Genomic DNA, 69,700 nt, shown 5'->3' on the forward strand with positions numbered 1-69,700 from the left:
AAACCCTACTATAGTTTATATAAATACCCCGCTGTGTAGCCCCGGGGGCAGCCATTCCTGCACCGGTACAGCTGGGGTGTTTGCTACAGAAACCCTACTATAGTTTATATAAATACCCCGCTGTGTAGCCCCGGGGGCAGCCATTCCTGCACCGGTACAGCTGGGGTGTTTGCTACAGAAACCCTACTATAGTTTATATAAATACCCCGCTGTGTAGCCCCGGGGGCAGCCATTCCTGCACTGGTACAGCTGGGGTGTATACTTATTGTAAGGGCTGGAGTGCAGGGCATTCTGGGTAGTGCTGGTTGTACCTACAGGGGGCCAGTGCCCACTACTAAGGGACCACTAGCCTTTCATATCCAAAATACAAGCCCAGTTTTAGGATAGGGCAGAAAAGCCTTTGGTGGGTGAAAGATATACTGTATATTAAAACACAAAGGATACAGTACAAGGTTAAACGGTTCTCAGGGGATCCGTCTGGGACCTCCAACTGGCACAGGCCTGTTTTTGCCCAAATTGCTCCATGGGAGTGCAGGTATCTCCCCTGTGGGCGGCTCTTTGCTTCCCCTGTGGGCGGCTCTTTGCTTCCCCTGTGGGCGGCTCTTTGCTTCCCCTGTGGGCGGCTCTTTGCTTCCCCTGTGGGCGGCTCTTTGCTTCCCCTGTGGGCGGCTCTTTGCTTCCCCTGTGGGCGGCTCTTTGCTTCCCCTGTGGGCGGCTCTTTGCTTCCCCTGTGGGCGGCTCTTTGCTTCCCCTGTGGGCGGCTCTTTGCTTCCCCTGTGGGCGGCCCTTTGCTTACCCCGTGGGCGGCCCTTTGCTTACCTCGTGGGCGGCCCTTTGCTTCCCCTGTGGGCGGCCCTTTGCTTACCCCGTGGGCGGCCCTTTGCTTACCCCGTGGACGGCCCTTTGCTTACCCCGTGGGCGGCCCTTTGCTTACCCCGTGGGCGGCCCTTTGCTCCTCCTGTGGACGGCCATTTGCTCCTCCTGTGGACGGCCATTTGCTTCCCCTCTGGGCGGCCATTTGCTTCCCCTCTGGGCGGCCATTTGCTTCCCCTCTGGGCGGCCATTTGCTTCCCCTCTGGGCGGCCATTTGCTTCCCCTCTGGGCGGCCCTTTGCTCCTCCTGTGGGCTGCACACACAGCGCGCCACCAAATTTTTTGAAAACGCCCACTTTTTGTGGCCAAAGAGAGCCACGCTACGGCAAGCAGCAGGGGCAGGAAGCGCTCCCAGCATTCCCTGACTGGATCTCCCACCCTGTTCTAAAGGCCGCCTTCACCCCCCCTGCTGAGAGCAGTTCTGGGTCAGAGGAAACACACACAGGATTTATCTGTATTATAACAAAAATATTTTTATCACTTTTCATTTTAATATCCAAAATATGAAAAGGAGTCGGTCACCTGAGTTAACTTTTAGTACGATGTAGAGAGAGATATTCTGAGACTATTTGCAATTGGTCTTCATTTTTTATTATTTGTGGTTTTTGAATACTTTCACTTATTGTTCAGCAGCTCTCCAGTTTCAGCAGCTATCTGGTTGCTATGGTGCAACTTACCTTAGCAACCAGGGAGTTGTTTCAATGGGAGACTGGTATATGAATAGGGGAGGGGCTGAATAGAAAGATAAGGAATAAAAAGTAACAATAACAATAAAACTGGAGCCTCACAGAGCAATAGGGTTTGGCTGCCGGGGTCAGTGACCCCCATTTGAAAGATGCAAAGAGTCAGAAGCAAAAATAAATAATAAAGACCAATTGAAAAGTTGCTCAGAATTGGCCAATCTATAACATACTAATAGTTAACTTAAAGGTAAACCCACCCCATTACCTGTAATTCAAGATACAAGTCAGGCCCCACCCCCTCCTGTTTATTACGCAGTCCTGAGAGAAAGTAGATCGTCATTCGAGTGAGTTGCCTGGGCAGGAAGCCCAAACTAGCCGAGCCAATCAGATTCAAGCTGCTGTGCGGTCCCCCAGCAGGGTAGTGAGCTCCTGTAAGTGCTCCCGCACCACCTGATCCAGGACAGCGTACACATCCTTGCACGCCTTGCTCGCGGCATCCATCACCCGCTCCAGGTGATCCTCGTGCAGCCGCGAGTTCATCTCCAGCAGCGCAATCTGATCCGACTTGGGGAGGAGGGCCAGGGCGAGTTGGGGCCCTCCGGCGGCTTCTTCCACGTAGCTGAGATCCGCGAGGGGCGTGTCCTCGATGAAGCCCGCCGAGCTGGCGCACACGTAGTCGCGCATGGGAATGCCGGCGTCGATCACGGCCAGGGTGGCGGCATTCACACATGTGCAGTAGTTGCCCCCGTCTGCTTGCAGGATCTGGGCAGGGAGAGTCATGTGATCATATCCAGCGCAGCACAACACGGGAGCCAGTATGGCAGCACCAAGATACCACATACATGCACCACTGAGATATCCCCACATAGTGACTCCCAGGAACTACTCTTGGTGGCCAGGGGGATGCTGGGAATTTTAGTACAGCCCAAGGGCCACAGATTGGGGACCACTGACTAAAGGATTTGGGGGGTTCACCTTTAAGTTAACTTTTAGTACGTTATAGAATGGCCAATTCTAAGCAACTTTTCAATTGGTCTTCATTATTTATATTTTTTATAGTTTTTTATCTATTTCCCTTCTTCTTCTGACTCTTTGCAGCTTTCAAATGGGGGTCACTGACCCCGGCAGCCAAACCCTATTGCTCTGTGAGGCTCCAGTTTTATAGTTATTGTTACTTTTTATTCCTTATCTTTCTATTCGGCCCCTCCCCTATTCATATACCAGTCTCTCATTCAAACCACTCCCTGGTCGATAAGGTAATTTGGATCCTAGCAACCAGATAGCTGCTGAACAAGTGAAACAACTAAAAAACTACAAATATAAAAATGAAGACCAATTGCAAATTGCCTCAGAATATCACTCTCATACTAACAGTTTAACTCAAAGGTGAACCTCCCCTTTAAGGTCAATTTAAAGTGAAACAGCCCCTATTTAAGCCCCGCACTATTGTTACAACTTGCCGATGCCCCACCCACTGGCTGATGCCCCTCCCACTCACCTGCACGTAGATATCTATCTGTGAGCGCGGGTACAACTGGGTGAGGATGGCGGCCTCGAACGTCTGCTTTAGGTGCAGGGTCATCTCGCTGGACTTGCGGTCCCCGTGGGGGCGGCGCTTCCTCTCGCCGGTGCTGAAGGTCGCCATACTGTACTGGCAGTTCACCACTGAGCGGTCGTGGAGCATTTTACTGCGAGAGCCGCGGATCTGTGGGCACAGCGTTACGGGCACCGTTACACATGGAACTGGGGTATGGGGGCGGGACTAGCAGTGGGCACAGGCAGCCGTGTGTAGGCAGGGTAAGTATCCCAGCAGCAACCACTTACCCACCCCCATACTGTGCCAACCCCTTACCCACCCACCCCCATACTGTGCCAACCCCTTACCCACCCCCATACTGTGCCAACCCCTTACCCACCCCCATACTGTGCCACCCCTTACCCACCCCCATACTGTGCCAACCCCCCCCATTATCCCACCCCCTACTACTGTGCCACCCCCTTACACCCCCCCCATACTTGCCAACCCCTTACCCACCCCCATACTTGCCTACCCCTTACCCACCCCCATACTTTGCCTACCCCTTACCCACCCCCATACTGTGCCAACCCCTTACCCACCCCCATACTTTGCCTACCCCTTACCCACCCCCATACTGTGCCAACCCCTTACCCACCCCCATACTGTGCCAACCCCTTACCCACCCCATACTGTGCCAACCCCTTACCCACCCCCATACTGTGCCACCCCCTTACCCACCCCCATACCCACCCACCCCCATACTGTGCCACCCCCTTACCCACCCCCCATACTGTGCCAACCCCTTACCCACCCCCATACTTTGCCTACCCCTTACCCACCCCCATACTTTGCCTACCCCTTACCCACCCCCATACTTTGCCTACCCCTTACCCACCCCCATACTGTGCCAACCCCTTACCCACCCCCATACTGTGCCTACCCCTTACCCACCCCCATACTGTGCCAACCCCTTACCCACCCCCATACTGTGCCAACCCCTTACCCACCCCCATACTGTACCAACCCCTACCCACCCCATACTGTACCAACCCCTTACCCACCCCCATACTGTGCCAACCCCTTACCCACCCACCCCCATACTGTGCCAACCCCTTACCCACCCCCACTGTGCCACCCACTTACCCACCCCCATACTGTGCCAACCCCTTACCCACCCCCATACTGTGCCACCCACTTACCCACCCCCATACTGTGCCAACCCCTTACCCACCCCCATACTGTGCCAACCCCTTACCCACCCCCATACTGTGCCAACCCCTTACCCACCCCCATACTGTGCCACCCCCTTACCCACCCCCATACTGTGCCAACCCCTTACCCACCCCCATACTGTGCCACCCACTTACCCACCCCCATACTGTGCCAACCCCTTACCCACCCCCATACTGTGCCAACCCCTTACCCACCCCCATACTGTGCCAACCCCTTACCCACCCCCATACTGTGCCAACCCCTTACCCACCCCCATACTGTGCCACCCACTTACCCACCCCCATACTGTGCCACCCACTTACCCACCCCCATACTGTGCCACCCACTTACCCACCCCCATACCCACCCACCCCCATACTGTGCCAACCCCTTACCCACCCCCATACTGTGCCAACCCCTTACCCACCCCCATACTGTGCCACCCACTTACCCACCCCCATACTGTGCCACCCACTTACCCACCCAAGTAACCCAGCGGTCTCTCCCCTATAGTAATGCCTCTGAGCCATTCAGCCCGTCCGTGTGGCCCCAGCACTCACCTCATGGGGCCCATATACCACAGCCAGGGCCTTGGTGTTCCCCTGCTCGATATAAGCGGAGCCATCGGCCTGAGCGAACACTCCCATCCTGGCCCGTATCTTGCGCAGCTCCCCGGCTTTCCTGCCATCCACCCGGTAGCCCTGGTCCGACAGCAGCTCCAGCCCCGCCATCCCGCACCACGTTCTCACGGTATAAACTACAACTCCCAGAAACCACCGCGCCGCCACTTTCCGTTCCTCTTTCCGGAAGTGTCTGGGTGCCCGCCTCCACGTCACATAAAGGGGCGGTGCCAAAGTGATAGTTACTTCGTGTAGTAGAATTGCGCTTTTACCTCAGTTCGTTACAAGTGGCGCTAATTCCTATTGCTGGTCCCTATGGCGCTATTGTGCGGCCCAGTTGGGCTCTGAGCCATGTTTCCTATTTCACACTGTTATTTTCCCATGTTACTGAGCAGAAACTGTATATATATATATATTATGTTCCCCTGTCACTGTGCAGCCTACTCACCTATGGGTTTTCCCCATAGTAACCAGGAAAGGAACATTCCACTGAGCATTTACATTTTCCCTTTCACTGTAGATTCATAGTACTGACACTGTTACACAGCAAATAATTCCCTCTGCCATTTAACCTTTTATTCTTCAACCAACAAATGTATTTGTAGCTGTAATATTGGCGTGTAGGCGCCATCTCAGTGCCTTGTGCCTGAGTCTGAGCTTTCAGCCAGCGCTACACATTAGAACTGCTTTCAGCTAACCTATTGTTTCCCCTACTCCCATGTAACTGGGGGAGTCCCAAGCCGGACTTGGATTTCTTACTATTGAGTGCTATTCTGATACCTACTGGGAGCTGCTATCTTGCTCCCTTCCCATTGTTCTGCTGATCGGCTGCTGGGGGTGAGGGGGGGGGATATCACTCCAACTTGCAGCGCAGCAGTAAAGTGTGCCTGAGTCTGAGCTTTCAGCCAGCGCTACACATTAGAACTGCTTCCAGCTAACCTATTGTTTCTCCTACTCCCATGTAACTGGAGGAGTCCCAAGCCGGACTTGGATTTCTTACTATTGAGTGTTATTCTGATACCTACTGGGAGCTGCTATCTTGCTCCCTTCCCATTGTTCTGCTGATCGGCTGCTGGGGGGGAGGGGGGGATATCACTCCAACTTGCAGCGCAGCAGTAAAGTGTGCCTGAGTCTGAGCTTTCAGCCAGCGCTACCCATTAGAACTGCTTTCAGCTAACCTATTGTTTCTCCTACTCCCATGTAACTGGAGGAGTCCCAAGCCGGACTTGGATTTCTTACTATTGAGTGCTATTCTGATACCTACTGGGAGCTGCTATCTTGCTCCCTTCCCATTGTTCTGCTGATCGGCTGCTGGGGGTGAGGGGGGGGGATATCACTCCAACTTGCAGCGCAGCAGTAAAGTGAAACTGAAGTTTATTAGGGCTCAGGTCACATGGCTGTGGCACCCTGGGAAATGAAGAATATGGCTAGCCCCATGGGAAAAACAGATTACAATGCAGGATTCAGCGGGAGACGCTCTATTAACTGATGGGTTTTGAAAAAACATGTTTTCCCATGACATTATTGCTTTAATAGGAACAGTTCTGGGCTCCATCTGTTTGGGCTACTTTAGAGTCATTGGCTTTAGAGTCCTACATTGCAGATGTTTAGAGCTTGTGAAAGGTGCAGTGGCTACAAGTTGAGTGGGAAGAAGGGGTTAATAAACTGTGTGCTGAGCGCTCAGCTCCTTTCCGTGCCTCTGGCCACGCCTCCTGCCTTGGTGCCTGAGGGATCCAGTAAAACGAGTTTCGATTCTTTGTGACTCGGAGGAACTTTCCATTCTTTCTCCTTGTTCCACGATGGCGGCGGCTGCTGATGTGAGAGTCGAGGTAACGTGCACCGTGTGCCTGAACATTTACACCGAGCCCGTAACTCTGCCCTGCGGCCATAACTTCTGCCTGAGCTGCATTGGCAAAACCTGGGACTGGCAGGAAGGGATAGAGGAGCAGCCTTCCTGCCCCGAATGCAGAGAGAGATTCCGGACACGACCGGAACTCAAAAAGAACTCACGGCTGCGGAACATTGCGGAACATTTTCGTTCTGAGCAGCCAAAGCAAAACAAGACTGACATTTACTGTACCTACTGCGATGCTTCGGTGCCCGCTGCCAAGTACTGCGTGCGGTGTGAGGCTTCCCTGTGCGACAGTCACGTGCAACTACACAGCAGCGCAGAGGAACACGTCCTAGTGGAACCCACCGCCTCCCTGGCCAAGCGCAAATGCGCCGTGCACAACCGGCTGCTGGAGTACCACTGCCGAGAGGATGGCGCCTCTATCTGTGCCTCCTGCTGCCTGGTGGGGGCGCACCGAGGGCACAACGTGGAGCAGCTGAGTGAGGCCTCCGAGAAGGAGAAAAAGAAACTTAAAAAGGTTCTGGAATATCTGATCCCTGCCAAAGAGGTGACAGAGAAGAGTCTGCTGAAGCTGAAGGACAGCAGAGACAAGGTCCAAAAGAGAGCGGCTGCAGAGAGCGAGCACGTCTCTGCCCTGTTTAGAACCATCCGGGAATGGTTGGAAAGCCTAGAGATGCAGATGCTGGAGGAGATCTCCAGGCAAGAAGAGCTGCTTTCGCTTCCATTCTCTGATATGATCCAGGAGCTGGAAGCACAGAAGGAGCAGCTTTCCGAGAAAATCCATCAGATTGAGGAGCTGTGCAACATGGCAGATCCGTTATCTGTCCTACAGTCGAGGGAGTCCGATGGGGATGGGGAGGAGGAGGATGACTATGATGGTAGGGTGATGAGGTATAGACCCATGCCTAGAGTGAGGGATCTGGACCAAGATTTGATCAGCCAAACGCTACACACGGGACTGAATGATATTGTGAAGGGGGCAAAGCGAATGTGGAAATTTGGGCAGAGGGTGAAGGACCTGGAAATGGATATAAACACTGCCGGTCCTGCCGTGGCTTTATCAGAGAACCGGAAATTTGCCACCGACTGCAGAGGTGACCAGGATCATCCCCAAAGCCCCGAGAGATTTGAGCACAATCAGGTTGTAAGCACCACGGGCTTCTCGTCGGGGCGCCATTACTGGGATGTGGAGGGCAGCGAGTCGGGCAAGTGGTGTGTAGGGGTGGCCTATCCCAGCATGGAGAAGGGGGGGGATAGCTCCATGATTGGGTTTAATGATAAGTCCTGGGGTTTGTTCCAAATTGATAAGACCTTGTTGCTGGGCCTTATTCGAGGGCCTAATCATTACACGGTCTTACATAACAATATTGAATATATCTTACCTGACAATTCAGCCTGCACGAGAATCAGGGTCTCGCTGGACTACAAGGCCGGGCGCCTGTCCTTCTATGAGCTGAGTGACCCCATTAAGCACTTACACACCTACACTGCCTCCTTCACTGAGCCCCTACATGCGGCATTCTGGGTTGAGTCGAGTTGGGTGAAAATCATTAGCTAACGTGTTTACCTGTAGCCCCTCCCACACCTGCTTCATCTAAACAAACCATTTTTATATAAATAAACTTGTTTAGTAGTATGTGCCATTGGGTAATCCTAAATAGGAAACTGCCATTTTAGGTACTAAGCCCCGCCCCCTGGGATCATAGGTGTCACAGTGCACACAAACAAGCCAAGGCACACATACATGCTAGGCCCCATCTCTTATGCAAACCCCTTCCTGGTTGCTAAGGTAGTTTGGACCCTAGCAACCAGATAGCTGCTGAAACTCCAAACTGGACAGCTGCTGGACAAAAAGTGAAACAATTAAAAAAAACAAAAAACTAAAATGAATACAAAATAAAGACCAATTGCAAATTGGACCTATTTTTTGCATTTAAATGACCCCCAATGTATAGGAGTAAGGAGTTGCACACTGCGGGTGAGGGTAAGGGAGCACATTTCAGTAAGTCTCGCTATTTCCAATCATATTTCATGCATTTCAGCCAATGATATTACTGTAAATGCTCTTGTCTCTTTGGAAAATAAATTGCACTTTTATTCTATTGTATTGCTGTTTGTATTTTATTAATGCGCAGCGTTGGTCCCCAAGTGGCGCGTAGTAAGGATTCACACCCCTTTATTACAGGAAGTTGTTTTATATCTTATTCCTGTCAATAAGTTTTTTCTTGTAAATCTGCACAAATCAGTTACATCACTAGGGGGCGGGGAAATGGGCAGGCTAGGCAGGGGAATGGGGTGGGGAAATGGGCAAGTGGGTGGGGCAGAGGCTGGCCTCTATATAAAAGGGAGGGATCTGCAGCGGAGAGAGAGAGTCAGGGTAGGGAGGGATTATAGGTGTGGTTGTTACCATTACAAACTTATGGGCTGTATCTTGCCACTAACCGGCACTGGCCTAGCTGGCAGTTTGTTGGCTAGGCTGGGCAAATACTGGCTGGGTGCAACCCTAATTGGACAACCCTAATGTAGAGAAACATCTAACCGCTGCACCAGGGGTGCCGTCAGGGGGAACAGGGGGTCCTGCAGTCACAGGCCCAGGAGCAGAGACGTAAAAACATGATTTGTGGGTAGTGATGGGGGGCGGGGCTTGCAGGTGAGTGGTGGTTGTCAGGTTTGACTCCACCCTTTGCACTTCAATATAGTGTTTAGCAAAGGGGTGTGGCTTCCTCTTTGGCTTCCTCTGTGTCTCAGGTGGAAGGTCCACTGAGCCTGGGATCAACAGGGCCCCAGTAAAGCCATACTTTACCCTAGAGTACCCATCTATACTTTAGTGAAGTCAGGGGCAGGGACCCCGTGAATAAGGACCAGTTATATAGTTATACTCTGTCGAGCACTTTCTAGGAAAGTGAGATAGAGAGGGAAGGAAGCAAGAGCAGCTTTTGGCTCCAACCAGGAAAGTAGCTGTAAGTACCTTCCATACAGGCACTGTTGCCTCAGCATAGGGCCACGGTTAAGACATAGGAGACAGGCGGTACCTAACCCTGGTCCACTGTAGGACTCTCAAGCTAGAGGTATTCAACCTGAGGACTGAGGGATCTATCCTGACTGCTTCCATAGGGGGCGCTGAGCTGACCTGGTGCATTTACCCTGCCCAGACTCCCAAAGAGGTGGGATAAACCGGTGGCATTCTCTCTTGTTGTCCTCAGAGTACTATCATATACCATCTGCATTGTGAGTATTTGATCTAACTCTGCGTTACTATTTGTCCCTGACAATAAACCAGTTATCATTAGTTCATCAGCAAAGAACCTTCTGGCGTCCATTATTCTCTATTTTACTCTGCACACAGCTGCAGAGAGTTGTAGTTCCACTACACCCCAGGTTACTTCCATATAGCGAAGGCCCATCCTGTTTAAGAGAGTGGCGTGTACCCCATGCTCTAGCCTATCCTAGCCGGCGTTGGACTGTATTACAGACATATAGGGGTTACAATACTATACTCCATTTTAAAATGTATCTCCATGTTGTAACTGCAGCCTGCTTGACATCCCATTGTCCTTGTTGGCAGGGCCCTCCTCCCAGGGGTCAGAAAATAAAAATACGGTGAATTTTATTTGTGCCAAAGACGAGGCAACGTTTCGGGTAACCGCCCTTTATCAGGTCAGGGGACCAATAGGTTAATAACTGTGGGAGGGCCCAACAAGCTTAGTATTATGGGGCCCTAACAGTAACACCTCAGAAGTGTTGGGGTCATGTGATGGGAACCTACCCAGGGACCCCCGGGTCAGTGAACTTGCGCTACTGTGTTGTAAATTCTGGTCTGAAACGCGTGGGACCAATAGTGGCAACAATTCCGCTGGATTGGATGTTTGTGGGCGCAACGCAATGAAAAGCCCAGTCCCCCCTGCTGCACAATTGCCAGGACTGACAGCTCTGCCCCCTGGTGGCCTGGTGGTGCCTGCGCAATAAGCAGCAATAAATGTAGCAAATCAAAATGGAAAAAGTCCATCAAGTTGAAATTACCCAGAACCCTTAGCAAACGAATACGGATATAATTAGGCACAAAACACAGTGAGTTATTTGTCCAATCAGTGTCGTAGGATGGGAAACTCCTTCCTGGACCCAAAATACCCAAAGGATCACCCCCTGGATCTGCCCCACTCATTGTCCAATATTTACAGCTTCTTTAACCCTTTACAGTTACACCCAAACTTACAATAGGGGAAGCAAACGATGTCAGTATGATCAATAAATCAGTTGATCTTAAATATTGGCCATCGGAAAATAAGTTACACCCCAGGCCTGAATGGGTTAACATGTTTCAAGTGTCATTCACCCCATCCCTCACATACCTCATTGTTCCCTAGGTCTGGAATGTGATTTATAGGGAACATATGGAACGTCTTAGGGGTAATACTGTGGGGGAGGGGTTTTCCGACAAGGTATATATATATATACACACACATTTCTTATATATAGTAAGAAAAGTCTGGTCTCACACTTACACACAGCTCATAACAAGGTTACAGATATATAGAAACATTGGGGTAACAGTCACCCCGCTATAGTTCCAGGGGTACCCAGGGCACAAATAAGCACTCACCCCAAATCCCCCCCTAACTGGCCTTCAGGCTGGGCCCCCTTAGCCCATAACAAGGTTACAGATATATAGAAACATTGGGGTAACAGTCACCCCGCTATAGTTCCAGGGGTACCCAGGGCACAAATAAGCACTCACCCCAAATCCCCCCCTAACTGGCCTTCAGGCTGGGCCCCCTTAGCCCATAACAAGGTTACAGATATATAGAAACATTGAGGTAACAGTCACCCTGCTATAGTTCCAGGGGTACCCAGGGCACAAATAAGCACTCACCCCAAATCCCCCCCTAACTGGCCTTCAGGCTGGGCCCCCTTAGCTCATAACAAGGTTACAGATATATAGAAACATTGGGGTAACAGTCACCCCGCTATAGTTCCAGGGGTACCCAGGGCACAAATACCCACTCACCCCAAATCCCCCCCTAACTGGCCTTCAGGCTGGGCCCCCTTAGCCCATAACAAGGTTACAGATATATAGAAACATTGGGGTAACAGTCACCCCGCTATAGTTCCAGGGGTACCCAGGGCACAAATAAGCACCCCAAATCCCCCCCTAACTGGCCTTCAGGCTGGGCCCCCTTAGCCCATAACAAGGTTACAGATATATAGAAACATTGGGGTAACAGTCACCCCGCTATAGTTCCAGGGGTACCCAGGGCACAAATAAGCACTCACCCCAAATCCCCCCCTAACTGGCCTTCAGGCTGGGCCCCCTTAGCCCATAACAAGGTTACAGATATATAGAAACATTGGGGTAACAGTCACCCCGCTATAGTTCCAGGGGTACCCAGGGCACAAATAAGCACTCACCCCAAATCCCCCCCTAACTGGCCTTCAGGCTGGGCCCCCTTAGCCCATAACAAGGTTACAGATATATAGAAACATTGGGGTAACAGTCACCCCGCTATAGTTCCAGGGGTACCCAGGGCACAAATAAGCACTCACCCCAAATCCCCCCCTAACTGGCCTTCAGGCTGGGCCCCCTTAGCCCATAACAAGGTTACAGATATATAGAAACATGGGGGTAACAGTCACCCCGCTATAGTTCCAGGGGTACCCAGGGCACAAATAAGCACTCACCCCAAATCCCCCCCTAACTGGCCTTCAGGCTGGGCCCCCTTAGCCCACAACAAGGTTACAGATATATAGAAACATTGGGGTAACAGTCACCCCGCTATAGTTCCAGGGGTACCCAGGGCACAAATAAGCACTCACCCCAAATCCCCCCCTAACTGGCCTTCAGGCTGGGCCCCCTTAGCCCATAACAAGGTTACAGATATATAGAAACATTGGGGTAACAGTCACCCCGCTATAGTTCCAGGGGTACCCAGGGCACAAATAAGCACTCACCCCAAATCCCCCCCTAACTGGCCTTCAGGCTGGGCCCCTTAGCCCATAACAAGGTTACAGATATATAGAAACATGGGGGTAACAGTCACCCCGCTATAGTTCCAGGGGTACCCAGGGCACAAATAAGCACTCACCCCAAATCCCCCCCTAACTGGCCTTCAGGCTGGGCCCCCTTAGCCCATAACAAGGTTACAGATATATAGAAACATTGGGGTAACAGTCACCCCGCTATAGTTCCAGGGGTACCCAGGGCACAAATAAGCACTCACCCCAAATCCCCCCCTTGACCATGGAGTTACCCCAGCTGCACAGTTGGCCATGGAGAAGTGACCATAGAGTTACAGGAAGTGGAGTAGAAGAATTTGTTGATATTTTATTGCCGACAGAATGAGACCAACTGAGTCTCAATAAGGAATAAACAATATGAATAAAATACAATGTGTATTAAATAGCTGTATGACTTATTATATATACAAAATAGAAACAAATGTGTCATAATATCTTCTTATAAAGAAAATACAGGGAAAATAATGACTGTAATAGGAGGGGCCCCCAAATTTTATTCCAAGCCCCCCAAGAGCCAAGTTGCAGAAGAACACTGAGCCTGAGCGGATTTGTACTGAGGTCTAGTGGGGGACATAGGGCCCACCATGTTGGCATCTGAAGATTGCAGGCTCGGGGGGCCCAGCGCCCCCTACAGGCAGGTGTATATGGAAGCTGTGTATGGGGAGGTTACAGGCTGAGGGAGTCCAGTGTCCTGTGCACGTACATGTCGGTGGTCCATACCATATCCGCCCTCTGGGCGCCCAGGAGCATCTGCTGAAGCTCCTCCCCAACACGGGCAAGTTTGTCATGGTCAAAGGAAGAGTCCAACAAGGCTGCGGATGAAGCGAACTGCGTGGCGTCGCTGTAACAATCCACGGGGAAGGGATAAACCACCAAACGCAGCTCAGCCAGTTGGACCAAGTTCTGCAGGACCATTCTCAGGCCGTCGGAGGAGATGGGATTGCAGAAGAGGCCCAGGTACCGGAGATGAGAGCAACGGCGCAGAATAGTCATCAACGTACCGAGATGGGCGTCCTTCAGCTTGCACTCCATTACGTCCAGGTACAGGAGGCGCCCCGACACCTCCGACAGAACCTGCAGGAAAGGGGTCAGAAGGAGGTCCGACAAGTTGTTCCCACTGAGGTCCAACTTCCTTAGAGACGACACATGGACACTCTGGGAGAGATAGGAAAGGTCCATTGGTAGAAGGGAACAGAAGGCCAACTCCAAGCTCTCCAGCGGTCTCTGCAAACCCCTGTAACAACACAGTGACACATTAGCGGGGTCTGTAACCCCTATATCTGAGCTGTACCCCCATACTGTACTGTCTAAGGGAAACACTATGGCACCCCCTACCCATATGTATAAATACAAATATACAGAGAAGGAATGTTCTGGGCACACAATAAGCTGTACTCCCATACTGTACTGTCTAAGGGAAACACTATGGCACCCCCTACCCATATGTATAAATACAAATATACAGAGAGGGAATGTTCTGGGCACACAATAAGCTGTACCCCCATACTGTACTGTCTAAGGGAAACACTATGGCACCTCCTACCCATATGTATAAATACAAATATACAGAGAAGGAATGTTCTGGGCACACAATAAGCTGTACCCCCATACTGTACTGTCTAAGGGAAACACTATGGCACCCCCTACCCATATGTATAAATACAAATATACAGAGAAGGAATGTTCTGGGCACACAATAAGCTGTACCCCCATACTGTACTGTCTAAGGGAAACACTATGGCACCCCCTACCCATATGTATAAATACAAATATACAGAGAGGGAATGTTCTGGGCACACAATAAGCTGTACCCTCATACTGTACTGTCTAAGGGAAACACTATGACACCCCCTACCCATATGTATAAATACAAATATACAGAGAAGGAATGTTCTGGGCACACAATAAGCTGTACCCCCATACTGTACTGTCTAAGGGAAACACTATGGCACCCCCTACCCATATGTATAAATACAAATATACAGAGAAGGAATGTTCTGGGCACACAATAAGCTGTACCCCCATACTGTACTGTCTAAGGGAAACACTATGGCACCCCCTACCCATATGTATAAATACAAATATACAGAGAAGGAATGTTCTGGGCACACAGTAAGCTGTACCCCCATACTGTACTGTCTAAGGGAAACACTATGGCACCCCCTACCCATATGTATAAATACAAATATACAGAGAAGGAATGTTCTGGCACACAATAAGCTGTACCCCCATACTGTACTGTCTAAGGGAAACACTATGGCACCCCCTACCCATATGTATAAATACAAATATACAGAGAGGGAATGTTCTGGGCACACAATAAGCTGTACCCCCATACTGTACTGTCTAAGGGAAACACTATGGCACCCCCTACCCATATGTATAAATACAAATATACAGAGAAGGAATGTTCTGGGCACACAATAAGCTGTACCCCCATACTGTACTGTCTAAGGGACTTTCTCCCTGCCAAGTCCCATTTTTTCAGTTCCCACTTTTTCTGTTTGTCCAAGCACAATCAAAACAAATCACCAGTCTACTAAGAAGCCTCTGTATAAACAATCCCCTCCTTTTCCCAGCTGCAACCTTTGTTAGACTTTTTAAATAAGGGGCTGCTGATTATACAGAGGTGATTGTACATACAGGAAGTAGAAAGTGTATTTAATTTCAGTGCCAGGTGCCAGTATGATGTAGAGAGTGATATTGTGAGACAATTTGCAATTGGTCTTCATTTATTATTATTTGTAGTTTTTTGAAAAGTTGCTTAGGATTGGCCATTGTATAACATACTACAAGTTAACTTAAAGCGGACAAGAATGGCCAATTCTAAGCAAATTTTCAATTGGTCTTCGTTATTTTTTTCTTATGGTTATTTCATTATTTGCCGCCTTCTTCAGAGTCTTTGCAGCTTTCAAATGGGGGTCACTGACCCCGGCAGCCAAACCCTATTGCTCTGTGAGGCTCTGGTTTTATAACTTTCTACTCAGCCCCTCTCCTATTCGTTTACCAGCCTCTCATTCAAACTGCTCCCTGGTCGCTAAGGTAATTGGGACCCCAGCAACCAGATAGCTGCTGAAACTCCAAACTGCAGAGCCGCTGAACAAGAAGTGAAATAACTAAAAAACGACAAATAATAAAAAAAGACCAATTGCAAATTGTCTCAGAATATCAGTCTCTGCATCATACTAAACATTAACTCAAAGGGGAACAAAGATGGCGGAGCCGTTGGCCGTTTTGCAGAGCCGTTTACCCGAGGAGCTGGCGTAGGCGGCCGGAGAGGCGGGAGGAGCCCAGATTGAGCTCCCTGAGGGCCCCCAGTTGCCCCAGCTGAGAGGCGAAGCTCTGCAGTCCTTCCTCCATGACGGGGGAGAGGCGCCTTACGTCCACGTTGCTGTACGGCAGCTTGAGGCTCTGCAGGCGCGAGAACTTGGCCAATTGCGGGAGCAGGACGTTCAGGCCGGAGAGGCCCAGGTTGTTGAACCTCAGGTCTATCTGCCGGACGCTCCCGGGGCTCAGCAGTTCCAGAAGCCCCGCGGTGCTACGGAGCGACAGCTCCTCGGCCCGGAGGTCCCGGCACTGCAGGCGTAGGGGGCTGTGCGAGCTGACCAGCAGCGCCTCCCGCAGGACGCCGTAGGAAGTGCTATTCACAAAGAGGTCCACGCGCACTTCCACGTACACCGGGCTGGCAGCTGGGAGCGCAGTAATATGGCTGCCCCTCCGGCGCTTCCACGCCTGCGTGGCCTCCTCACCGTGGCGCTTGGACACGTCTATACAGGCTTTGGCCAGCGTCACCGTGCGGGACCACAGACTCATAGTGTCGGGGTTCTGCTCCAGCCCGTCGTCCTGTATCCCCGTCATGTCCAACAGGCGCAGCCGCTGCTTCCTGCGCAGAAACACCAACACATTAGCACTTCCTCGATATCATCAGCCAATCAGCTCACGGTATGGCCTCCAGGATGTGCCCCAGATCAGCCCTTTAATGCAGGAACCCTATGAAATATGTGTGTGCGCTGCAGGCTGCACTGATTTCTAAGCCACCACAAAGGAACAGAAATCATTATTATTAATGACATGATTAAAGGGAAACTACACCCCCAGAATGAATACGTAACCAACAGACAGTTTATATGATGTTAAGGGACCTATTAAAGAGTCTCCCCAAACTGGAATATATATATCAGTAAATATTGCCCTTTTACACCCTTTCCCTTGAGCCGCCATTTTGTGATGGGCTGTGTGCCCCCTCAGAGATCAGCTGACAGGAAGTCAGCTCTAACTGTAACAGGAAGTAGTGTGGGAGCCAGAGGCAGAACTCTGCCCATTCATTGGCTGATGGGGCCTAGCATGTATGTGTGCCTTGGCTTGTTTGTGTGCACTGTGAATCCTATGATCCCAGGGGGCGGGGCTTAGTACTTAAAATGGCAGATGCAATATAATTGTATAGAGACCTACATTGTTTGGGGGTACAGTAACCCTGATACGAGGCCACAGTCAGACTAATAACGTGACTGTCCAAACGGAAAATCACATGGAACTGGATTTTGATCACATGACTGCAGTCAGAACAACCGGACCTGATTTACAAGTACAAGTGGAACTAGGATGACAGAAGGGGCTAATTAGCTTGTGGGCAGTCCCCGTGAGATCATGTGACACAAGTAGGGCCTTACCCAGCCCGCTGTCCCTCAGGGCCCTTGGCGAGTGCGTCGCTCAGGTAGGTAATGACCCCCAGGATGATCGTCTGCACGCACAGCTTGCTGGGCTTCTCCATGGCCCCCACAGGGTCGCAGTGTCTGTCGCTATTCAGAAGCTTCTGGAAACTGAGCACCGCAAAGGGCCACGTCTGCACCAGGTCCTGCAGCACCAGGGTCTTCTTGCCCAGGAACGCCGCCTGGAACAGGGCCGGGTACAGCTCCTTGGGCATGAAGTCCAGCGCCCGGCGCAGGGAGGAGTGGTCAGACACCACCTTCTGGGCACAGACAAACACCAGAGACTTCATCTTTGTGATGGGCAGTCGCTTCCTGAGAGATTCCAGAAAGGGAAACAGGTCATTTATTATCTTTATATGGGTCCCAAATACCTTTACTTTGGGCCCCAAGTGCCCCAATCCCCCACAGGGTGGCACAGACCAGCCCCAATCCCCCACAGGGTGGCACAGACCTGCCCCAATCCCCCACAGGGTGGCACAGACCAACCCATCCCCCCACTGGGTGGCACAGACCTGCCCCAATCCCCCAAAGGGTGGCACAGACCAACCCATCCCCCCACAGGGTGGCACAGACCTGCCCCAATCCCCCACAGGGTGGCACAGACCTGCCCCAATCCCCCACAGGGTGGCACAGACCTGCCCCAATCCCCCCACAGGGTGGCACAGATCTGCCCCAATCCCCCACAGGGTGGCACAGACCTGCCCCAATCCCCCACAGGGTGGCACAGACCTGCCCCAATCCCCCACAGGGTGGCACAGACCTGCCCCAATCCCCCCACAGGGTGGCACAGACCTGCCCCAATCCCCCCACAGGGTGGCACAAACCTGCCCCAATCCCCCACAGGGTGGCACAAACCTGCCCCAATCCCCCACAGGGTGGCACAGACCGGCCCCAATCCCCCACAGGGTGGCACAGACCGGCCCCAATCCCCCACAGGGTGGCACAGACCAGCCCCAATCCCCCACAGGGTGGCACAGACCAGCCCCAATCCCCCACAGGGTGGCACAGACCAGCCCCAATCCCCCACAGGGTGGCACAGACCAGCCCCAATCCCCCACAGGGTGGCACAGACCAGCCCCAATCCCCCACAGGGTGGCACAGACCAGCCCCTCCCCCAACAGGGTGGCACAGACAAACCCCAATCCCCCACAGGGTGGCACAGACCGGCCCCAATCCCCCACAGGGTGGCACAGACCAGCCCCAATCCCCACAGGGTGGCACAGACCAGCCCCAATCCCCCACAGGGTGTCACAGACAAGCCCCTCCCCCACAGGGTGGCACAGACCAGCCCCAACCCCCCACAGGGTGGCGCAGACCAGCCCCTCCCCCACAGGGTGGCACAGACCAGCCCCAACCCCCCACAGGGTGGCACAGACCTGCCCCAACCCCCACAGGGTGGCACAGACCTGCCCCAACCCCCCACAGGGTGGCACAGACCAGCCCCAACCCCCCACAGGGTGGCACAGACATGCCCCAACCCCCCACAGGGTGGCACAGACCTGCCCCAACCCCCCACAGGGTGGCACAGACCAGCCCCTCTCCCAAAGGGTGGCACAGACCAGCCCCAACCCCCCTCAGGGTGGCACAGACCTGCCCCAACCCCCCTCAGGGTGGCACAGACCTGCCCCAATCCCCCTCAGGGTGGCACAGACCTGCCCCAACCCCCCTCAGGGTGGCACAGACCTGCCCCAATCCCCCTCAGGGTGGCACAGACCTGCCCCAACCCCCCTCAGGGTGGCACAGACCTGCCCCAATCCCCCTCAGGGTGGCACAGACCTGCCCCAACCCCCCTCAGGGTGGCACAGACCGGCCCCTCCCCCCACAGGGTGGCACAGACCGGCCCCTCCCCCCACAGGGTGGCACAGACCGGCCCCAATCCCCCACAGGGTGGCACAGACCGGCCCCAATCCCCACAGGGTGGCACAGACCGGCCCCAATCCCCCACAGGGTGGCACAGACCGGCCCCTCCCCCCACAGGGTGGCACAGACCGGCCCCAATCCCCCACAGGGTGGCACATACCTGCCCCAACCCCCCACAGGGTGGCACAGACCAGCCCCAATCCCCCACAGGGCGGCACAGACCAGCCCCTCCCCCCACAGGGTGGCACAGACCGGCCCCAATCCCCCACAGGGTGGCACAGACCGGCCCCATTCCCCTCAGGGTGGCACAGACCGGCCCCTCCCCCACAGGGTGGCACAGACCGGCCCCAATCCCCAACAGGGTGGCACATACCTGCCCCAACCCCCCACAGGGTGGCACAGACCTGCCCCATCCCCCTCAGGGTGGCACAGACCGGCCCCAATCCCCCACAGGGTGGCACAGACCAGCCCCAATCCCCCACAGGGTGGCACAGACCTGCCCCAATCCCCCACAGGGCGGCACAGACCAGCCCCAATCCCCCACAGGGTGGCACAGACCAGCCCCAATCCCCCACAGGGTGGCACAGACCAGCCCCAATCCCCCACAGGGTGGCACAGACCAGCCCCAATCCCCCACAGGGTGGCACAGACCTGCCCCAATCCCCCACAAGGTGGCACAGACCGGCCCCAATCCCCCACAGGGTGGCACAGACCAGCCCCTCCCCCCACAGGGTGGCACAGACGGCCCAATCCCCCACAGGGTGGCACAGACCGGCCCCAATCCCCACAGGGTGGCACAGACCGGCCCCAATCCCCCACAGGGTGGCACAGACCAGCCCCAATCCCCCACAGGGCGGCACAGACCAGCCCCAATCCCCCACAGGGTGGCACAGACCTGCCCCATCCCCCTCAGGGTGGCACAGACCGGCCCCAATCCCCCACAGGGTGGCACAGACCGGCCCCAATCCCCCACAGGGTGGCACAGACCTGCCCCAACCCCCCACAGGGTGGCACAGACCTGCCCCAATCCCCCACAGGGTGGCACAGACCAGCCCCTCCCCCACAGGGTGGCACAGACCAGCCCCAACCCCCCACAGGGTGGCACAGACCAGCCCCTCCCCCCACAGGGTGGCACAGACCGGCCCCAACCCCCCACAGGGTGGCACAGACCGGCCCCAATCCCCCACAGGGTGCACAGACCGGCACCAATCCCCCACAGGGTGGCACAAACCAACCCCCTCCCCCACAGGGTGGCACAGACCGGCACCAATCCCCCACAGGGTGGCACAGACCGGCACCAATCCCCCACAGGGTGGCACAGACCTGCCCCAATCCCCCACAGGGTGGCACAGACCTGCCCCATCCCCCTCAGGGTGGCACAGACCGGCCCCAATCCCCCACAGGGTGGCACAGACCGGCCCCAATCCCCCACAGGGTGGCACAGACCTGCCCCAACCCCCCACAGGGTGGCACAGACCTGCCCCAATCCCCCACAGGGTGGCACAGACCAGCCCCTCCCCCACAGGGTGGCACAGACCAGCCCCAACCCCCCACAGGGTGGCACAGACCAGCCCCTCCCCCCACAGGGTGGCACAGACCGGCCCCAACCCCCCACAGGGTGGCACAGACCGGCCCCAATCCCCCACAGGGTGGCACAGACCGGCACCAATCCCCCACAGGGTGGCACAAACCAACCCCCTCCCCCACAGGGTGGCACAGACCGGCACCAATCCCCCACAGGGTGGCACAGACCGGCACCAATCCCCCACAGGGTGGCACAAACCAACCCCCTCCCCCACAGGGTGGCACAAACCAACCCCCTCCCCCACAGGGTGGCACAGACCGGCACCAATCCCCCACAGGGTGGCACAGACCGGCCCCAATCCCCCACAGGGTGGCACAAACCAACCCCCTCCCCCATAGACGTATCACAGATTACCCCTCCCCCCACAGGTTTGGCAAAGGTTAGCCCCTCCCCGCACAGGTGTGCCAAGCTCACATACACATACAGGGGAGGTACAACTACTCACTGCCCCTCTCACCCCGGGATGGAGCCTCCCACCAATCAGTGCCTGCCCCTCGCCCCGCAGGAATGATAGAGAATTCTCCCGGCTCCGGCCCAGTTCTTACACATTAGAGTCAGCGAGTTCCCCACTCCGGGGCTTCAAACTGAGGGCGGATACGACGCGCTGGATGCCAGCTCTCTAGCTGATTGGTCGCTGCTGCAGTGACATCAGAGGCGCCATATTGGGAGAGGCAAGACGTGCGGAGCGCAGAGAGTGAAAGCGAAAGTAAAGGCAGCCGCGGCCATATTGGTAACGGATAGTAGGAGGAGCAAGAGCTCTCCCAACAAGAATAGCCCTGCTTACGTAAAGTCTTCTTTTCCGCTCCCGAACCCGCATGTTTCATTCCGAGGGAAAATGAAATAATAGGTAAAAAAAATACTTGGGGCAATGTAACGCCCACAGGCGGGCAGGCTTAGTGCGCAGGCGCAACGCGCAGTACCTATTCTTGAGCATTAGAGGGAGCCCAGTGTGCCTTACCCGCTAGTGACCGCCAGGGGGAGCAGCTACCCGGAAGTATCGCGGTGAGGCCCATGGCCCGGGCACAGTCCGGTGCGAGTCCCGCCTGACGGAGAAGGCCAGACATGGCGAGCAAAGTGCCAGTCCCGCTGCCCACGGTGCTGATGTCCGTACGCGCCTGGCTGGGGGCCCCGGGGCGGGAGGCGGTGCAGTTACAGCTTCTCCTGGGACCGGACAGTGTGCGGGATTTCCGACTCTCATTGCGGGGCCTGACGGGAACGGTGAGTCCGGGGGCGGGGCTTCTGCGGATCGCTGCATAATTCTGTCCTTCTCTGTACCGGTTGGTTATTCCTCTCCCTCCCTGGCACTGCCCCCCCCATGTCCCTTCTGCCGCTGCCCATGTACCCCTGGCACTGCCCCCTAGTACTGCCCCTGTACCCCTGGCACTGCCCCCTAGTACTGCCGATGTACCCCTGGCACTGCCCCCTAGTACTGCCCATATACCCCTGTACCCCTGGCACTGCCCCTCCCCATGTCCCTTCTGCCGCTGCCCATGTACCCCTGGCACTGCCCCCTAGTACTGCCCATATACCCCTGTACCCCTGGCACTGCCCCCTAGTACTGCCCATGTACCCCTGGCACTGCCCCCTAGTACTGCCCATGTACCCCTGGCACTGCCCCCTAGTACTGCCCATGTACCCCTGGCACTGCCCCCCTAGTACTGCCCATATACCCCTGGCACTGCCCCCCTAGTACTGCCCATGTACCCCTGGCACTGCCCCCTAGTACTGCCCATATACCCCTGTACCCCTGGCACTGCCCCCTAGTACTGCCCATGTACCCCTGTACCCCTGGCACTGCCCCCTAGTACTGCCCATATACCCCTGTACCCCTGGCACTGCCCCCTAGTACTGCCCATGTACCCCTGTACCCCTGGCACTGCCCCCTAGTACTGCCCATATACCCCTGTACCCCTGGCACTGCCCCTCCCCATGTCCCTTCTGCCGCTGCCCATGTACCCCTGGCACTGCCCCTAGTACTGCCCATATACCCCTGTACCCTGGCACTGCCCCCTAGTACTGCCCATGTACCCCTGGCACTGCCCCCTAGTACTGCCCATGTACCCCTGGCACTGCCCCCTAGTACTGCCCATATACCCCTGGCACTGCCCCCTAGTACTGCCCATATACCCCTGTACCCCTGGCACTGCCCCCTAGTACTGCCCATGTACCCCTGGCACTGCCCCCTAGTACTGCCCATATACCCCTGGCACTGCCCCCCTAGTACTGCCCATGTACCCCTGGCACTGCCCCCCTAGTACTGCCCATGTACCCCTGGCACTGCCCCTAGTACTGCCCATGTACCCCTGGCACTGCCCCCCTAGTACTGCCCATGTACCCCTGGCACTGCCCCCCTAGTACTGCCCATATACCCCTGGCACTGCCCCCTAGTACTGCCCATGTACCCCTGGCACTGCCCCCTAGTACTGCCCATATACCCCTGTACCCCTGGCACTGCCCCTAGTACTGCCCATGTACCCCTGGCACTGCCCCCTAGTACTGCCCATGTACCCCTGGCACTGCCCCTAGTACTGCCCATATACCCCTGGCACTGCCCCCTAGTACTGCCCATATACCCCTGTACCCCTGGCACTGCCCCCTAGTACTGCCCATGTACCCCTGGCACTGCCCCCTAGTACTGCCCATATACCCCTGGCACTGCCCCCCTAGTACTGCCCATGTACCCCTGGCACTGCCCCCCTAGTACTGCCCATGTACCCCTGGCACTGCCCCCCTAGTACTGCCCATGTACCCCTGGCACTGCCCCCTAGTACTGCCCATATACCCCTGGCACTGCCCCCTAGTACTGCCCATGTACCCCTGGCACTGCCCCCCTAGTACTGCCCATGTACCCCTGGCACTGCCCCCTAGTACTGCCCATATACCCCTGGCACTGCCCCCCTAGTACTGCCCATATACCCCTGGCACTGCCCCCTAGTACTGCCCATGTACCCCTGGCACTGCCCCCCTAGTACTGCCCATGTACCCCTGGCACTGCCCCCTAGTACTGCCCATGTACCCCTGGCACTGCCCCCTAGTACTTGCCCATGTACCCCTGGCACTGCCCCCTAGTACTGCCCATGTACCCCTGGCACTGCCCCCTAGTACTGCCCATGTACCCCTGGCACTGCCCCCTAGTACTGCCCATGTACCCCTGTACCCCTGGCACTGCCCCCTAGTACTGGCCCATGTACCCCTGTACCCCTGGCACTGCCCCCTAGTACTGCCCATATACCCCTGTACCCCTGGCACTGCCCCCTAGTACTGCCCATGTACCCCTGGCACTGCCCCCTAGTACTGCCCATGTACCCCTGGCACTGCCCCTAGTACTGCCCATGTACCCCTGGCACTGCCCCCTAGTACTGCCCATGTACCCCTGGCACTTGCCCCCTAGTACTGCCCATGTACCCCTGGCACTGCCCCCTAGTACTGCCCATGTACCCCTGGCACTGCCCCCTAGTACTGCCCATGTACCCCTGGCACTGTCCCCTAGTACTGCCCATGTACCCCTGGCACTGCCCCCTAGTACTGCCCATGTACCCCTGGCACTGCCCCTAGTACTGCCCATGTACCCCTGGCACTGCCCCCTAGTACTGCCCATGTACCCCTGGCACTGCCCCCTAGTACTGCCCATGTACCCCTGGCACTGCCCCCTAGTACGCCATGTACCCCTTGGCACTGCCCCCTAGTACTGCCCATTACCCCTGGCACTGCCTCCCTAGTACTGCCCATGTACCCCTGGCACTGCCCCCCTAGTACTGCCCATGTACCCCTGGCACTGCCCCCCTAGTACTGCCCAATGTACCCCTGGCACTGCCCCCCTAGTACTGCCCATGTACCCCTGGCACTGCCCCCTAGTACTGCCCATGTACCCCTGGCACTGCCCCCTAGTACTGCCCATGTACCCCTGGCACTGCCCCCCTAGTCTGCCCATGTACCCCTGGCACTGCCCCCTAGTTACTGCCCATATACCCCTGGCACTGCCCCCTAGTACTGCCCATATACCCCTTGCACTGCCCCCTAGTACTGCCCCATATACCCCTGTACCCCCTGGCACTGCCCCCTAGTACTTGCCCATGTACCCCTGGCACTGCCCCCTAGTACTGCCCATGTACCCCTGGCCACTGCCCCCTAGTACTGCCCATGTACCCCTGGCACTGCCCCCTAGTACTGCCCATGTACCCCTTGGCACTGCCCCCTAGTACTGCCCATGTACCCCTGGCACTGCCCCCTAGTACTGCCCATGTACCCCTGGCACTGCCCCCTAGTACTGCCCATGTTACCCCTGGTACTGCCCATGTACCCCTGGCACTGCCCCCCTAGTACTGCCCATGTACCCCTGGCACTGCCCCCTAGTACTGCCCATGTACCCCTTGCACTGCCCCTAGTACTGCCCATATACCCCTGTACCCCTGGCACTGCCCCTAGTACTGCCCATGTACCCCTGGCACTGCCCCCTAGTACTGCCCATGTACCCCTGGCACTGCCCCCTAGTACTGCCCATGTACCCCTGGCACTGCCCCTAGTACTGCCCATGTACCCCTGGCACTGCCCCCTAGTACTGCCCATGTACCCCTGGCACTGCCCCCCTAGTACTGCCCATGTACCCCTGGCACTGCCCCCTAGTACTGCCATGTACCCCTGGCACTGCCCCCCTAGTACTGCCCATGTACCCCTGGCACTGCCCCTAGTACTGCCCATATACCCCTGGCACTGCCCCCTAGTACTGCCCATGTACCCCTGGCACTGCCCCCCTAGTACTGCCCATGTACCCCTGGCACTGCCCCCTAGTACTGCCCATGTACCCCTGGCACTGCCCCCTAGTACTGCCCATGTACCCCTGGCACTGCCCCCTAGTACTGCCCATGTACCCTGGCACTGCCCCCTAGTACTGCCCATGTACCCCTGGCACTGCCCCCTAGTACTGCCCATGTACCCCTGGCACTGCCCCCTAGTACTGCCCATGTACCCCTGGCACTGCCCCTAGACTGCCCATGTACCCTGGCCTGCCCCCTGGCTGCCCCATAGTACCCCTGTACCCCTGGCACTGCCCCCTAGTACTGCCCATGTACCCCTGTACCCCTGGCACTGCCCCCTAGTACTGCCCATGTACCCCTGGCACTGCCCCCTAGTACTGCCCATGTACCCCTGGCACTGCCCCCTAGTACTGCCCATGTACCCCTGGCCACTGCCCCCTAGTACTGCCCATGTACCCCTGGCACTGCCCCCTAGTACTGCCCATGTACCCCTGGCACTGCCCCCTAGTACTGCCCATGTACCCCTGGCACTGCCCCCTAGTACTGCCCATGTACCCCTGGCACTGCCCCCTAGTACTGCCCATGTACCCCTGGCACTGCCCCCTAGTACTGCCCATGTACCCCTGGCACTGCCCCCTAGTACTGCCCATGTACCCCTGGCACTGCCCCCTAGTACTGCCCATGTACCCCTGGCACTGCCCCCTAGTACTGCCCATGTACCCCTGGCACTGCCCCCTAGTACTGCCCATGTACCCCTGGCACTGCCCCCTAGTACTGCCATGTACCCCTGGCACTGCCTCCCTAGTACTGCCCATGTACCCCTGGCACTGCCCCCTAGTACTGCCCATGTACCCCTGCACTGCCCCCCTAGTACTGCCCATGTACCCCTGGCACTGCCCCCCTAGTACTGCCCATGTACCCCTGGCACTGCCCCCTAGTACTGCCCATGTACCCCTGGCACTGCCCCCTAGTACTGCCCATGTACCCCTGGCACTGCCCCCCTAGTACTGCCCATGTACCCTTGGCACTGCCCCCTAGTACTGCCCATATACCCCTGGCACTGCCCCCTAGTACTGCCCATATACCCCTTGCACTGCCCCCTAGTACTGCCCATATACCCCTGTACCCCTGGCACTGCCCCCTAGTACTGCCCATGTACCCCTGGCACTGCCCCCTAGTACTGCCCATGTACCCCTGGCACTGCCCCCTAGTACTGCCCATGTACCCTGGCACTGCCCCTAGTACTGCCCATGTACCCCTGGCACTGCCCCCTAGTACTGCCCATGTACCCCTGGCACTGCCCCCTAGTACTGCCCATGTACCCCTGGCACTGCCCCCTAGTACTGCCCATGTACCCTGGCCACTGCCCCCTAGTACTGCCCATGTACCCCTGGTACTGGCCCATGTACCCCCTGGCACTGCCCCCTAGTACTGCCCATGTACCCCTGGCACTGCCCCCTAGTACTGCCCATGTACCCCTGGCACTGCCCCCTAGTACTGCCCATATACCCCTGTACCCCTGGCACTGCCCCCTAGTACTGCCCATGTACCCCTGGCACTGCCCCTAGTACTGCCCATGTACCCCTGGCACTGCCCCTAGTACTGCCCATGTACCCCTGGCACTGCCCCCTAGTACTGCCCATGTACCCCTGGCACTGCCCCCCTAGTACTGCCCATGTACCCCTGGCACTGCCCCCCTAGTACTGCCCATGTACCCCTGGCACTGCCCCCCTAGTACTGCCCATGTACCCCTGGCACTGCCCCCTAGTACTGCCCATATACCCCTGGCACTGCCCCCTAGTACTGCCCATGTACCCCTGGCACTGCCCCCCTAGTACTGCCCATGTACCCCTGGCACTGCCCCCTAGTACTGCCCATATACCCTGGCACTGCCCCCTAGTACTGCCCATATACCCCTGGCACTGCCCCCTAGTACTGCCCATATACCCCTGTACCCCTGGCCTGCCCCCTAGTACTGCCCATGACCCCTGGCACTGCCCCCTTAGTACTGCCCATGTACCCCTGGCACTGCCCCCCTAGTACTGGCCCATGTACCCCTGGCACTGCCCCCTAGTACTGCCCATGTACCCCTGGCACTGCCCCCCTAGTACTGCCCATGTACCCCTGGCACTGCCCCCCTAGTACTGCCCATGTACCCCTGGCACTGCCCCCTAGTACTGCCCATGTACCCCTGGCACTGCCCCCTAGTACTGCCCATGTACCCCTGGCACTGCCCCCCTAGTACTGCCCATGTACCCCTGGCACTGCCCCCTAGTACTGCCCATGTACCCCTGCACTGCCCCCTAGTACTGCCCATGTACCCCTGGCACTGCCCCCTAGTACTGCCCATAACCCCTGTACCCCTGGCACTGCCCCCTAGTACTGCCCATGTACCCCTGCACTGCCCCCTAGTACTGCCCATGTACCCCTGGCACTGCCCCCTAGTACTGCCCATGTACCCCTGGCACTGCCCCCTAGTACTGCCCATGTACCCCTGGCACTGCCCCCTAGTACTGCCCATGTACCCCTGGCACTGCCCCCTAGTACTGCCCATGTACCCCTGGCACTGCCCCCTAGTACTGCCCATGTACCCCTGGCACTGCCCCTAGTACTGCCCCCTAGTACTGCCCATGTACCCCTGTACCCCTGGCACTGCCCCCTAGTACTGCCCATATACCCCTGTACCCCTGGCACTGCCCCCTAGTACTGCCCATGTACCCCTGGCACTGCCCCCTAGTACTGCCCATGTACCCCTGGCACTGCCCCCTAGTACTGCCCATGTACCCCTGGCACTGCCCCCTAGTACTGCCCATGTACCCCTGGCACTGCCCCCTAGTACTGCCCATGTACCCCTGGCACTGCCCTAGTACTGCCCATGTACCCCTGGCACTGCCCCCTAGTACTGCCCATGTACCCCTGGCCACTGCCCCCTAGTACTGCCCATGTACCCCTGGCACTGCCTCCCTAGTACTGCCCATGTACCCCTGGCACTGCCCCCCTAGTACTGCCCATGTACCCCTGGCACTGCCCCCCTAGTACTGCCCATGTACCCCTGGCACTGCCCCCCTAGTACTGCCCATGTACCCCTGGCACTGCCCCCCTAGTACTGCCCATGTACCCCTGGCACTGCCCCCTAGTACTGCCCCATGTACCCCTGGCACTGCCCCCTAGTACTGCCCATGTACCCCTGGCACTGCCCCCCTAGTACTTGCCCATGTACCCCTGCACTGCCCCCTAGTACTGCCCATGTACCCCTGGCACTGCCCCCTAGTACTGCCCATATACCCCTTGCACTGCCCCCTAGTACTGCCCATATACCCCTGTACCCCTGGCACTGCCCCCTAGTACTGCCCATGTACCCCTGGCACTGCCCCCTAGTACTGCCCATGTACCCCTGGCACTGCCCCCTAGTACTGCCCATGTACCCCTGGCACTGCCCCCTAGTACTGCCCATGTACCCCTGGCACTGCCCCCTAGTACTGCCCATGTACCCCTGGCACTGCCCCCTAGTACTGCCCATGTACCCCTGGCACTGCCCCCTAGTACTGCCCATATACCCCTGTACCCCTGGCACTGCCCCCTAGTACTGCCCATGTACCCCCTGGCACTGCCCCCTAGTACTGCCCATATACCCCTGGCACTGCCCCCTAGTATTGCCCATATACCCCTGGCACTGCCCCCTAGTACTGCCCATGTACCCCTGGCACTGCCCCCCTAGTACTGCCCATGTACCCCTGGCACTGCCCCCTAGTACTGCCCATATACCCCTGGCACTGCCCCCTAGTACTGCCCATGTACCCCTGGCACTGCCCCCTAGTACTGCCCATGTACCCCTGGCACTGCCCCCTAGTACTGCCCATGTACCCCTGGCACTGCCCCCTAGTACTGCCCATGTACCCCTGGCACTGCCCCTAGTACTGCCCATGTACCCCTGGCACTGCCCCCTAGTACTGCCCATGTACCCCTGGCACTGCCCCCTAGTACTGCCCATGTACCCCTGGCACTGCCCCCTAGTACTGCCCATGTACCCCTGGCACTGCCCCCTAGTACTGCCCATGTACCCCTGGCACTGCCCCCTAGTACTGCCATGTACCCCTGCACTGCCCCTAGTACTGCCCATGTACCCCTGGCACTGCCCCCTAGTACTGCCCATGTACCCCTGGCACTGCCCCCTAGTACTGCCCATATACCCCTGGCACTGCCCCCTAGTACTGCCCATATACCCCTGTTCCCCTGGCACTGCCCCCTAGTACTGCCCATGTACCCCTGGCACTGCCCCCTAGTACTGCCCATGTACCCCTGGCACTGCCCCCTAGTACTGCCCATGTACACCTGGTACTGCCCCCCTAGTACTGCCCATGTACCCCTGTACCCCTGGCACTGCCCCCTAGTACTGCCCGTATACCTCTGTACCCCTGGCACTGCCCCCCTAGTACTGCCCATGTACCCCTGTACCCGTGACACTGCCCCCTAGTTCTGCCCGTATACCTCTGTACCCCTGGCACTGCCCCCCTAGTACTGCCCATATGCCCCTGGCACTGCCCCCTAGTACTGCCCATATGCCCCTGGCATTGTACCCTGTACTCCTGGCACTGTAGAGGGGGTGGGTAAGGAGAGGGGGTGCAGTAAGGAGAGGGGGTGCAGTAAGGAGAGGGGGTGCAGTAAGGGGAGTGTGGTAAGGAGAGGGGGTGCAGTAAGGAGAGGGGGTGCAGTAAGGGGAGTGTGGGTAAGGAGAGGGGGTGCAGTAAGGGGAATGTGGGTAAGGAGAGGGGGTGCAGTAAGGGGAGTGTGGGTAAGGAGAGGGGGTGCAGTAAGGGGAATGTGGGTAAGGAGAGGGGGTGCAGTAACGGGAGTGTGGGTAAGGAGAGGGGGTGCAGTAAGGGGAGTGTGGGTAAGGAGAGGGGGTGCAGTAAGGGGAATGTGGGTAAGGAGAGGGGGTGCAGTAAGGGGAGTGTGGGTAAGGAGAGGGGGTGCAGTAAGGGGACGGTGGGTAAGGAGAGGGGGTGCAGTAAGGGGACGGTGGGTAAGGAGAGGGGGTGCAGTAAGGAGAGGGGGTGCAGTAAGGGGACGGTGGGTAAGGAGAGGGGGTGCAGTAAGGGGACGGTGGGTAAGGAGAGGGGGTGCAGTAAGGAGAGGGGGTGCTGTAAGGAGAGGGGGTGCAGTAAGGAGAGGGGGTGCAGTAAGGGGACGGTGGGTAAGGAGAGGGGGTGCAGTAAGGGGACGGTGGGTAAGGAGAGGGGTGCAGTAAGGAGAGGGGGTGCAGTAAGGGGACGGTGGGTAAGGAGAGGGGTGCAGTAAGGGGACGGTGGGTAAGGAGAGGGGGTGCAGTAAGGAGAGGGGGTGCAGTAAGGAGAGGGGGTGCAGTAAGGAGAGGGGGTGCAGTAAGGAGAGGGGGTGCAGTAAGGGGACGGTGGGTAAGGAGAGGGGGTGCAGTAAGGAGAGGGGGTGCAGTAAGGAGAGGGGGTGCAGTAAGGAGAGGGGGTGCAGTAAGGGGACGGTGGGTAAGGAGAGGGGGTGCAGTAAGGGGAGGGGGTGCAGTAAGGGGACGGTGGGTAAGGAGAGGGGGTGCAGTAAGGGGACGGTGGGTAAGGAGAGGGGGTGCAGTAAGGAGAGGGGGTGCAGTAAGGAGAGGGGGTGCAGTAAGGAGAGGGGGTGCAGTAAGGAGAGGGGGTGAAGTAAGGGGACGGTGGGTAAGGAGAGGGGGTGCAGTAAGGGGACGGTGGGTAAGGAGAGGGGGTGCAGTAAGGAGAGGGGGTGCAGTAAGGAGAGGGGGTGCAGTAAGGAGAGGGGGTGCAGTAAGGGGACGGTGGGTAAGGAGAGGGGGTGCAGTAAGGAGAGGGGGTGCAGTAAGGAGAGGGGGTGCAGTAAGGAGAGGGGGTGCAGTAAGGGGACGGTGGGTAAGGAGAGGGGGTGCAGTAAGGGGACGGTGGGTAAGGAGAGGGGGTGCAGTAAGGAGAGGGGGTGCAGTAAGGAGAGGGGGTGCAGTAAGGGGACGGTGGGTAAGGAGAGGGGGTGCAGTAAGGGGACGGTGGGTAAGGAGAGGGGGTGCAGTAAGGGGGCGGTTTTTAAGGAGAGGGGGTGCAGTAAGGGGACGGTGGGTAAGGAGAGGGGGTGCAGTAAGGGGACGGTGGGTAAGGAGAGGGGGTGCAGTAAGGAGAGGGGGTGCAGTAAGGGGACGGTGGGTAAGGAGAGGGGGTGCAGTAAGGAGAGGGGGTGCAGTAAGGAGAGGGGGTGCAGTAAGGAGAGGGGGTGCAGTAAGGAGAGGGGGTGCAGTAAGGGGACGGTGGGTAAGGAGAGGGGGTGCAGTAAGGAGAGGGGGTGCAGTAAGGAGAGGGGGTGCAGTAAGGGGACGGTGGGTAAGGAGAGGGGGTGCAGTAAGGGGACAGTGGGTAAGGAGAGGGGGTGCAGTAAGGGGACGGTGGGTAAGGAGAGGGGTGCAGTAAGGGGACGGTGGGTAAGGAGAGGGGGTGCAGTAAGGAGAGGGGGTGCAGTAAGGAGAGGGGGTGCAGTAAGGAGAGGGGGTGCAGTAAGGGACGGTGGGTAAGGAGAGGGGGTGCAGTAAGGGGACGGTGGGTAAGGAGAGGGGGTGCAGTAAGGAGAGGGGGTGCAGTAAGGAGAGGGGGTGCAGTAAGGAGAGGGGGTGCAGTAAGGAGAGGGGGTGCAGTAAGGGGACGGTGGGTAAGGAGAGGGGGTGCAGTAAGGGGACGGTGGGTAAGGAGAGGGGGTGCAGTAAGGGGACGGTGGGTAAGGAGAGGGGGTGCAGTAAGGGGACGGTGGGTAAGGAGAGGGGGTGCAGTAAGGGGACGGTGGGTAAGGAGAGGGGGTGCAGTAAGGAGAGGGGGTGCAGTAACGAGACTGTTTATGTTTCAGACTGTGACAGACTTTAAGCTGAGAGACATCTCCTACGAGCAGAAGAGCGCTAAGTGCCACGAGTTGCAGGTTCCGGGGCTCCCGGGCAGCTCCCTAGAGTTCTCCTTTGATGAAGAACGAGAAGGCCAGAAATGGTGGACTGTGCTGAGCAGCTCTCTCCGAGAAGCAAGGAAAGGTGGGTGGGGCTTATATACTATTGGCCCAAGGGGCGTGTCCCCCCGCATGTATCTCCCAGCCTGTGAGTCTGACCCTGCTCTGCCCAGCCCAGCGACAGCCTGTAGCCCCTTAGCCCACTGCCCATTGGCTTATTTTTGCCCCCCCCCCCCCCCGTCCCTGGCACCTTTCACTTCCTTTATTATTAATTGTCTGTGCCTTCATGGTAATGTCACCCCTCCGCTTCCCCCTTTTAGTTTCACCCAGTGCCCCCCTTTATCAGTACTAAGTGTAATCATCCTGCCCCTTGGGCCCCTTGTACCCCTCAGGATGCCCGCTTGTGTGTGTTACTTACCCTTTAAATGTTTCCAGGATGTCTGCACTTTAAGGGGTTAATCACCATTGAGGTAACTATTAGTATGATGCAGAGAGACAGTTTGCAATTGGTCGTCATTATTAAATTATTTTAGTGTTTGTTTAGCAGCTCTCCAGTTTCCAGATTCTGGTTGCTAGGGTCCGAACTACCTTAGCAACCAGGGAGTAGTTTGGATGAGAGACAGGAATATGAAGAGGGGAGGGGCTGAATATAAAAACGAGTTATAAAAAGTAACAATAAAACTGGAGCCTCACAGAGCAATAGGTTTCTGGCTGCCGGGGTCAGCGACCCCCATTTATAAGCTACAGGGAGATGGAAGAAGAATAATGAAGACCAATTAAAAAGTTAATTAGAATTGGCAGTTCTGTAACATACTAATAGTTAAAGGTGAACCGCCCCTTTAAATATGGGACCTGCCCCATTTCCCCAGAGGGGGTTCTACTGAGCTCCGTTGAACCCCACAAACTCCTCCCTTCCTGCTTATTGTCCCCACAGATGTGCCCAATCACGGCAACGGAGGGGCCAAACCTCCTGTACTCGATAGGCCAGCGATGCCGCCGAACAAGAATTCCTACAGGAGCCTCTCAGCGGAGGCACCGGAGATGCCCATAGACTTATGCACAAAGGGTAAGTGGCAATTAGGGTGTAAGGTGGGGCTTGATAGGGCAAGATGCCCCGCCCCCTTCTGCCTCATTGGCCAAAGTCACCTTGCTGTGTCCCCCATTCCATTTGCTGAGCTGTGTGTGTGCCTGGCTTCTGATTGGCTGCAGTTACTATAAGCGTTGGCAGGCTAGGCCACACCCCCAGTGCCCCCCAATTACCCCTATGCCTTTACTGATTGCATTTCTTTCCCCTTTTGCAGAAGAATTAGGCCTCCGCCTCAGCAGAGCCATAGAGTGTGGGGACCAGGAACTGGCGGCCCAGTTTGCCGCGGCGCTGGCAAAGCAGAAGGTTTCCCTCCAGATCCAGTTAAAGCCGTCCTGCTACCCGAAAACGGAAATCTGGTGAGTTCGGTGTGAGAATGGGGGCGGGGCTTGTAGTGATGTAATGCACCCAGCACTTCCTGTGCTCTGATTGGAACATTCCCCTGCCCCACTGGGCTGCCCGGTTCTACTGTGACAACATGGCTGCTCCCATTGGCTGCATTTGAGTGATAAAATAGAGGGATCAGGATTGGCTCCAAGCCCTGAAGGGAGAGATGGGATATAGGGGAGGGACTTAAAGGGAAACTACACCCCCAGAATGAATCCGTAACCAACAGACAGTTTATATTATGTTAAGTGGCCTATTAAAGAATCTCCCCAAACTGGAATATATATATCAGTAAATATTGCCCTTTTACACCCTTTCCCTTGAGCCGCCATTTAGTGATGGGCTGTGTGCTCCCTCAGAGATCAGCTGACAGGAAGTGATGCAGCTCTAACTGTAACAGGAAGTAGTGTGGGAGCCAGAGGCAGAACTCTGCCCATTCATTGGCTGATGGGGCCTAGCATGTATGTGTGCCTCGGCTTGTTTGTGTGCACTGTGACTCCTATGATCCCAGGGGGCGGGGCTTAGTACATAAAATGGCAGTTTCCTATTTAGGATTACCCAATGGAACATACTACTAATAAAGTATATTTATATGAAAATGGACCTACATTGTTTGGGGATATAGTTTCCCTTTAATAGAAAAATAAAGAATAAAAAGTAATAATAAATGAAATTGGCGCCTCACAGAGAAATAGTTTGGTGACTGCCGGGGTCAGTGACCCCAATTAGATCTCTGTTGCCACCAGGTATCTGTGTCTGTATGTGGAATACTTACATGCGTGTTGTTCCCACAGTATGAAGGTGGGGGTCGAGGACGCGTCGGATTCGGTGAACATCTCAACGTACGTTCAGCCCCAAACTACCATCTCCTTGCTCAAACAGCAGGTGTGTATCTGAGGGGTCCCACTCGTCATATTAATTGTTTGACTTTTTGTTCAGCAGCTCCCCACTTTGGAATTTCAGCAGCTATCTGGTTGCTAGGGTACAATTTACCTTAGAAACCAGGGAGGGGTTTGAGAGATTGATATAGGAATAGGGGAGGGGCTGAATAGAAAGATAAGGAATAAAAAGTAACAATAACTATAAAACTGGAGCCTCACAGAGCAATAGGGTTTGGCTGCCGGGGTCAGTGACCCCCATTTGAAAGCTGCAAAGAGGCAGAAGAAGAAGGGAAATATTTCAAAAACAATGGGAAGGGAGCAAGATAGCAGCTCCCAGTAGGTATCAGAATAGCACTCAATAGTAAGAAATCCAAGTCCGGCTTGGGACTCCTCCAGTTACATGGGAGTAGGAGAAACAATAGGTTAGCTGAAAGCAGTTCTAATGTGTAGCGCTGGCTGAAAGCTCAGACTCAGGCACAAGGCACTGAGATGGCGCCTACACACCAATATTACAGCTACAAATACATTTGTTGGTTGAAGAATAAAAGGTAAAATGGCAGAGGGAATTATTTGCTGTGTAACAGGGTCATTTAGGGATAAACAGCCCCATAAATATCATGGCAGTGTCCCTATAACATCACCATTCCGTCTCATCCAGATATTCCGGGAGCACCAGTTCCACCCGAGCATTCAGCGGTGGATCATTGGCCAATGTCTGTGCTCGGATGACAGGACAGTCGCTTCCTATGGAATAAAAAGAGACGGGGACACGGCCTTTCTCTACCTGTTAACCGCCAAGCAGGCCAAACTGGGCGCGCAGGATCCGTATCCGAGGGTTAACCCCGCGCAGCCTGGCGTCTCTGCAGCTGATAAACCAAGAGCCAATACCCTTCCGCACCGGCCAGCACCAAGGCCCAGTAAGTAGGCTTCTCTCGGATACCCTTGGGCCCTCTGTGCTGCCTGTGCTCTCAGGAGTTTACTTTAAAGGGGAAATAACTCCATGTCCTTTTTTATCATGTTAGTTGAGCAAAATAAACCAGGCACTCAATGGAAGCACTGAATGGAAAGTGAAAGTAATGTATTGCCCCGCCCCTCTATGCCTAGAGGTGGGGCCGGCAATATATGATTGACAGCTCTGAGTTTTTAATGCGGGTGTTTTAATTAAAACAATAATTTGGGTTTCATATGAATTCCCTTTGCAGGTGTCTCTCAGAGGGTGGAGCGGGCGGAACAAGCAAATATAGCGGAGGTGGCCAATAAATTGCACTTGGAAATGGAATCACTGAATCTGTCGGCAGCTCCTCCTACCCAGGTACCTTCATCCATACAGTCACATGGTTATGTGCAGCCAATAGTCTGCTTTGCACCATGGGACCAGGCGGGGCCTGCAGGCAGAACATTGCAGTCTGTAGTGCGCAGGGATTACATACGAGACTGTATGTGGAGACCGCAGGTACAGGTATCTGATCCCTTATCCAGAAAGCTCCCAATTACTGAAAGCCCGTCTCCCATTGACTCCATTTAATCAAATAATGAAGAATTTTAAAACTGATTTCCTTTTTCTCTGTAGTAATAAAACAGTACCTGTACTTGATCCCAACTAAGATATAATTACCCCTTATTGGGGGCAGAACAGCCCTATTGGGTTTATTTAATGGTTAAATGATTCCCTTTTCTCTGTAATAATAAAACAGTACCTGTACTTGATCCCAACTAAGATATAATTACCCCTTATTGGGGCAGAACAGCCCTATTGGGTTTATTTCATGGTTAAATGATTCCCTTTTCTCTGTAATAATAAAACAGTACCTGTACTTGATCCCAACTAAGATATAATTACCCCTTATTGGGGCAGAACAGCCCTATTGGGTTTATTTCATGGTTAAATGATTCCCTTTTTCTCTGTAATAATAAAACAGTACCTGTACTTGATCCCAACTAAGATATAATTACCCCTTATTGGGGCAGAACAGCCCTATTGGGTTTATTTAATGGTTAAATGATTCCCTTTTCTCTGTAATAATAAAACAGTACCTGTACTTGATCCCAACTAAGATATAATTACCCCTTATTGGGAGCAGAACAGGGTATGGAGATCCAAATTACGGAAAGACCCCTTATACGGAATACCCTTGGTCCCGAGCATTCTGGATAACGGGTCCCATACCTGTACTTTATTTATCATAATATACAAGTTTTAGTGAGTCATGTGACAGAAATTACATCACTAATCCCTGATTATAACTGATGACATCACTAAGCACTGTTTATAAGGATATAATTTACAGCTTGGTCCCATAGGAAAATGACCAAACTGTATAATATATATATATATATATATATATATATATATATATATATATATATATATATATATATATATATATATATATATATATATATATATATATATATATATAAAAATATCCCTGCTGCTGGGCTTGTCTCTCCATATTACTGTTTGTGTCTCTGCTATTAGTATAGTAATGAGCCTGTCCTGTTCCCATAGGCCGGCTGGGCTTGTTCTGACTGCACCTTCATCAATAAGCCGACCAGGCCGGGCTGTGAGATGTGCAGCGCCCCCCGGCCCACAGCCTACGTGGTCCCAGAGGAATATAAACCCGACGATAAGGAGCGGAAGCGACTGCAAATGGAGCAGGACAGTTTGCAGCAGTACAAAAAGGTACAAAATCATCACAAATGCCCAATTCAGCTACATTATATAATAGGCTGCTATTGGCTGACTGCTGCGGGGGGCACTGAGGGGGGAACTTATCTAGATGGCGGGGACACATCCATACTTATTGGGAGACTTGGTGCTTGTACAGGGGATACAGTTACTGCCTAGGGACAACCAAACTGGCCGATGGAGCTGCCATGCAGCACCGCAGAGATCAGCTGACAGGAAGTGATGCAGCTCTGTAACAGGAAGTAGTGTGGGAGCAAAAGGCAGAACTCTGCCCATTCATTGGCTGATGGGGCCTAGCATGTATGTGTGCCTTGGCGTTTTTGTGTGCACTGTGACTCCTATGATCCCAGGGGGCGGGGCTTAGTACCTAAAATGGCAGTTTCCTATTTAGGATTACCCAATGGCACATACTGCTAATAAAGTATATTTATATGAAAATGGTTTATTTAGATGAAGCAGGGTTTTACATGGGAGCTGTTTATGTGTTTGGGGGGTGTAGTCAAACGATGGATTTTTGGGCCAATAACAGTATCGAATGGCTTTTATTGTTACATAAGGGGTGCTGCCGTACCTTTAAGTAGTTCCCATGATGCTTTGGTGCGTAGTGGCTGTGTGTCCCATTCGGTGGTGTTTTCCCTGCAGCGGCGCCCCCCAGTGGAACCTTCTTGACGTTCTGATGGTCAGTCAATAGGCGCGTGTCTCCGACCGTTTCTCACCCAAATCTTCTCTTCTTTCTTTTTTTTTGTGTTTAAATCTCACCAGGGAAAAGGAAGGAGAGAAGCTGAGTTCTCTTGCAACTCGGGTCAGAACGCCAACTCCCTGGAGGATTTCACTATCCTGTCCACAGAGTCGTGCTAGCGGCCCGCGCCCCCCCCCCCTCGCCAGAACCCCGTCGTCAGCTGCTCCTCGACCGCGGCCAGTTGCTAGAATGAGGTGCCGACGTTACGCCTCCTGCGGTGGGTGTGGCCTCCTGCGGTGGGTGTGGCCTCCTGCGGTGGGTGTGGCCTGTGCCTCACCATGTGGCTTGTATTGCCACAAGTGCCGTCACATGGGCCTCATTAACCCCATACTCTCCTGGGGACGATGCCAGAGCGCCGCATCCGTTGGACAAGCTGGATGTATAGACTTTATCTTTCGGAGCCGACACGTGACTATTGTAATGCTCTGATTGGCTACCAGCTCTGGCCTAGGAAATGTTCTCATGTTTTGATTGGCCTCAGGCCTGTTTTAGGCCGGAACGAAGTGTTGAGGTTTGTTTTATATTAGGGTCACATGTGGCAGCAACAGCCAATCCCCTGCTTGCAGTTCTACTATACTCGGACAAGCAAACCCCCCCAAACCAGGGGACATTAGCGGTTCCATTTGTTTCAAACTATTTATTTTTTTACTCTCCCCTCCGGGGTTGTTTGGAGAAGCATTTCCCATGAGTCCTGACTGAGCGAGCCCAGTAAGGTTGGTCAGTGGGTCAGTGCTGGTACTTAGTGCGGGTGGGTACCCCAAGTGGCAGGTTCGTTTGGAGACTTTTATTTAACTGGATGCTTCTGTTTGAATCGATAAGGGGGTGCAGCCCACCCCAAAGCTGTGATAAAAAGTACCAGTCCTGCTCTGTAGGGGGCACACTCTTGATACTGGTTGGGTTACTGGGTTGTCATAGGGAGCAACTGTATAAATCTGCCCCCAGAGTAGCAATTCTGTTGAACCTCTGTGTCTGTCATGTGACAGTTAGGGGTGGCAAATCCAGGTCTGGACTGGGAGTCAAAATAGGTCCTGGTATTCCCAGTACCCAGAGGCACAAACAGCCCCCCCAGCCCAATAAATAGTGACTGTCTGTGGCACCTTATAGCCCCCCCGGCATTCCCAGTACCCAGAGGCACAAACAGCCCCCCAGCCCAATAAATAGTGACTGTCTGTGGCACCTTACAGCCCCCCTGGCATTCCCAGTACCCAGAGGCACAAACAGCCCCCCCCCAGCCCAATAAATAGTGACTGTCTGTGGCACCTTACAGCCCCCCTGGCATTCCCAGTACCCAGAGGCACAAACAGCCCCCCAGCCCAATAAATAGTGACTGTCTGTGGCACCTTACAGCCCCCCCGGCATTCCCAGTACCCAGAGGCACAAACAGCCCCCCCAGCCCAATAAATAGTGACTGTCTGTGGCACCTTATAGCCCCCCCGGCATTCCCAGTACCTAGAGGCACAAACAGCCCCCCCAGCCCAATAAATAGTGACTGTCTGTGGCACCTTACAGCCCCCCTGGCATTCCCAGTACCTAGAGGCACAAACAGCCCCCCCAGCCCAATAAATAGTGACTGTCTGTGGCACCTTACAGCCCCCCTGGCATTCCCAGTACCCAGAGGCACAAACAGCCCCCCCAGCCCAATAAATAGTGACTGTCTGTGGCACCTTACAGCCCCCCTGGCATTCCCAGTACCCAGAGGCACAAACAGCCCCCCCAGCCCAATAAATAGTGACTGTCTGTGGCACCTTACAGCCCCCCCGGCATTCCCAGTACCTAGAGGCACAAACAGCCCCCCCCCAGCCCAATAAATAGTGACTGTCTGTGGCACCTTACAGCCCCCCCCGGCATTCCCAGTACCCAGAGGCACAAACAGCCCCCCCAGCCCAATAAATAGTGACTGTCTGTGGCACCTTACAGCCCCCCCGGCATTCCCAGTACCCAGAGGCACAAACAGCCCCCCCAGCCCAATAAATAGTGACTGTCTGTGGCACCTTACAGCCCCCCCTGGCATTCCCAGTACCCAGAGGCACAAACAGCCCCCCCCCAGCCCAATAAATAGTGACTGTCTGTGGCACCTTACAGCCCCCCTGGCATTCCCAGTACCCAGAGGCACAAACAGCCCCCCCAGCCCAATAAATAGTGACTGTGGCACCTTACAGCAGCCCCACAGATTTCCAGTCCGGGCCTGGGGGGGGGGATCCGCTAAACATAGACACATGTATCTATGGACTGGAGTTGCTCCCTGACTGGCTAATAAATAGCCATTGGGCTGCAGTCCTGCTCTTTGCCAGGGGAGGTGCTGTAACAAATAAGGAATATTATACAGTTGTTCAGAGAAAGGGGGCAATGCTGTTGGCCAATCAGGGTCAGTTTTGGGTGTGAATAGTTCCCATTTAGCTGGGGCAGCAGTTATAGAGGTGGGGGTGTGAAGGAGAAGTTCCTGTTGGAGTCTGAGCCCCCCCTGCTGTACAAAGAGCTTTTATTTTATTTCTCCATTAAAATATTTAAATATGCCTTTGCCTTCCCAGCATTCCCCGCTATCCCCCCCCCCCCCCCCCCGCAGGCAACAGTGGTGCAATCATGGTGCATAGAACCCCCCCACAATATAAAGAATACACGGCCCAGTATCTAGCTAGGCCCCCCCCCCCCCCCACAATATAAAGAATACACGGCCCAGTATCTAGCTAGCCCCCCCCACCATATAAAGAATACACGGCCCAGTATCTAGCTAGGCCCCCCCCCGACCATATAAAGAATACACGGCCCAGTATCTAGCTAGGCCCCCCCCCGACCATATAAAGAATACATGGCCCAGTATCTAGCTAGGCCCCCCCACCATATAAAGAATACACGGCCCAGTATCTAGCTAGCCCCCCCCTCCACCATATAAAGAATACACGGCCCAGTATCTAGCTAGGCCCCCCCCACCATATAAAGAATACACGGCCCAGTATCTAGCTAGGCCCCCCCCCTCCACCATATAAAGAATACATGGCCCAGTATCTAGCTAGGCCCCCCCCCTCGCCATATAAAGAATACACGGCCCAGTATCTAGCTAGCCCCCCCCCCCACCATATAAAGAATACATGGCCCAGTATCTAGCTAGGCCCCCCCCCCCCGCCATATAAAGAATACATGGCCCAGTATCTAGCTAGGCCCCCCCCCCACCATATAAAGAATACATGGCCCAGTATCTAGCTAGGCCCCCCCCTCGCCATATAAAGAATACACAGCCCAGTTTCTAGCTAGCCCCCCCCCACCATATAAAGAATACACGGCCCAGTATCTAGCTAGCCCCCCCCTGCCATATAAAGAATACATGGCCCAGTATCTAGCTAGCCCCCCCCCTGCCATATAAAGAATACATGGCCCAGTATCTAGCTAGCCCCCCCCTGCCATATAAAGAATACACGGCCCAGTTTCTAGCTAGGCCCCCCCCCTCGCCATATAAAGAATACATGGCCCAGTATCTAGCTAGGCCCCCCCCCCACCATATAAAGAATACATGGCCCAGTATCTAGCTAGGCCCCCCCCCACCATATAAAGAATACATGGCCCAGTATCTAGCTAGCCCCCCCCCTGCCATATAAAGAATACATGGCCCAGTATCTAGCTAGGCCCCCCCCCACCATATAAAGAATACATGGCCCAGTATCTAGCTAGGCCCCCCCCACCATATAAAGAATACATGGCCCAGTATCTAGCTAGCCCCCCCCCTGCCATATAAAGAATACATGGCCCAGTATCTAGCTAGGCCCCCCCCTCGCCATATAAAGAATACACGGCCCAGTATCTAGCTAGGCCCCCCCCCACCATATAAAGAATACATGGCCCAGTATCTAGCTAGCCCCCCCCCCCTCACCATATAAAGAATACATGGCCCAGTATCTAGCTAGGCCCCCCCACCATATAAAGAATACACAGCCCAGTATCTAGCTAGGCCCCCCCCCCCCCCCCACCATATAAAGAATACATGGCCCAGTATCTAGCTAGGCCCCCCCCTGCCATATAAAGAATACATGGCCCAGTATCTAGCTAGGCCCCCCCCCTGCCATATAAAGAATACACGGCCCAGTATCTAGCTAGGCCCCCCCCCTCGCCATATAAAGAATACACGGCCCAGTATCTAGCTAGCTCCCCCCCTGCCATATAAAGAATACATGGCCCAGTATCTAGCTAGGCCCCCCCCCCACCATATAAAGAATACACGGCCCAGTATCTAGCTAGGCCCCCCCCCTCACCATATAAAGAATACACGGCCCAGTATCTAGCTAGCCCCCCCCCCCACCATATAAAGAATACACGGCCCAGTATCTAGCTAGGCCCCCCCCCTCACCATATAAAGAATACACGGCCCAGTATCTAGCTAGGCCCCCCCCCTCACCATATAAAGAATACACGGCCCAGTATCTAGCTAGGCCCCCCCCCTCACCATATAAAGAATACATGGCCCAGTATCTAGCTAGGCCCCCCCACCATATAAAGAATACACAGCCCAGTATCTAGCTAGCCCCCCCCCCCCCCACCAAATAAAGAATACATGGCCCAGTATCTAGCTAGGCCCCCCCCCCCACCATATAAAGAATACATGGCCCAGTATCTAGCTAGCCCCCCCCCCCCTGCCATATAAAGAATACATGGCCCAGTATCTAGCTAGGCCCCCCCCCTGCCATATAAAGAATACACGGCCCAGTTTCTAGCTAGCCCCCCCCCCTGCCATATAAAGAATACACGGCCCAGTATCTAGCTAGCTCCCCCCCTGCCATATAAAGAATACATGGCCCAGTATCTAGCTAGCCCCCCCCCTCGCCATATAAAGAATACACGGCCCAGTTTCTAGCTAGGCCCCCCCCCCTCGCCATATAAAGAATACATGGCCCAGTATCTAGCTAGGCCCCCCCCCCCCACCATATAAAGAATACACGGCCCAGTATCTAGCTAGGCCCCCCCACCATATAAAGAATACATGGCCCAGTATCTAGCTAGGCCCCCCCCCTGCCATATAAAGAATACACGGCCCCAGTATCTAGCTAGGCCCCCCCACCATATAAAGAATACATGGCCCAGTATCTAGCTAGGCCCCCCCCCTGCCATATAAAGAATACACGGCCCAGTATCTAGCTAGGCCCCCCACCATATAAAGAATACACGGCCCAGTATCTAGCTAGGCCCCCCCCCACCATATAAAGAATACACGGCCCAGTATCTAGCTAGGCCCCCCCACCATATAAAGAATACACGGCCCAGTATCTAGCTAGTACCCCCCAGCACATAGTCGGCCCCCCCATCAATGGTAACGGGGGCTTCATGCACTTTATGGGCCGTTACAGGTCGCTGACAGGTGGTACCATGTGCCGGTGTCGCTGGGCTGATCCGATACCTCGGTGCCTTTCTGATTAACCGTTACTGAAGGTTTATGTCTCCCACGTCTGTCGCTGCTCCCAACAAATAAACACTTTCATTTAACTCTTACAGCCTGCAGTTCTGTTACTGACCCAGAGCCACTTGTACCGGAGCCATTGGGCAGCCTGCTCCCCCGGGTGATGGGGCATTACTGTAAGGGCAGTCAGGGTATGGGGTTCCCTACCCAGAGAGGGGGAATGAGTGATACATTGGGGGTGGGGAGGAAAGGGGATCTCACCATCAGCATAGGAAGGGGTTCCTTACTGTAAGGGCAGTCAGGTTATGGGGTTCCCTACCCAGAGAGGGGGAATGAGTGATACATTGGGGGTGGGGAGGAAAGGGGATCTCACCATCAGCATAGGAAGGGGTTCCTTACTGTAAGGGCAGTCAGGTTATGGGGTTCCCTACCCAGAGAGGGGGAATGAGTGATTCATTGGGGGTGGGGAGGAAAGGGGATCTTACCATCAGCATAGGAAGGGGTTCCTTACTGTAAGGGCAGTCAGGTTATGGGGTTCCCTACCCAGAGAGGGGGAATGAGTGATACATTGGGGGTGGGGAGGAAAGGGGATCTCACCATCAGCATAGGAAGGGGTTCCTTACTGTAAGGGCAGTCAGGTTATGGGATTCCCTACCCAGAGAGGGGGAATGAGTGATACATTGGGGGTGGGGAGGAAAGGAGATCTCACCATCAGCATAGGAAGGGGTTCCTTACTGTAAGGGCAGTCAGGTTATGGGATTCCCTACCAAGAGAGGGGGAATGGGTGATACATTGGGGGTGGGGAGGAAAGGGGATCTCACCATCAGCATAGGAAGGGGTTCCTTACTGTAAGGGCAGTCAGGTTATGGGGTTCCCTACCAAGAGAGGGGGAATGAGTGATTCATTGGGGGTGGGGAGGAAAGGAGATCTCACCATCAGCATAGGAAGGGGCTCGTTACTGCAGCTGATATGTAGAGGTGCAGATAATGCAGAGCAGCTGGGGGGGCTCAGAGGGGAGACGCGGGCAGAGCGGCTGGGGGGGCTCAGAGGGGAGACGCGGGCAGAGCGGCTGGGGGGCTCAGAGGGGAGACGCGGGCAGAGCGGCTGGGGGGCTCAGAGGGGAGACGCGGGCAGAGCGGCTGGGGGGCTCAGAGGGGAGACGCGGGCAGAGCGGCTGGGGGGGCTCAGAGGGGAGACGCGGGCAGAGCGGCTGGGGGGGCTCAGAGGGGAGACGCGGGCAGAGCGGCTGGGGGGGCTCAGAGGGGAGACGCGGGCAGAGCGGCTGGGGGGGCTCAGAGGGGAGACGCGGGCAGAGCAGCTGGGGGGGCTCAGAGGGGAGACACGGGCAGAGCGGCTGGGGGGCTCAGAGGGGAGACGCGGGCAGAGCAGCTGGGGGGGCTCAGAGGGGAGACGCGGGCAGAGCAGCTGGGGGGGCTCAGAGGGGAGACGCGGGCAGAGCGGCTGGGGGGGCTCAGAGGGGAGACGCGGGCAGAGCAGCTGGGGGGCTCAGAGGGGAGACGCGGGCAGAGCGGCTGGGGGGCTCAGAGGGGAGACGCGGGCAGAGCAGCTGGGGGGGCTCAGAGGGGAGACGCGGGCAGAGCAGCTGGGGGGGCTCAGAGGGGAGACGCGGGCAGAGCGGCTGGGGGGGCTCAGAGGGGAGACGCGGGCAGAGCAGCTGGGGGGCTCAGAGGGGAGACGCGGGCAGAGCAGCTGGGGGGCTCAGAGGGGAGACGCGGGCAGAGCGGCTGGGGGGGCTCAGAGGGGAGACGCGGGCAGAGCAGCTGGGGGGCTCAGAGGGGAGACGCGGGCAGAGCGGCTGGGGGGCTCAGAGGGGAGACGCGGGCAGAGCAGCTGGGGGGGCTCAGAGGGGAGACGCGGGCAGAGCAGCTGGGGGGGCTCAGAGGGGAGACGCGGGCAGAGCAGCTGGGGGGGCTCAGAGGGGAGACGCGGGCAGAGCGGCTGGGGGGCTCAGAGGGGAGACGCGGGCAGAGCAGCTGGGGGGGCTCAGAGGGGAGACGCGGGCAGAGCGGCTGGGGGGCTCAGAGGGGAGACGCGGGCAGAGCAGCTGGGGGGGCTCAGAGGGGAGACGCGGGCAGAGCGGCTGGGGGGCTCAGAGGGGAGACGCGGGCAGAGCAGCTGGGGGGGCTCAGAGGGGAGACTCGGGCAGAGCGGCTGGGGGGCTCAGAGGGGAGACGCGGGCAGAGCGGCTGGGGGGGCTCAGAGGGGAGACGCGGGCAGAGCGGCTGGGGGGCTCAGAGGGGAGACGCGGGCAGAGCGGCTGGGGGGGCTCAGAGGGGAGACGCGGGCAGAGCGGCTGGGGGGCTCAGAGGGGAGACGCGGGCAGAGCGGCTGGGGGGCTCAGAGGGGAGACGCGGGCAGAGCAGCTGGGGGGCTCAGAGGGGAGACGCGGGCAGAGCGGCTGGGGGGGCTCAGAGGGGAGACGCGGGCAGAGCGGCTGGGGGGCTCAGAGGGGAGACGCGGGCAGAGCGGCTGGGGGGGCTCAGAGGGGAGACGCGGGCAGAGCAGCTGGGGGGCTCAGAGGGGAGACGCGGGCAGAGCGGCTGGGGGGCTCAGAGGGGAGACGCGCCTGTAGGTGAGCGAGGCGCCACAGAATCTCTTCGCCCGTCACTTCCTGTGGGTTTGGGCAGGAACAGCCGAGATGATAAATATCTATAATAACTGCAGTGTCTGGAAAGTGCCCCTGTATTGGCCCTAAATAGGGGTATGTGGGGGGGTCATAACCAATCCTGATGGGGGGGCTGATATACCGAGGGAATAACGGGGGAGGGTAAATACCCTTTAATATCACAGCCCCAATATCTCAGTTGCCCCTGGAGCATTTCTCTCATTTCTACACGAGTAATTTGGGTGGGTGCTTTCCTGGAAGCTGCCCGGGGTGGGGGGGCGGGGGGGGCGGGGTGGGGGGGACATACACAGCAGATCTGGGTCATGGGGTGGTTTCTGGGTTTCCTTGCACAGCACATGGGTTCATTCACCTCAACTCTGACATTGTCCAACCACATTTATCTACTGCCCCCGACCCAGATATGGCTCCCGGGGGGGGGGGGGGGGGGGTTGGGTCGATATGAGACGTTTATTGGCCTGTGATTCTGAGTGAGGAGACAAGAACCCTGGTAAGGTATTTGCCCCCCAGCCCTACTGTCTGCCCCTGACTCCCTATCTGCATGGCCTACACTTCCCATGATGCCTACACTTCCCATGTTGCCTACACTTCCCATGATGCCTACACTTCCCATGATGCCTACACTTCCCATGATGCCTTCTCACACACCACCTGACATTCTGTTTTTCAGGCCTTGGAGGAGGAGAGATCTCAGAACTTCCAGCACCTTCTGCAGCTGGACAACGAGGTTCTGATCCCAAACCAGGAGCCCATTGATTGTCTCATTTGCTTCTCAGAGGTCCCAGTAGGGGGCGGTGTTCTGCTGAGAGAGTGTCTGCACAGCTTCTGCAGGTAAAGCCCCTCCCCTGACTGTTCGGTTGCCCATAAAGGGGCGGGGCATTAAGGTTCTGTGCCCATACATGTGGTTGGCAAAGTGGCACTCTCGGGTGGATGGGAATGAAGGGGTTAAGGGCCTGGCACAGTCGCCCCCGGGGGCTAATATGGTGCATCTGCTTTGCCAGGGAATGTCTGCGCCAACTGGTGAACTGCTGCGAGGAACCCGAGGTGTCGTGTCCCTTCCGAGATGAGACCTACGCGTGTAACAGCAAACTGCAGCAGCGAGAGATCCGCGCCGTGAGTGCTACACTTCCAGGGGTACCCGGGGCACAATCAGCACCCCAAATCCCCCCTAACTGGCCTTCAGACTGGGCCCCCTTAGCCCATAACAAGGTTACAGATATATAGAAACATTGGGGTAACAGTCACCCTGCTATAGTTCCAGGGGTACCCAGGGCACAAATAAGCACTCACCCCAAATCCCCCCTAACTGGCCTTCAGGCTGGGCCCCCTTAGCCCATAACAAGGTTACAGATATATAGAAACATTGGGGTAACAGTCACCCCGCTATAGTTCCAGGGGTACCCAGGGCACAAATAAGCACTCACCCCAAATCCCGCCCTAACTGGCCTTCAGGCTGGGCCCCCTTAGCCCATAACAAGGTTACAGATATATAGAAACATTGGGGTAACACAAATGCCCCCCTCTCTCCCGGCTGACAGTTAGTGGCGCAGGAGGAGTACAGTCGGTTCCTGGAGAGGGGGCTGGTGGTTGCCGAGAGCAGAAGCCATGACAGTTACCATTGCCGCACAGCCGACTGCCGGGGTTGGTGCGTTTATGAAGACTCCGTCAATGAGTTCACCTGCCCCATTTGCCACGCCCAGAACTGCCTCACCTGCAAGGTAAATATTCCCCAAACCCCCCGCCCAGTAGGGGGCAGCACCAGTTACTATAGATTAGTACCGAGGCGCCATTTATACTGTTACAGCCAGTAACGCGCATTGCTCCGCCCACCCACAGGCCATACACGACGGGATGAATTGCCGCGAGTACCAAGACGATTTGCGGATCCGAGCGCAGAACGACGCAGCCGCCAGGCAGACCAATGACATGCTCAAGGTAGCTCCTCCCCCTATTATAGCAGCACTTGGTCTTTCTTAAAGGGGCAGTTCACCTTTACGTTAGTACGTTATAGAACGGCCAATTCTAAGCAAGTTTTCAATTGGTCTTCATTATTTATTTGTCAGAGTTTCTTCTTCTGCCTCTTTGCAGCTTTCAAATGGGGGTCACTGACCCCGGCAGCCAAACCCTATTGCTCTGTGAGGCTCCAGTTTTACTGTTATTGTTACTTTTTATTCCTTATCTTTCTATTCAGCCCCTCCCCTATTCATATGCCAGTCTCTCATGTAAACCACTTGCTGGTTGCTAAGGTAATTTGCAACCTAGCAACCAGAGAGCTGCAAACTGCAGAGCTGCTGAACAAATAGTGAAATAACTAAAAAACCACAGATGATAAAAAAAGAAGACCAATTGCAAATTGTCCTCTGAATATCACTCTCTACAATATACTAACAGTTAACGCAAAGGTGACCAACCCCCTTTTAACTCCACCCGCCATAGGCTTCCTCAGGTCAGTTTCAGACCAAGTGGGAGGAGCCACGGGGGGTATTAGGCAAAGGCCCAGAGAACCAATGAGAATGTCGGTTTGTCCCGCAGACGCTGGTGCAGACCGGGGAGGCGATGTACTGCCCCGTGTGTCAGATCATTGTACAGAAGAAGGACGGATGTGATTGGATCCGCTGCACCATGTGTCAGACTGAGATCTGCTGGGTGACGAAGGGCCCGCGCTGGGGGCCACAGGTACGTGACCTGCAGGGACTGGGGTAACAGTGGCCCTAATGCCCCTACACTGCTCCTGTGGGAGGAATGTGACTGCTGTGGGTGTGGGACTAACTGATTGGTTCCTTTAATGAACCTATCACAGGCTGGCTTCACTTTATACTAAACTCCGCCCCTTGTTTCTTTCCAACAATCATGAAAGGAGTGGGCGTGATCTAATCAGATTAACGATCTTTAAACACCCCCGACATCTGGGCAGGGCGGATACAATAAGGGCAAATACGGACAAGGAAAGGTCAATTCTGCCATGTTTTAAGCAACCAGATCTATTACCCCCAGTGATTGCTTCAGTGCTCCACTTCTTCACTTGCTCCTCCCAGTGACTGTACCTTTTAACTGGCCCCGCCCAGTGACTGTACCTTTCAACTGGCTCCGCCCAGTGACTGTACCTTTCAACTGGCTCCGCCCAGTGAATGTACCTTTCCACTGGCTCCGCCCAGTGACTGTACCTTTCCACTGGCTCCGCCCAGTGACTGTACCTTTCAACTGGCTCCGCCCAGTGACTGTACCTTTCAACTGGCTCCGCCCAGTGACTGTACCTTTCAACTGGCTCCGCCCAGTGACTGTACCTTTCAACTGGCTCCGCCCAGTGACTGTACCTTTCCACTGGCTCCGCCCAGTGACTGTACCTTTCCACTGGCTCCGCCCAGTGACTGTACCATTCAACTGGCTCCGCCCAGTGACTGTACCTTTCAACTGGCTCCGCCCAGTGACTGTACCTTTCCACTGGCTCCGCCCAGTGACTGTACCTTTCAACTGGCTCCACCCAATGACTGGACCTTTTAACTGACTCCGCCCAGTGACTGTACCTTTCAACTGGCTCCGCCCAGTGACTGTACCTTTCCACTGGCTCCGCCCAGTGACTGTACCTTTCAACTGGCTCCACCCAATGACTGGACCTTTTAACTGGCTCCGCCCAGTGACTGTACCTTTCAACTGGCTCCGCCCAGTGACTGTACCTTTGCCAGACTAAATGAGAAGCGCCAGTGGGTTTATTTTCCCTTTTTCTCTTTTAGGATACCCACAGGGCAATCACTATGGCAACTTCCTTTAACCCTTTGCTGTTGTTGTTTGTGCCCCACAGGGCCCCGGAGACACGTCGGGAGGCTGCCAGTGCAACATCAATGGGAAGAAATGTGACCCCCGGTGTCAGAACTGTCACTGAGTACAAAGGGGAGGGGCTTCCTATTTGCCCTTACGGCTGGACTGTTTCTATGGCAACCACCGTGTCTGGGGTGGGAGGGGATCATTGCGGCCCACCAGCAGACTCTGAGAATTCCCCCATCTCCCACCTCAGTGTGCACTGAATTCATGCCCCATGGTATTTATTCTGCCCCCAGAAGGGGCAATAACAGGGTACAGGGGCATTCACAATAGGCCCTGGCATTTCAAGCCCACTGTGGCCCAATAGACAGTGACCGTGGCGCCGTAGCTCCGGGCTCGGCTGCAGCCCCTACGGTTCAACCCCCTCCTCATCCTCGGCTGTTGGCCCAAACCCACCGCATTGGGGTATGAAAGGGGGCATTAAGCATTATTTGCCCTATCCTAAACTCATTAATCTCTGGTTTTTGTTTGCATTTGAATTTCCTTTTGGTTTGACTTCCCCTTGAATTTCCCTGTTACGTATATAACAACCTCGGGGATTGGTTAGTGAAGCGCTGCCTTTACTTCCTGTCCGTCGCTCACGGTCCCTTTCCTGCGACACTAAAGTGATTTCTGCCTGATTTTTGTCTCCTTTGGAAATCGAATCTATAACAATAATAATAATAATGCTTTATATTTGCAAGAATTGGGCAAAATCGTTATTTACGGGTCACCCGGGGGGGCGGAGTTAGTGAGATCGAATTCCGTAAATTTGCAAAGATGTGATCCCCTTGGGTTTTAGGCGCCACCTAGTGAAGCAAATTGGTAACTGCCGGCCTGGAGCAGGAGGTTGGGGATTTGGGGGGGAGGGGCTTGGGGGGTGAAAGGGCAAACTGGCACTGGTATCAGGGCATTGACTAGCAGGCAGTGCTGCACTGATAGCGGGGGAATTTCTTGTGAGCAGGCAACACAAGGCTTATAGCAGGGGAATCACTTCGATTGGTCTGACTATTACCGTATATACTCGAGTATAAGCCCAGGTACCTAATTTTACCTGGAAAAACCTATTGACTTGAGTATAAGCCTAGGGTGGGAAATGCAACCGCTTCTCAGTTTCAATAATCAAAATAAATTCCAATAAAATTAGGATCTATCAATCTTACTGAACAAATAGGTGCTCTCGCCACACAAAGAGTTAATAGCAGGCCAGTTTGAGCTTTTCCCTCCCCCTATTACACACACAGACACCGGAGCTGAAGCAGGGAGCGTGTGATGTCACGCCGGGGGGGGGCAGGGCAAGGAAACAGGAAGGAGCAGCACACAGAAGAGCACACAGGGAGTCAGGTAGCAGAGGTACTCGAGTATAAGCCGAGGGTTAATTTTTCAGCACATTTTGGGCTTATACTCGAGTATATACGGTATGTATTAAATGAGCTTTCTCTTCAAGTTTTCTAATTTCCTCTACTTTGGCGCCACCTAGTGACCCATTTGTATATTGCCTCATTAGTTCTCATTGCTGGTGATGCTTTATGGGTTAAGTTTAAAGTTGCAGAAAATGTGACATTCAGGTCTCTCTCCCCCCGATTGGCAGAAAGGTTTCTGGGTTTGTGCGGAGACATCTATGAAAGTTCTGTGTGCTTTATAGAACGGCTTTTCCGCGGCTGCGTTGGCGTCCATGGAATCTATGGTTTCTTCCCACAAGGAAAGCGGCCTATTGCACAGCTTATCCCTACAGGTACGAGCGCAACTGGATTATCTCTTATATGGTTTAACAGAGTTTCCATGACTAATATAAATAAAGTTGGTGACAGAGGGCAGCCTTGCCTAGTACCAATAAATATCTGGACTTTGGGGGCTTTAAGTTCACTTTAAGTAGGTTACAGAATGTCCTATTCCTAGCAACTTTACAACTGGTTATTATTATTTCTTTTCTATAGGTTTTGGACTATTTACATTTCTCTTCTATATCTTTCCAGCTTTCAAATGGGGGTCAGTGACCCCGGCAGCCAAACCCTATTGCTCTGTGAGGCTCCAGTTTTATTGTTATTGTTACTTTTTATTCCTTATCTTTCTATTCAGCCCCTCCCCTATTCATATTCCTCTCTCTCCTGTCAAACCACTGCCTGGTTACTAAGCTAAACAAGACCCTAGCAACCGGAGAGCTGCTGAACAAAAAGCTAAATACCTGAAAAGCCACAAAGAATAAAACATAAATACATTGTAGTTATTTTCCTTCCAGTTCAGTTGCCTCTCACCGTCCCTTGGTCAGAATCTCACATTCCCTTAGTTAATTTAGTTGCTCTTCTCTGTACTTTCACAATGCAGTTGTACTAATGGGAGACCAAAGGATGGCGCTGTAGGGTAATACTGTAAGCTCTCTGCCACTTGTAGCAAAATATTGCTTGAGGCAGCGTTCAGTTACCCGTGGCGCCTCATTAAAGGACAAGTAAAGCCCTAGACAATGCTTGTCATACTGTTAGTTACATAGGGCTGCTGGTCACCGGGGGGGGGGGGGGCTCCCTGGCAATATTGTAGTGTGAATTCCCCTGGGGATGCTCTGCTGGAGTTGGCACAGATAAGTGGAATACAAGGCAAGGGGGTAGAGGAGAGAAGAGCCATAGCTTTAGCTCCATAGAGCTGCCGTACACACATTCCTCCTATATTACTTGGCTCAGAGTGAGTGAAAGCTTATAGGCCAGGATCCCTGGAACATTCCATGCAAGTCACACCAAGTTGGGTGTGGCTTGTTCTGGACCACCCTCTGGCAACAGGAGAGAAAAACCCATCAAGTTCAACCCTTCCAAACCAGCGGTGAAATCTCAGATATTACCATGATACTCAGAGAGAGGACCAGGCAGCGGGCAGTCTCAGCACCAGGGGGATAACAGACCCAGAACATTGTTCCTTCCCATGGGGTTCTAGAGCAGATTAAGCAGAGGGACCGTGTGGAGACCAACTAATGTCCGGTGCCACCACAAATGGTCCATGTTATGTTCAAGGTCTTGGGATGCCAGACCAGCCTTTGTGTCCAGCTTCCGGCCATCCTCTCATGTCTCCTAATAGCGAGGAAAGAACATTACATGGCCGGTGGGTCACAACTGCCCCAAACCATTAGCCCAGTGCCCCCGACCAACCCATAGATTTGCCCCTATATTGAAAAAAGGCCAAAGTCTCAGCTCTTCATCGTGCTGTTGGTTTAGAAGTCAGGAGTCCAATCATTTAGGGCAATTCTATTGGTCGGACGAAACTTTTAGTCTCCATCTTATCTATAGGGCCTCTGCCCGGTGTCTGCAGGAGAACCTAGAACATGATTGGTCAGATCAGGAAACATGGCAGCGGTGGCTGCTAGGGGCTGTCTATTATGTCCAGCTATGTCTCTAGATCAGCACCGGTCTCCTGTCTCTGCTTCAGGGATTTCACAGGGAAGGTGGGGAGTCTATAAGTAAGAGACAGTCAGGGGCCAAAGGGGAACTAAACAGGGTGAATTGGCCAAAGGTCTGGGCGGCCACAAACAGCAGTAGGCAGGTGTAGAGGGTACAGACTGGTTACTGGGGAGCAGGGTAACATAGCAACACAGAGGCAGCAGCACTCAGACAGGCAGAATTCTCCCCACAAGGAAAATAGTAGCTCAGTAGTCGAGCAACACAGGAGTTCCAAGAGCTAGCACTCACCCATAATGCTCAGGCCAGGAAGTGAGGGATTTATATAGGGAAGGAACTGATTGGCTGAATCTAATTATCAGTTTGCTGGGATTTGCCCCGCCCATCAGGGAAGGCAGAAGAACACACAATGTCACCTACACAAGATTCCCTGGGTCACTGCAAGGAGAACCGGTACCGCCCAATGGTAACGCTCAGAGCACAGACTGGCGAGATGATCTCAAATGCAACAATACCATGTGGGCAGGCAGGGGGCGCCGTACAGACTAATACAGGGGGAGCCGGTATCAGATGGACCTCAGTTCCAAGTCCAAGGGTTCTGATGCCCCGCCCTGCGTACTGGATAATGGCGCGAAGGAATGACCCCCACACCCCCAGGCAAACGTCATTTTATTCCGTTTATAGCGAGATGCTCAGTGTTACTATGCAAGGAATAAACCAATCAGCAGACTGGGACAAACAGAGGCGCTTGGGGGAGTGGTAGTAGTAGCAATGGGACCCCCCTGTACATTAAATACCCACGAGCCAATCCCGTGCAATCCTTCTGGCAACGCCCCCCCCAATACCGGACGCCATGTTTGCAGCCCTTACCCAGAAGCCCCCTGGCTCTCAACAAATCACCATTCCACCAGCCGGTTTGGTTTAAAAGATATATTTTTGTTTAATTTAACGAGCCCATAATGGGATGTAATGGACACAATCGTTTCTTCGCACGAGTCCCTTTTTCCTCCTCGGTTTGGTTCTTTCCGGACAAAAACAGTGAAAACGCAGAGAAGCAGGAACAAAAAATTCCCCCGAGACAAAAAATAAACATAAAAAAAACAAAAAGATACGGACGCAGCGCCTGTGAGTTACGGAGCCGTGTCCGGATCTACTTCCTGCTCGGAGGAGCAAAGGGACCGTTGCCTGGCAAATCATCCATGGCATCTGCTGAGGCCAACGCGCAGGGGGAGGGGCTTCCCGGTGCTGAGCTGTCGGCTGCCGTTACTTGGGGGGCCGGTAGGCAATCTTCCTGGACTTCAGCACGCTCCATCGGTGTCTCTTCATGTAGTAGATGAGTGGGATCAGGATGGAAGAGATCATCAGCACCTGGGGGGGGGGGGGGGGGAGAAGAGACCAATGAATTAGGGGGGGGAACACGTGGGACTGAGCCCCTCCCATCTGTATACGCCCCATTACAGGCTGATCCTGCTTGACCCGAGCGGATGCAGAGAAGGAGGAGCCTCACTGGCGCCAAATGACAGGGGTTGTAACTTTTAGTATGATGTAGAGAGTCATATTCTGAGATAATTTGCAGTTGGTCTTCATTTTTTATTATTTGTCGTTTTTTTAACTATTTCCATTTTTGTTCAGTAGCTCTCCTGTTGCTAGGGTGTAAATTACCTTAGCAACCAGTGAGTGGTTTGAATGAGAGGCTGAAACCAGACTCTGAAAGCCAGGCTGAAATGGAATATTAAAGGGGCATCTCACAGCAATGCACCGGCTTTCTACACCCAGGGGGCGGACCCTCACAGTGGAGGGGGAGGGGTCACATTTCTGGGATATGGTGCAATAAATTAGAAATTATGGGGACCAGATTGGGTGAATTATTTCACTTTTTGTTCAGCAGCTCTGCAGTTTGGAGTTTCAGCAGCTATCTGGTTGCTAGGGTCCAAACTACCTTAGCAACCAGGAATCAGTTTGGATGAGAGGCTGTGATATGAATTAATAGAAAGATAAGGAATAAAAAGTAACAATAACAATAAAACTGGAGCCTCACAGAGCAATAGGGTTTGGCTGCCGGGGTCAGTGACCCCCATTTGTAAAGCTGCAGAAGAAGGCGGCAAATGATTCAAAAACTATAAGAAATAAATAATGAAGACCAATTGAAAAATTGCTAGGAATAGGATATTCTATAACCATCTCTATGGTCTACTCTCGCCCAGCAACGCTTAGCAACCAATCAGCTTCCATATGGGAGGAATAATTCAACAATCCACAAAGGGGCAAAAAGGTTTTACAGTTTTGGTCAAAAACGGCAATTGCAACCCAACAGGGAGCCGGGGGCCCCGGGCCCTGTAACCAACCCCCTTGCATGTGATCAGGCCTGGAATTAAAGGCCACGTTAAGGGAAAGGCGACACACTTACTTTAAGGCCCATTCGCTTGCGCTGGTCGTGTTCCGGTTCTGAAGCCCAACGCAGGAATGTGCAGACGTCCTTAGCAACCTGCGACATGGTGGCCGGGGTCCCTGCGAGAAGCACAGAGAGAGTCAGGTACTCGGCCCCAGGTAACCGCTCCCTCCATAGAAACCATTGGGCAAGCTGGGCAGGCTCACTTTCTGGCAGCCCATGGAGGGACCGGGCTCATACCGAGACGGGGGGGGGGCACTCACCATCATCAAATTCCAGGACCTCGTTATAAATAGGGGGCGCCATCCCGACGGCCTGGCCGGGGAAGTACGGGTTGTAATACAGTCCTTCTCTTAAACTGACGCCAGCGGGGGGGTCGCAGTAACCAGTCAGGAGAGAGAAAACGTAATCCTCCCCGCCGTGCCTGCAATGCAAAGCAACACATTCAGGGGGCGGAGCCAAGAGATAACGGCATCAGTGTAGTGGGAGGAGCCTGTGTGTTGCCCCAAATGGCTAAATGGTACGTTGGTCGGGGGGGGGGGGGGGGGGGGGGGGGGGTAGTGCACCCCACTGTACCTGGCATTGACAATGTAGCTGAGGTCGGGGGGCAGCGCCCCATTGTTGGACGCTCTGGCCGCCTCGTCATTGGGGTACGGCTTGGGGAAATAATCCGACAGCTTCCCGGGCCGGGTGAACATCTCCCCATTCTCATCCGGGCCGTCCAGAATCTCAAACTGAGCAGAGAGACAGTCAGTGGGGAACCCCCCCCCATTTACTAGAACCTTAGAACCCATTATTTACATCCAATGTCTCCTCCTCCTTAATGGACACGAAAACCGAACTCATGGGGGAACCCCCCCATTTACTAGAACCCATTTATTTACATCCAATGGGGGGGCCATTTGTCTCCCCCGCCTTAATGGACACGGAAAGCAGAACTCATGGGGGAACCCCCCATTTACTAGAACCTTAGAACCCATTTATTTACATGCAACGTGGGGGCCACTTGTCTCCCCCGCCTTAATGGACAGGGAAAACAGAACTCATGGGGGGGGGGGGGGGGGAATATGTACGCCCCCCCCAGTAAATGTAACGGCCGGGCTGGTCCCCCCATTTAGCCCAGGGGAACCCACAGTGACTGAATTCCCTAGGGGGGGCCTTACATTTCGGAACCCCCCCCTCAGTGAATTCAGCTTTCCTTGTCCTTTAAAGGCGCAGGGCGATGATGATGATGGGGAGACTGTACCTCTTCCGCCAGCGCTTTGGCCTCTGCTTCCGTGTGGGAGACGCCGATGAGGTTCCTAAAGGCCAAGTATTCCATACTGTGACAGGCGGCGCACACCTGTTTGTACACCTGGTAGCCGCGCCGGATGCTGCGCAGGAGAGAAGCGACAGTTAGTGGCGCAGGAGTGATTCGCTGATGGGAAGTGCCTTCTTACCCGCCTGGGAGCCTAGAGGTGAGCGATGCCCCTCACAATAATCACTGGCCCCCATTGGCCACTACTGTATCCCAGTCAGGGTGAGTAGCCAATCAGTACCCAGTGGGCACCCCATGAGGCCGCACTAAGGCCAAATAAACCCAAATATATTCCCACTGCCTGTCAGGTTCCCATTACCTGGCGTGATCCAACGAGGAGAGGAGTCCGTTGTGGCTCCATGGGTAGGAGGGTGGGTGGAGCTCTAATTCACTGGCTTTCACTGATTGGTGGAGTGCAAACGCCAAACCGGAGCCTCCGGCGACCAAAATACCTAATGTGGAGAGAGCCACCTTCCTGCCCCGGGACAGAGTGGAGAAGGACATGTTGGCCTGAAAGAGACACACAGAAAGGGAGAGCGCCCATCAGTGAGACTGTAAGGGAGCCGGGGAGAGCGCCCATCAGTGAGACTGTAAGGGAGCCGGGGAGAGCGCCCATCAGTGAGACTGTAAGGGAGCCGGGGAGAGCGCCCATCAGTGAGACTGTAAGGGAGCCGGGGAGAGCGCCCATCAGTGAGACTGTAAGGGAGCCGGGGAGAGCGCCCATCAGTGAGACTGTAAGGGAGCCGGGGAGAGCGCCCATCAGTGAGACTGTAAGGGAGCCGGGGAGAGAGCCCATCAGTGAGACTGTAAGGGAGCCGGGGAGAGAGCCCATCAGTGAGACTGTAAGGGAGCCGGGGAGAGAGCCCATCAGTGAGACTGTAAGGGAGCCGGGGAGAGCGCCCATCAGTGAGACTGTAAGGGAGCCGGGGAGAGCGCCCATCAGTGAGACTGTAAGGGAGCCGGGGAGAGCGCCCATCAGTGAGACTGTAAGGGAGCCGGGGAGAGCGCCCATCAGTGAGACTGTAAGGGAGCCGGGGAGAGAGCCCATCAGTGAGACTGTAAGGGAGCCGGGGAGAGAGCCCATCAGTGAGACTGTAAGGGAGCCGGGGAGAGAGCCCATCAGTGAGACTGTAAGGGAGCCGGGGAGAGCGCCCATCAGTGAGACTGTAAGGGAGCCGGGGAGAGCGCCCATCAGTGAGACTGTAAGGGAGCCGGGGAGAGCGCCCATCAGTGAGACTGTAAGGGAGCCGGGGAGAGCGCCCATCAGTGAGACACCCCAGGGGGTCAAGGTCAGTGAGTCACTCATGTCACATGTTAAGGGCATTAAGTGCAGTTCTGGGGCCCCTAAACTCCCTTGAGAGGTCACTTGTGGCCCCGGGGCCGGCACTCACACAGCAGGGGATCCTCAGTGCTTAAAGGGCCCCCGCCGGTCTGTGAGGTTCCTGGAGCCTCTCACTAAGTACAGAGAGGGGCAACTGCGGGCGGCTGGGGGGCACATGGGGGGTCTCACTGGGATTTCATGGCACCAAACACAGAATCTTGGGGTGCAGGGGGGTTCGTATTACGGAGTGTAGCCAGGGCCACAGTGTGGGGGTCCCTCCAGCGGGTACACTGGCCCCTCACACTCAGCGACAGGCTGTCTGTATTGTGGGACCAACCAACACTCTCTTCCCTGATTCTGAACTACAACTCCCAGCATCCTCAGCAGCAGGGGGGGGGGGGGCATTGCAGTTAGCAGGATGGACTCCCCCAGTGCCCCCCTTACTGAGCATTAGTGGGTAACTGAGCCCTGGGGGGGGGGGGAATATTACACAAGGGGCCCAATCTGGGGGCCACAGCGGAATCCTTATACAGGGGGGGCTCATTCACTAAGCAACGTGTGAGCCTTTACTTCTGATTGGCTAAAGCAGGCTGGCCGGATGACAGGAAGCAGCTGATTGGCCGCAGCGCAGAGGGAATAAGCGCCATTAGTTGTACCGATTCCCCCGTAAGAGCCGCCGGCCCCGCCCCGCACGGAAGGGACATTTGCAGCCTTGTCCCCAAGCAGTGACCCCTCAGCCTGAGGCCGGTACGGGCCGAGCTCACTTGCCGGTGACCTTCATTCAGTGCCCGGTCACTAGCCGAGCCTTCCCCCCGCCCTCCCAGTCCGGCCCCAGGGCCCAGCAGCGCGTCCCTTTCCCTCTCCCGGGGAAGCGCTCACCTGAGGAGCCACCGGCCAGGCCGCCCGTCCCCCCTGCAGCACTGCCCCACCAAGCGACCTCCGCAACACCAGGCACGCCGCCGCCATCTTCCTCTGTCAGATCGGAAGCTCACTCTCCGCCTCTCCAGCCGGCTATAGCGTCACTTCCGGAACCGCTGCCATCTTAGTACTCTCTGTCCCTTGTATTGAGCCCGACTTCGTGCGCCATCTTTGTACACCTGGAGCCTCTCAAGGTATTGCCTTACACGTAGGGTTGCAGGTAGCCATCTTGATACACCCACATGCTTTATATAACCGAGGTTTAGTCATATGTTATCGTTATAGCGTAGGTGTAACAGCATCGAGATACAATAAATGTTATTCAGCACAAGTGTAGGGCAGGAAAGTCAGGTTATAGCGTGGGCTGATTACAAGGTGGGAGTACAAACATGGACGCGGCTGCCTTTGCCGATTTGCTCCTTTGACCATGAACAACCTCTGCCGGCTGGGGGGGGGGGGGGGGGAGGGATTAAAGGGCAAGTTTACTTCTCATTACTGTTTCTCTAGGGAACTCACAAACAGGGGTTCTAACTGTCACCCAATGACAAATGTGCTTGTAAAATTCCTCTAGGAACTTCTGTGTGATCATTGCATCTCTGTATTTCATCATTGTGTATTTATGGATATTTTTATTTATTAATAAACGAGTTGGGGGCCGTTACAATTAATAAATACAAAGTACAGTCGCCTTAAGGTTCCCTGCCCCATAGAGCTTACAATCTAAATGGGAGGGTGTTATTGCTGCCGGTTACAGGGGGAGCTGTAGGTATATTATTACTGTAGTTTATCAGTATCACTGCATTAATAAAGGGGACATTGTGTGACAAACAATACTGTGCCAGTGAATTGTACTCATCTATATACAGAAGGAATGGGCTTTATAAAGTAGTGTTTGGGGCTGATTTACTCACTAGCCCCGCCCACCTGTGCCACTTCCTGCTGGCTGAGTTCTCTGGATGTGCAGGGGGGCGGCGGCACTGTAGGATAGGAACCAATCAGCAGCTAGGCTGACCTGATAGGGAACTGAAGCCTGTCTGTGCTTGTGTGAGTGCAGGGCTGTGATTGGCTCTCCCCCTCCTACTGTGCTTCTGGCAGGGACCGTTAGGACACGCCCACCCCTCATTTGAAACACAGACAGGGACCTGAGAGGACCTATAGGGAGCTCCAATAAAGGGGCCATTGTTACAGATAAGGTTACTGTTTAGCTTTTTTAGTTATTTCAGTTTTTGTTCAGCAGCTTGGTTGCTAGGGCTCAAATTACCTTAGCAACCAGGCAGCCATTTGAATGAGAGAACAGGGGAGGGGCTGAATAGAAAGATAAGGAATAAAAAGTAACAATAAGAATAAAACTGGAGCCTCACAGAGCAATAGGGTTTGGCTGCCGGGGTCAGTTATCCTGTTGTTAGGCCTCCCAATACCTTAGCAACCACGGGGTGGTTTGATTGAGAGGCTGGTATATGAATAGGGGAGGGGCTGAATAGAAAGATAAGGAATAAAAAGTAACAATAACAATAAAACTGGAGCCTCACAGAGCAATAGGGTTTGGCTGCCGGGGTCAGTGACCCCCATTTGAAAGACTGTAAATAATTCAAAAACTATAAGAAATAAATAATGAAGACCAATAGAAAAGCTGCTAGCAATTGGCCATTCTATAACATACTGAAAGTTAACTGAAAGTTGACCCCGCCCCCTTTAATATCACTGACTGTAAGTGGGAAGTTGTGGCCATTTCCCTATTGGACAGATAATCAGCTGAGACAGAGGGGGAGTTGCAGGTCCCGGGGCCCCTGAGGGGAGGAGCATTCGGGCTCCAATACATCACGGAAACGTTAATACAAAGATTAATCAGTGTTTGAGTCTTAGGAAGCCAAATAGTCTGGGAGCGCGGGGCCCTTTCCTTCTAATTCCGCCATTTTAGTCTTTTTTTTAGCCTGAAACAATCTGTTCTTCTCACAATAGTCCAAATATTTGTCTCCATCTTTCAACCTTCAAATGGTTTCTGAGAGGAGGGCTTAGAGATCAGGGAATGTTGGGAGTCGTTTTGCCCCAAACCTGACGTTGTCCCTTCCGGATCTCAGTTGTCCCTTTTGTGCCTGTTTCTCCAGGAGATTGAGCTTAGGCTGATGCCCCAGGGGGCGGATCATCGGCCTGTGGAAAAACACTTAGCAAAAATCAGCCCCTCCCCTGGAATCGGCCCCTCCCCTGACATCAGCCTTTCCCCTGACATCAGCCCCTCCTCTGACATCGGCCCCTCCCATGGCATCGGCCTCTCCCCTGACATCAGCCTTTCCCCTGGCATTGGCCTCTCCCCTTGACATCGGCCCCTCCCATGGCATCAGCCCCTCCCCTGACATCGGCCCCTCCCATGGCATCAGCCCCTCCCCTGGCATCAGCCACTCCTCTGGCATCGGCCCCTCCCATGGCATCGGCCTCTCCCCTGACATCAGCCTTTCCCCTGGCATCAGCCCCTCCTCTGACATCGGCCCCTCCCCTGGCATCAGCCCCTCCTCTGACATCGGCCCCTCCCCTGACATCAGCCCCTCCTCTGACATCGGCCCCTCCCATGGCATCGGCCTCTCCCCTGACATCAGCCTTTCCCCTGGCATTGGCCTCTCCCCTTGACATCGGCCCCTCCCATGGCATCAGCCCCTCCCCTGACATCGGCCCCTCCCATGGCATCAGCCCCTCCCCTGGCATCAGCCACTCCTCTGGCATCGGCCCCTCCCATGGCATCGGCCTCTCCCCTGACATCAGCCTTTCCCCTGGCATCAGCCCCTCCTCTGACATCGGCCCCTCCCCTGGCATCAGCCCCTCCCCTGGCATCAGCCCCTCCTCTGGCATCAGCCCCTCCTCTGACATCGGCCCCTCCCATGGTATCGGCCTCTCCCCTGGCATCAGCCCTTCCCCTGGCATCAGCCCCTCCTCTGACATCGGCCCCTCCCATGGCATTGGCCTCTCCCCTTGACATCGGCCCCTCCCATGGCATCAGCCCCTCCCCTGACGTCGGCCCCTCCCATGGCATCAGCCCCTCCCCTGACATCGGCCCTCCCATGGCATCGGCCCCTCCCCTGACATCGGCCCCTCCCATGGCATCAGCCCCTCCCCTGACGTCGGCCCCTCCCATGGCATCAGCCCCTCCCCTGACATCGGCCCCTCCCATGGCATCGGCCCCTCCCCTGACATCGGCCCCTCCCATGGCATCAGCCCCTCCCCTGACATCGGCCCCTCCCATGGCATCGGCCCCTCCCCTGGCATCAGAATCGGGTTACTGTGAGCCACAAACACATTATAGTTAGTGATAAGTGAATCTGTCCTGTTTTGCTTCACTGAAAAAATTGCGAAACTTCTTCAAAAATTCCCGAAATGGCAGAAAGTTCACAAAACTTTTGTCGTCTTTTTTACGCAACCACAAATTTTCTGCAGCAAAATTTTGCTGGCATTTCGCAAAAAAATTGACAGATGGTGAAATGCAGGATTTCACTGTAAAGCCATGCCTGCCGGAAAAATAGCTCTTTACTAATTATAGTACAGGTACACGATCTGTTATCCAGAATGCTCGGGACCTGTTATCCAGAATGACCTGGGGTTATCCAGGTAAGGGGTCTTTCCATGATTTGGATCTCCATGCCTTAAGTCTACTAAATCATTTAACCATTAAATAAACCCAATAGGGCTGTTCTGCCCCAATAAGGGGTAATTATATCTTAGTTGGGATCAAGTACAGGTACTGTTTTATTATTACAGAGAAAAGGGAATCATTTAACCATTAAATAAACCCAATAGGGCTGTTCTGCCCCAATAAGGGGTAATTATATCTTAGTTGGGATCAAGTACAGGTACTGTTTTATTATTACAGAGAAAAGGGAATCATTTAACCATTAAATAAACCCAATAGGGCTGTTCTGCCCCAATAAGGGGTAATTATATCTTAGTTGGGATCAAGTACAGGTACTGTTTTATTATTACAGAGAAAAGGGAATCATTTAACCATTAAATAAACCCAATAGGGCTGTTCTGCCCAATAAGGGGTAATTATATCTTAGTTGGGATCAAGTACAGGTACTGTTTTATTATTACAGAGAAAAGGGAATCATTTAACCATGAAATAAACCCAATAGGGCTGTTCTGCCCCCAATAAGGGGTAATTATATCTTAGTTGGGATCAAGTACAGGTACTGTTTTATTATTACAGAGAAAAGGGAATCATTTAACCATGAAATAAACCCAATAGGGCTGTTCTGCCCCCAATAAGGGGTAATTATATCTTAGTTGGGATCAAGTACAGGTACTGTTTTATTATTACAGAGAAAAGGGGATCATTTAACCATTAAATAAACCCAATAGGGCTGTTCTGCCCCAATAAGGGGTAATTATATCTTAGTTGGGATCAAGTACAGGTACTGTTTTATTATTACAGAGAAAAGGGAATCATTTAACCATTAAATAAACCCAATAGGGCTGTTCTGCCCCAATAAAGGGTAATTATATCTTAGTTGGGATCAAGTACAGGTACTGTTTTATTATTACAGAGAAAAGGGAATCATTTAACCATTAAATAAACCCAATAGGGCTGTTCTGCCCCCATTAAGGGGTAATTATATTGTAACAGGCAGGCAAATGAGGACTGTACAAATGTTACCTTCAGTCTGCAGGGGGCAGCCTTAGACAATCTGGGGACAGTAAGGCTGATACCATGGGACTTTGCACAGAGAGATGGGAGAGAGAAAGCCAAGGCAATGAGGCAAGGAGAGAGCACAGATTTGGCAATAGGGAGAGAGAGAGACCCCCTGGGATACAAGGTTGGCAAAGTGCAGGAAAGGCTGCACCAACTGTAGGTTCCCCTTAGTGTGCCAGTAAGTGTCAGTCAGTGCCAGTAAGTGTCAGTCAGTGCCAGTAAGTGTCAGTCAGTGCCAGTCAGTGTCAGTCAGTGCCAGTCAGTGTCAGTCAGTGCCAGTAAGTGTCAGTCAGTGCCAGTCAGTGCCAGTAAGTGTCAGTAAGTGTCAGTCAGTGCCAGTAAGTGCCAGTCAGTGCCAGTAAGTGTCAGTCAGTGCCAGTAAGTGTCAGTCAGTGCCAGTAAGTGTCAGTCAGTGCCAGTCAGTGCCAGTAAGTGTCAGTAAGTGTCAGTCAGTGCCAGTAAGTGCCAGTCAGTGCCAGTAAGTGTCAGTCAGTGCCAGTAAGTGTCAGTCAGGGAAGGATTTTACTCTCCTTGCACCTTAGGGCATTTAGGTTCGAGATCCAATAGGCCCTCACTGTAACTAGTGCAGATTTAGGGCCCAGATAGGGATTTAGGGAATAGTTTTATAAGAACCAGAAGGTTCAGTAGTCAGGTCCCTTCTCTGATCAGAGTAGGTTAGAGCCCCGGGTTCCAGTGCCCGTTAGAGTCAGTCTCCCCTGCTTAGTTAGTGGCCCAGTTCTACCCAAGAGCAGAACCAGGACTGAATACTGGGCCCTGTAATCCCTGGGAACACTGGATAGATTTCTATCAACGGATTATAAATCTAATGTACTGGAACGTATAGATGTCACCCCTTGGGTTACAGTTACACCAACATAAGTGCCCCCAGCCCCCCGGCCTGAACCCTCAGTTATATGTGGTGCCCCGCGGGGTTAACAAATTGTATTACTGTATTGGTTTGTACTTACTGATATTATTTGTACTTGTTCTCTTATAGTTTTCATTTACTTGTTCCAGTAAAATAGAGATTGTTCCATTCACTCTCACCATAAATTCAGCAAGTGAGTTATTTCTACTGTGTGCCCGGCTGTTATAGGAACCCGCACCCTGCCCGGCTGTTATAGGAACCCGCACCCTGCCCGGCTGTTATAGGTACCCGCACCCTGCCCGGCTGTTATAGGAACCCGCACCCTGCCCGACTGTTATAGGAACCCGCACCCTGCCCGGCCGTTATAAGAACCCGCACCCTGCCCGGCCGTTATAGGAACCCGCACCCTGCCGGCCGTTATAGGAACCCGCACCCTGCCCGGCTGTTATAGGTACCCGCACCCTGCCCGGCCGTTATAGGAACCCGCACCCTGCCCGGCTGTTATAGGAACCCGCACCCTGCCCGGCCGTTATAGGAACCCGCACCCTGCCCGGCCGTTATAGGAACCCGCACCCTGCCCGGCCGTTATAGGAACCCGCACCCTGCCCGGCCGTTATAGGAACCCGCACCCTGCCGGCCGTTATAGGAACCCGCACCCTGCCCGGCCGTTATAGGAACCCGCACCCTGCCCGGCCGTTATAGGAACCCGCACCCTGCCCGGCCGTTATAGGAACCCGCACCCTGCCCGGCTGTTATAGGAACCCGCACCCTGCCCCGGCTGTTATAGGAACCCGCACCCTGCCCGGCGTTAACCCCCCTGCCCGGCTGTTATAGGAACCCGCACCCGCCCGGCTGTTATAGGAACCCGCACCCTGCCCGGCTGTTATAGGAACCCGCACCCTGCCCGGCTGTTATAGGAACCGCCACCCTGCCCGGCTGTTATAGGAACCCGCACCCTGCCCGGCTGTTATAGGAACCCGTACCCTGCCCGGCCGTTATAGGAACCCGCACCCTGCCCGGCTTGTTATAGGAACCCGCACCCTGCCCGGCTGTTATAGGGAACCCGCACCCTGCCCGGCTGTTATAGGAACCCGCACCCTGCCCGGCTGTTATAGGAACCCGCACCCTGCCCGGCTGTTATAGGAACCCGCACCCTGCCCGGCTGTTATAGGAACCCGCACCCTGCCCGGCTGTTATAGGAACCCGTACCCTGCCCGGCCGTTATAGGAACCCCGCACCCTGCCCGGCCGTTATAGGAACCGACCCTGCCGGCTTAGGACCCCCTGCCCGAGCTGTTATAGGAACCCGCACCCTGCCCGGCTGTTATAGAACCCGCACCCTGCCCGGCCGTTATAGGAACCCGCACCCTGCCCGGCTGTTTATAGGAACCCGCACCCTGCCCGGCTGTTATAAGAACCCGCACCCTGCCCGGCTGTTATAAGAACCCGCACCCTGCCCGGGACTGTTATAGGAACCCGCACCTGCCCGGCGTTTATAGGAACCCGCACCCTGCCCGGCTGTTATAGGAACCCGCACCCTGCCGGCCGTTATAGGAACCCCGCACCCTGCCCGGCTGTTATAGGAACCCCGCACCCTGCCCGGCTGTTATAGGAACCCGCACCCTGCCCGCTGTATAGGTACCCGCACCCTGCCCGGCCGTTATAGGAACCCGCACCCTGCCAGGCTGTTATAGGAACCGCACCCTGCCCGGCTGTTATAGGACCTGCCCGGCTGTTATAAGAACCCGCACCCTGCCCGGCTGTTATAAGAACCCGCACCCTGCCCGGCTGTTATAGGAACCCGCACCCTGCCCGGCTGTTATAGGAACCCGCACCCTGCCCGGCCGTTATAGGAACCCGCACCCTGCCCGGCTGTTATAGGAACCCGCACCCTGCCCGGCTGTTATAGGAACCCGCACCCTGCCCGGCTGTTATAGGTACCCGCACCCTGCCCGGCCGTTATAGGAACCCGCACCCTGCCCGGCTGTTATAGGAACCTGCACCCTGCCCGACTGTTATAGGAACCCGCACCCTGCCCGGCCGTTATAGGAAACCCGCACCCTGCCCGGCTGTTATAGGAACCCGCACCCTGCCCGGCTGTTATAGGAACCCGCACCCTGCCCGGCTGTTATAGGAACCCGCACCCTGCCCGGCCGTTATAGGAACCCGCACCCTGCCCGGCTGTTATAGGAACCCGCACCCTGCCCGGCTGTTATAGGAACCCGCACCCTGCCCGGCCGTTATAGGAACCCGCACCCTGCCCGGCTGTTATAGGAACCCGCACCCTGCCCGGCCGTTATAGGAACCCGCACCCTGCCCGGCTGTTATAGGAACCCGCACCCTGCCCGGCTGTTATAGGTACCCGCACCCTGCCCGGCCGTTATAGGAACCCGCACCCTGCCCGGCTGTTATAGGAACCTGCACCCTGCCCGACTGTTATAGGAACCCGCACCCTGCCCGGCTGTTATAGGAACCCGAACCCTGCCCGGCTGTTATAGGAACCCGCACCCTGCCCGGCCGTTATAGGAACCCGCACCCTGCCCGGCTGTTATAGGAACCCGCACCCTGCCCGGCCGTTATAGGTACCCGCACCCTGCCCGGCTGTTATAGGAACCCGCACCCTGCCCGGCTGTTATAGGAACCCTCACCCTGCCTGGCTGTTATAGGAACCCGCACCCTGCCCGGCTGTTATAGGAACCCGCACCCTGCCCGGCCGTTATAGGTACCCGCACCCTGCCCGGCTGTTATAGGAACCCGCACCCTGCCCGGCCGTTATAGGAACCCGCACTCTGCCCGGCTGTTATAGGAACCCGCACCCTGCCCGGCTGTTATAGGAACCCGCACCCTGCCCGACTGTTATAGGAACCCGCACCCTGCCCGGCCGTTATAGGAACCCGCACTCTGCCCGGCTGTTATAGGAACCCGCACCCTGCCCGGCCGTTATAGGAACCCGCACCCTGCCCGGCTGTTATAGGAACCCGCACCCTGCCCGGCCGTTATAGGTACCCGCACCCTGCCCGGCTGTTATAGGAACCCGCACCCTGCCCGGCTGTTATAGGAACCCTCACCCTGCCTGGCTGTTATAGGAACCCGCACCCTGCCCGGCTGTTATAGGAACCCGCACCCTGCCCGGCCGTTATAGGTACCCGCACCCTGCCCGGCCGTTATAGGAACCCGCACCCTGCCCGGCCGTTATAAGAACCGCACCCTGCCCGGCTGTTATAGGAACCCGCACCCTGCCCGGCTGTTATAGGAACCCGCACCCTGCCCGGCCGTTATAGGAACCCGCACCCTGCCCGACTGTTATAGGAACCCGCACCCTGCCCGGCCGTTATAGGAACCCGCACCCTGCCCGGCCGTTATAGGTACCCGCACCCTGCCCGGCTGTTATAGGAACCCGCACCCTGCCCGGCTGTTATAGGAACCCGCACTCTGCCCGGCCGTTATAGGAACCCGCACCCTGCCTGGCTGTTATAGGAACCCGCACCCTGCCCGGCTGTTATAGGAACCCGCACCCTGCCCGGCCGTTATAGGAACCCGCACCCTGCCCGGCCGTTATAGGAACCCGCACCCTGCCCGGCCGTTATAGGAACCCGCACCCTGCCCGGCCGTTATAGGAACCCGCACCCTGCCCGGCCGTTATAGGAACCCGCACCCTGCCCGGCCGTTATAGGAACCCGCACCCTGCCCGGCTGTTATAGGAACCCGCACCCTGTCCGACTGTTATAGGAACCCGCACCCTGCCCGGCTGTTATAGGAACCCGCACCCTGCCCGGCTGTTATAGGAACCCGCACCCTGCCCGGCTGTTATAGGAACCCGCACCCTGCCCGGCTGTTATAGGAACCCGCACCCTGCCCGGCCGTTATAGGAACCCGCACCCTGCCCGGCCGTTATAGGAACCCGCACCCTGCCGGCCGTTATAGGAACCCGCACCCTGCCCGGCCGTTATAGGAACCCGCACCCTGCCCGGCCGTTATAGGAACCCGCACCCTGCCCGGCCGTTATAGGAACCCGCACCCTGCCCGGCTGTTATAGGAACCCGCACCCTGCCCGGCCGTTATAGGAACCCGCACCCTGCCCGGCTGTTATAGGAAACCCGCACCCTGCCCGGCTGTTATATGAACCCGCACCCTGCCCGGCTGTTATAGGACCGCACCCTGCCCGGCTGTTATAGGAACCCGCACCCTGCCCGGCCGTTATAGGAACCCGCACCCTGCCCGGCTGTTATAGGAACCGCACCCTGCCCGGCCGTTATAGGAACCCGCACCCTGCCCGGCCGTTATAGGAACCCGCACCCTGCCCGGCCGTTATAGGAACCCGCACCCTGCCCGGCTGTTATAGGAACCCGCACCCTGCCCGGCTGTTATAGGAACCCGCACCCTGCCCGGCTGTTATATGAACCCGCACCCTGCCGGCCGTTATAGGAACCCCACCCTGCCCGGCCGTTATAGGAACCCGCACCCTGCCCGGCTGTTATATGAACCCGCACCCTGCCCGGCCGTTATAGGAACCCGCACCCTGCCCGACTGTTATAGGAACCCGCACCCTGCCCGGCTGTTATAGGAACCCGCAACCCTGCCCGGCTGTTATAGGAACCCGCACCCTGCCCGGC

General features: G+C 55.2%; 5 protein-coding genes across 8 annotated transcripts; 2 read left to right on the top strand and 3 right to left on the bottom strand.

Annotated features, from left to right (window-relative positions):
• Window positions 1–1,327: 1,327 nt before the first annotated feature.
• Window positions 1,328–5,021, bottom strand: exosc4 (exosome component 4; the record flags this gene model as incomplete). Its single annotated transcript, NM_001016436.2, is given in 3 exon segments — window positions 1,328–2,317; window positions 3,054–3,260; window positions 4,847–5,021. Coding segments are annotated over 3 exon segments (750 nt in total). The 5' UTR covers window positions 5,018–5,021.
• Window positions 5,022–6,596: 1,575 nt separating this feature from the next.
• LOC100490164 (tripartite motif-containing protein 7-like) lies at window positions 6,597–8,863 on the top strand. Its single transcript, XM_002941227.5, has one exon. It carries the CDS (start codon window positions 6,706–6,708, stop codon window positions 8,314–8,316), a length of 1,611 nt encoding a protein of 536 aa, XP_002941273.1. The 5' UTR covers window positions 6,597–6,705; the 3' UTR covers window positions 8,317–8,863.
• Window positions 8,864–13,052: 4,189 nt separating this feature from the next.
• lrrc14 (leucine rich repeat containing 14) lies at window positions 13,053–21,968 on the bottom strand. Of its 4 annotated transcripts, none has more exons than XM_004915017.4 (4): window positions 21,883–21,968; window positions 17,441–17,791; window positions 16,021–16,653; window positions 13,053–14,004 (listed from the first exon to the last, which is right to left on the bottom strand). In XM_004915017.4, the coding sequence occupies exons 2-4, from the start codon at window positions 17,767–17,769 to the stop codon at window positions 13,437–13,439; spliced, it is 1,530 nt and encodes a 509-aa protein (XP_004915074.1). In that variant the 5' UTR covers window positions 17,770–17,791; window positions 21,883–21,968; the 3' UTR covers window positions 13,053–13,436. The 4 variants fall into 4 exon arrangements, with proteins under 4 accessions (XP_004915074.1, XP_004915072.1, XP_002941272.1 ...); XM_004915015.4 differs by lacking the exon at window positions 21,883–21,968 and adding an exon at window positions 21,470–21,569; XM_002941226.4 differs by lacking the exon at window positions 21,883–21,968 and adding an exon at window positions 21,382–21,469.
• Window positions 21,938–50,946, top strand: rbck1 (RanBP-type and C3HC4-type zinc finger containing 1). The gene is made up of 14 exons (XM_031903717.1): window positions 21,938–22,142; window positions 32,549–32,723; window positions 33,573–33,704; window positions 33,940–34,081; window positions 34,904–34,994; window positions 35,649–35,907; window positions 36,193–36,302; window positions 37,500–37,673; window positions 47,113–47,273; window positions 47,444–47,555; window positions 47,981–48,160; window positions 48,279–48,377; window positions 48,975–49,118; window positions 50,242–50,946. Exons 1-14 carry the CDS (start codon window positions 21,987–21,989, stop codon window positions 50,320–50,322), a joined length of 2,016 nt encoding a protein of 671 aa, XP_031759577.1. The 5' UTR covers window positions 21,938–21,986; the 3' UTR covers window positions 50,323–50,946.
• A 3,589-nt stretch (window positions 50,947–54,535) lies between these two features.
• On the bottom strand, window positions 54,536–59,605 carry cyc1 (cytochrome c-1). The gene is made up of 7 exons (NM_203903.1): window positions 59,507–59,605; window positions 57,626–57,816; window positions 57,256–57,382; window positions 56,586–56,743; window positions 56,273–56,433; window positions 56,028–56,128; window positions 54,536–54,988 (listed from the first exon to the last, which is right to left on the bottom strand). Exons 1-7 carry the CDS (start codon window positions 59,591–59,593, stop codon window positions 54,884–54,886), a joined length of 930 nt encoding a protein of 309 aa, NP_989234.1. The 5' UTR covers window positions 59,594–59,605; the 3' UTR covers window positions 54,536–54,883.
• Window positions 59,606–69,700: the final 10,095 nt, after the last annotated feature.

The sequence above is a fragment of the Xenopus tropicalis genome, chromosome 6 (assembly GCF_000004195.4).
Source record: "Xenopus tropicalis strain Nigerian chromosome 6, UCB_Xtro_10.0, whole genome shotgun sequence".
NCBI lineage: Eukaryota > Metazoa > Chordata > Amphibia > Anura > Pipidae > Xenopus > Xenopus tropicalis.

What these genes read in the sequence shown, in the direction of transcription:
- LOC100490164 (XM_002941227.5), top strand. Translation starts at nt 6,706, where the DNA reads ATGGCGGCGGCTGCTGATGTGAGAGTCGAGGTAACGTGCACCGTGTGC.
- lrrc14 (XM_004915017.4), bottom strand. Translation starts at nt 17,769, where the DNA reads ATGAAGTCTCTGGTGTTTGTCTGTGCCCAGAAGGTGGTGTCTGACCAC. An exon ending in CCTGAGGGACAGCGGGCTGG is followed by an intron (nt 16,654 to 17,440) that starts GTAAGGCCCTAC and finishes GTTTCTGCGCAG; the next exon opens with GAAGCAGCGGCTGCGCCTGT. An exon ending in CGCCTACGCCAGCTCCTCGG is followed by an intron (nt 14,005 to 16,020) that starts GTAAACGGCTCT and finishes GTGTTGTTACAG; the next exon opens with GGGTTTGCAGAGACCGCTGG.
- rbck1 (XM_031903717.1), top strand. Translation starts at nt 21,987, where the DNA reads ATGGCGAGCAAAGTGCCAGTCCCGCTGCCCACGGTGCTGATGTCCGTA. An exon ending in TCTCCGAGAAGCAAGGAAAG is followed by an intron (nt 32,724 to 33,572) that starts GTGGGTGGGGCT and finishes TTGTCCCCACAG; the next exon opens with ATGTGCCCAATCACGGCAAC. An exon ending in CATAGACTTATGCACAAAGG is followed by an intron (nt 33,705 to 33,939) that starts GTAAGTGGCAAT and finishes CCCCTTTTGCAG; the next exon opens with AAGAATTAGGCCTCCGCCTC.
- cyc1 (NM_203903.1), bottom strand. Translation starts at nt 59,593, where the DNA reads ATGGCGGCGGCGTGCCTGGTGTTGCGGAGGTCGCTTGGTGGGGCAGTG. An exon ending in TCCTCGTTGGATCACGCCAG is followed by an intron (nt 57,383 to 57,625) that starts GTAATGGGAACC and finishes TCTCCTGCGCAG; the next exon opens with CATCCGGCGCGGCTACCAGG. An exon ending in GCAAGCGAATGGGCCTTAAA is followed by an intron (nt 54,989 to 56,027) that starts GTAAGTGTGTCG and finishes CCCCCCCCCCAG; the next exon opens with GTGCTGATGATCTCTTCCAT.